This window comes from Salvia splendens, chromosome 12 (genome assembly GCF_004379255.2).
Source record: "Salvia splendens isolate huo1 chromosome 12, SspV2, whole genome shotgun sequence".
Classification (NCBI taxonomy): domain Eukaryota; kingdom Viridiplantae; phylum Streptophyta; class Magnoliopsida; order Lamiales; family Lamiaceae; genus Salvia; species Salvia splendens.
In genome coordinates this window covers 20,913,762-20,985,850 of record NC_056043.1, presented here as the reverse complement: position 1 = coordinate 20,985,850, position 72,089 = coordinate 20,913,762, and the positions used below count along the sequence as shown (strand labels likewise).

Sequence of the window (72,089 nt, the reverse complement as noted above, 5' to 3'; positions counted from 1 at the left end):
GTGAATCTGAGTGTGTGGTCTTTGGGATGTATGTGGGTGTGTTTGGCCAAGAGATGGCTCGGGGAAAACAGCGTTTGGTTCGGGTGGTTTGTGTGTGTTGGCCGAGAGTTTTGGGGTTCGGCCTAGGGCAGTGTTGTGGGGAGTTTTGAAGGTTTGATCTCATGTTTTCGGGTGTGTTTTGGGTTGTGGAATGTGTGTTGTGATTGTCGTATAAGGTTTGAGAATCGTTGGTTGGGGGAAAGTTTGTGTGCACGTGATCGAGCCAGCGGCCGAGGCGCCGAGCCAGATGCCGAGACAGGTGCCGAGCCAATGCCGAGACAGGTGCCGCGCCAGGTGCCGAGCCAGTGCCGAGACAGGTGCCGCGCCAGGTGCCGAGCCAGATGCCGAGACAGGTGCCGAGCCAATGCCGAGACAGGTGCCGAGCCAGATGCCGAGACAGACGCCGAGCCAGTGCCGAGCCAGGCGGCCGAGACGGTCGGCCGAGGTGCCGAGCCAGGCGGCCGAGACGGTCGGCCGAGGTGCCGAGCCAGGCGGCCGAGACAGTCGGCCGAGGTGCCGAGCCAGGCAGCCGAGACGGTCGGCCGAGACACCGAGCCAGGCGGCGAGACAGCCGGCCGAGGTGCCGAGCCAGGCGGCCGAGACACCGAGCCAGGCCGAGACGCCGATCCTTTTTCCGAACCTTTTCCGAGCCAAGTGAGCCGTTTGCACAGTGAGGGTATGCCGGGGGTATGAGTGTTGCGTGTGTGTCGTGTGCGCGTCTTGAGTACGTTGTATGCGTGTCGGGTGCGTGCGTGGTGTGTTTCGGACGTGTGTTTTTGTGTGATTGACTTATAAGATGTTGTTAAGTGTGCGTACGTGTAACGTGCTAGATGTCGAAGTCATCCACGTAGGATTCATGCATTTTCGTTTAAACCCCGTCTTTCCTGATTCTAATTATGATACTTATTTATCTTTCAAAAGGGTGATCTTTTACGAGGAAATTGTGGTTGAAGAAGGAAACTGTTTAAAAGCTAAGCAATCGAGGTGGGCTTTTCTACCCTACTATTTTGTGGGTTATCTTTAATACGGACGCTGTTCCGGAAATGTTTATGGAGATGAACTGTTTGTCTTGCCAACTGTTTTGTTTTGAAACCTATCTGAAGTGGTTTACCACATATGTTTAATCGAATTCGGGTCTGTTGGGCTGCGAACCCTCAGGCTAGTGTACACGAGATCGGGAGCCATCTGAGAGCAAGTTGGCCGGTCTAGTTGACCTGGGGTGTGGCCACGCCCCTTGTCACCCGTTGGATCAGATAGTGTATGATGGTGGGAATAAGGGTGGCAATATCTGAAAATGACTGCGCAGTCGAATTTATGAAATATGTTTTAGTGTACTTGGGTTATTTTCTTTACACTTAAAACCCCAAGGTTACACTGTTATGGCATGACAAACTATGATTTTGGCGTGTGTCCACTGAGTGCAATAAGTACTCAGCCCTGCATGTTGTTTTCTTAATGTGCAGGTTGAGCGACGATGGGGATGACGGATGTTGAGCAATTAAAGTCAAAATTGTGTTTTTACTTTGCCTTTTGGATGGTGTCGTGTCGTCATACCCGGCATTATCTATCTCTTGGTCTTTTCCGCTGCTTTGTAATCTGATACAATGTTTTCATTTAAACTCTGTTTACTTTAACTTTAGAAATGTCGCTACAGTACATTGTTTTGAAGTGAACTTCCTCTAATTAAACGTTTTCGGGTCAAGTATTCTTGTTCTCCCCTTTCTTCTCCGCTTCTTTATTCCTCCCCTAGTCGCGGTCCACCGTACTTCCTATCCTTAGGAAATGCGGGCGTGACATAAAGTGACTTCTTAATGGAGGATTTCTCTAGCATCATCGCCATGGAAGAAGTGACACAGTTCATTCTCTCTAATTTTGTTTTGAAATATTTAGCCAAAATTTAATTATGTTGCTAATTAATGACGGATTAGTAAGTTTTGATGGAGCAGTAAAAAAAGACCTAGACCATTTTCTTTTATTCGATTTTTGAAGATAAAAAAAGTTCTGTTTTAGACCCAAATAGTAACATGGCCATGTTTAACACCAAAAATGGACTTCACTTATTATATAATAAACAAAATATATTTTCCCGTTATTTTGTTTTATATAGATATCAATATTTTTATGTATAATAAATCTACACATAACATAAATAGATGTTTTATATCCAAATCATAAATGCAAAAATATGAATTTCCAAATTATGCATGCAAAAATAAATATGAATAATGTTATAAAAGAGTAACAAAGATATTCACAATTAAATAAAAAAGGTAAATGAATTTGACCATTTGTAGCCTTTTAAAGCTTAAGGGTAAAATACGAAAAAAAATGATATTTTCCATTTTCCAGACGTATAATGATAGTATTATTTTAAGTTTGGAAACATAAAAGGTGCAAAGTGCATTTTCTAGGATCAAATTTGAAATTCACAATTAAATAAAAGCATTTAAAATAAAAAAATATAAAGTAAATAGAGTTTATGGTGCCTCTGACCGTGCGGTCGCTCTTTATACCCTACGATTTGTTGGCAACGACGCACTCCTCAGTCTGCCCTTCGTCCACGGCCCTCAGCGGGCCGCTAGTCTCAGTTGCTTGTGCATGTAGGTCGGGGTTTGTTGTGATCATATTAGGGGTGTGCATTCCGGTTTCGGTTTGATTTTTTGCCAAAACCGAAAAAATGAAAAAAAAACATATAATATTATTATATATATATATATATATATATGTAATATAAAATTAATAATATAATATATTAAATTAATAGAATATATATATAAATTTTGGTTTTTCGGGTTTTCGATTTTTTTCGCCCGAACCGAACCGAAAAATCAAAATTTTTGTTTTTTCAAAACCGAACCCAAAAAACGAAAAACCGAACCGAATTTCAAAATTTCGGTTTGATTCGGTTCGGATATTCGGTTTCCGATTTTTTTACTCACCCCTAATCATATAGTATTGTGTTTTATCCTTTACTAATTAACCACAAAATTCAAATATTGCCTTTTTGCTTACACAAAAAGTAAATGAATCATTTGTTGATTTCCACAAAATTCAAATATTGCCTTTTTGTTTACACAAAAAGTATATGAATCATTTGTTGATTTTTTCGTCGGATTTCTTTGGTCAAGATGTTGTACTTGGAATAGTTTTCCACGTCGAACTTTTAATTAATGACAGAAGTATTGTTCATTTAACAGATCCACATTTTATTTGACACATGTTTCAACTTGTTATACACACGGATTTAGAAAGAGAGCAAATTGATAGTTTCAGCTGACCTTTTTCATTAATAATTAAGTATGTAATTCCAGCAAATAAAACTAGAATTATAGATTCGTTTGCAAGTTTCACTAAGTAGGACCCTTACATATAAATGAATGGACATCATAATTCAATGTTATCGGACTCCATTCACTTTATTTCACATTTAGGATTGGGATCAGAACAAAAATCTTCCAATGATGTAAGAAAGCTACGTTCAATAAATACATTATATTGGTTGGCATCACTACTGACTTTAATGCGGTTTGAACCTCTAGAGACTATTAATTGCTTGCTTTTATTTTCGCTTTTTGTTAATTATTACTCCCTCCATATACAAAATATTGTTTATGTTTGACTCAACATGAGTTTTAAGAAATTTGAAGAAAAATAAGTGTAAAAATTAAGTGAAATATGGGTCACATATTAATATATTAGTTTTATAATAGAATGCTAGTAGATTGAGTTAGTGGAAAGTGAAGCTCATTTATTAAAAATGAAAAAAAACTAAAGAGGACAATATTTTGCGAACGGACCAAAATGACAAAAGTACGACAACATTTCACGAACAGAGGAAGTACTATTAGAATAAGCGAAAATGAGGGATCTTGAAACTCAGCAGTCATTTTTTTTAAATATGTAAATATTTTATTCATTCATCATCAATAATTTTGTTTTTCATTATTGTATCCACTAAAATTAATCATTTTTCATTTTGTAAAGTTTCTCATTCTGATGAGATCATATTCTACGTTCATAGTTTTTCAATCAATTTTCCTCTTTATCTCCTTATCTTCTTCCTTTACCTTATAAATTTTATATTAACCACTATCAATTAAGAGTGCATACTAGTATTTTAATTTCAATTTTTATGCTTTACTTGTATTGTATATTTATTGCAAATAATTTGTTGTGCTTATCATCATAATATGTAATAATTGTTTATAATTTAAAGTTACTTTTATTATTATTTGATGACGAGATTATACAAGAATGAGCTTCAAAATCCGTCAATAAACTTTGACTTTAGATGTGACAGAGAAACATAAATCTCAATTCTAAAGCCATGCAAAAATTAAGACGTGTGGAAAGTTGAAATTTATTCTGTAATTAACCCACTAAACTATCTAATCATTGTTTAAGTATATAATGTGCATCGATTCATAATGATTAAGTGCATCAACTCATCGATATACCAAAGTTTTTGACTTGAAATACTATTCTGAATTCTGACTATATGCAATTAGCAGCTTGGTTCGAATTTAATTTATACACGTTAACTTGACCAAGCAGCCAAAAAAGTCAAAATAAGTTACTTAATTGAAAGAATGAATTCACACGTAGACAGGTAAGGCAACATTTAATTTAGCTACTTCATTATCTACACTTATAAATAACGATCATTGTAAACAACATTTCATATCTAAAAAAAATACCATATATAGTAACTAAGAAAAATGATCATGTTCTACACCCAAATCATAATGATTCTCATTTTCCCTCTCCTCCTCCTATTTGTGCCGTGGAAGTGGCCGCTGATGAGGCTGCTCCCGACGGCGTACCTCAAGAGCCACAGACTCTACGACAAACTAACGCAAGTCTTGGCCGAAAACAAGGGCACCATTCTATGCAAAACCTCGTGGTACACGAACGTCGACACCTTGGTCACTAGCGATCCACGCAACGTGCACCATATTCTCAACTCCAACTTCTCCAATTACCAGAGAGGATCCGAGTTCAGAAAGGCCTTCGACTTCCTTGGGGAGGCCGTCTTCGTCAAGGACATCAAGGAGTGGAAGCTAGACAAGAAACTAACGTATGGATTCTTCAAAGAGTCCCATTTCCAAACCTCCATGCCTAAGATCATCCGCCACACCCTCGAGCAAGGCCTCGTCCCAGTCCTCCGCCATGCATCCGAGCATCACCAGGTATAGATAGAAATCCACAGGTTTCATCCTGAAACCCATTGATGATAAGAGAAATAACATACGCAACTTTTTTATTTTTTCCATGGGATTTAATTATAGAGTGGGTTCAGTAAGTGGCGGACGGAGAAATATTTATCGATAAGAGCTGAGATTTCTAAATTTTGTTTTATAGTAGATCTATGAGTAATTTAGATAATTTGTAGGGACTTTTACATTATAATTTACACTAAATTTAAATAAATATTAAAAATAATTAATAAAAAAGTTAAAAATAAATAAATTATTGAGGGCTTAAGCCCCTCCCCCAATACACTTGGGTCCGCCCATGGGTTCAGTTATTCATTCTTTACACCCACATAATTTTTTTTTTCTATTTTTGTTTTGATTGGGCCGGTACAAAATCATCTTTAGTCCTTACTAAATTGACGTAAATGACAATTAATTTAAAGAAATTAGAAGATTAGTAAGGGCTGACAGGAATGTAAACTAAGAGATTAATTGTCATAAAATATCTTACCTACACCTAGTTTTAATTTAGATTAATTTACTGTACTAAATTTAAAATCTACTAAATACTTCATCCATACATGAAAAATAGTCACATTTTGCCATTTTAGGAAATCCAAAAACAAAGTCTCATTTCTAAAAATGGAGATTTTCTGTCTCATACATTACCTACTTTTCGCCTCATCTATATGATTTTACCTACTTTTCTCATTCTCTTTTACTTTACTGATTTTTCATTAAAACCCTTGCTATCAACATATGGAACTATTTTTTCTGGACGAAGGGAGTACTATTATCAGTATAGTTTTTGTATAATTTATTATTTGTATATGCATATACTTCTCTTCAATTATAAGAAAATATGTTTGATAAAGCCCCCTACCAATATTTTTTCTGCTTCTGCCCCTGTCTACATCGACGTGCGATATTGTTATATTTATTTTCGTTTCATTCGTCAACAGGTCCTTGACCTGCAAGAGGTCTTCACCAGGTACATGATCGACGCGACATGCTTGATGGCCACCGGATTCGACACGGCCTCGCTCAGGGTAGGGTTCCCCCACTGCCCCCTCATGCAGGCCACGGACGACATGGCCGACGCCGTCTTCTGGCGAAACGTCCTCCCCGAGAGGGCATGGAAGCTGCAGAGCTTCCTCAACATCGGGACCGAGAAGGGCATGGCGCGAGCGTGTACCGATATCAACCAAATCGTCGATGATTTCCTCTCCACCGAGCACCGCCAAATCGGAGACGACTATTTCGACGTGCTGAATTTTTACCGAACCGGCGGCGGGGACGAAGAAACCCCCAAAAAGGAGTTCTTAGCTGCCAACATCATGACCCTCTTCTTCGCGGCTCGAGACACCTCCGCCGCGATCCTCACATGGTTCTTCTACTTAATTAATTCTTCAAACCCTAAATCGAAGAAGGCGATTTTGGAGGAAATCGATTGCTTTTTCCCGTCGACTGACATTTTCCCGAAAGCGGAGGATTTGGGGAAAATGGTTTATCTACATTGCGCCCTAAGCGAGAGCTTGAGGCTGTACCCGCCTGCGCCGGTGATTATGAGGGATCCGGCGCGGGATGATGTGCTTCCGAGCGGGCACCGGGTGGGGAGATCGACGAGGATCGTGATCTGCGCGTACGCGATGGGGAGGGAGGCGGGGATATGGGGAGAGGACTGCGCGGAGTTTAGGCCGGAGAGGTGGATGGGAAAGGAGGGAGGGGTGAGGCACGTTGCGTCGCACAACTTTCTTGCGTTCGGGTCAGGCCCGTGGGCTTGTCCTGGCCGGGAGATGGCGTTCAATCGGATGAAAGCGGTTGTGGCCACCGTTTTGCGTAACTTTGAGGTTGAGGTTTTGGAGGGGCAGAGTGTTAGCCCAAGTGTTTCTGCTTTTCTTACGGTTAAAAATGGTTTGAAGGCTTCGGTTTCTCTTAGGAGCATATAGATGGTTTTTTGGCAAAACGACTTTATTAGATTCCTATATTTGTAGTGTTAGTTTTTTTGTTTTAATATATTAGGATGCATCTTAAAAATCGTAACACATTTTAAATTCACAACATCCTAACAAATCTGACCATTAGATTTTGAAGATGCTTGTGCGCGTGATATTATGCCACATATGCAGATTGAACGTAATTTAAAAATCATTTTATAATTCAAAAAGGGTATTAGTGGAAGTCACTTTTGGAAGGGTTATGTTAAATCCCAAAACTGCCGGTCTTGTATGTGTGATAAATGGTAAGTACCTATTTTTATGATTGTATTGCAATGGTTTCATTATTTTTCACTATTGGAGAATATTGATTCAGTCTCCCATTATCGACTTACAGATTTTTCCAATATTTAAGGATCTTCTTAAATGTGTAACTAAAAAAATCAATTTTACATAACGACAACTTATGTTTTTTCTTTTTTAATCAAAAACGCCCTTTATGGGCGGGGGTTTAGGCAGACCCCCAACCCCGTGAATAAGACCATAAATATAATGTTCTAACACATGATCTTAGCCCAAAAGTGAATAAGATCCAAAACAAGATAACGACAACTTATGTTGTGGAGTCGACTATTGCTCTCCGACGAAGGATGTCCGGTGGCAACTCGTTTTGTTCCCATGATGCAAATCTGACTCAACTTTATTTTACCGAATTAATACCCGCAAGTGTACGGGGTTATTGTAGCAAGTAGCAAGCAAGAGTATATTGTATCTCACAGAGACAGTTAAGTGTAAACCTAAGTACCACGAACAAATTTCAACTACTATCCAGACAATCGAGAATTTTTGGATTTTTGAAACTAACAACTATTAAAAGCATGTAAATTCAGATATTAAATTAATGCACTTAAACAAGAAAGAAATTAAGCAAGTTGTGTAAGATGATGGAGAAATATGCAGAATTCAGGGATCCGATGCACAACTCATAGTCTAACCCAATTGAAATAGATTTACCATTTAAAGTCTCCAGAATTGTTGAATCAATAACAATTGTAGATTAAACCCCCTCCTGAGGTGAGAAATCCGTAGATTAGATGTAATAACTAAAGTCCCCTTCTAATTCTTAGATCTAACTCCCAACAGTTTGATTAGATTAACGATCCCACTCAGAATCTCAACTCTCCCGAGTTTTATTGAATTAAGGTGTGAATTATTCCTCTTTCAAGATTAATTATCTCTCGATTACTCTAAGAAACCCTAACACTCCCAATTGGTGATCAAGCAATTGATAGGAAAAATCACAGGAATAATTCAAACAATCACAAGAGCAAGATAAAACGAAGTTCATTGGATCTAAACTATGAATCAATGCATCTTCACCGAGAATTCTACATGAAAAGTTTAGCTACTCATGTTCATGGTAGAAAACAAACCAAAACTAGGAAAAACAATGGAAAACATGATACGAATTATAGTTGGCGGAGGAAATGGAGCTTGAATCTTCAATCTTCTTCCAAGAGTTCTTCAGAGAGAGAGTGTGTGTCTAAGGCGGCTGGTAATTGAATGCCCAGAATTAACCTAAATCTTTCCTCTTATCCCATCTTCATAAAATTGCGTTTTTACTGAAAAGAAACGACAGCGAGACGGACCCGGTCGGATGGAGTAAATCAACTGATAAATCACCCGGTTGGGTGGAATTATTGCACAGGAAATTCACCCGGCCGGGTCTTGCTTTTCCGACGCCTACTGGACTTCTTCACGGCTTGTGTTGACACCCGGCCGGGTATATTTAATCAGAGAATATTCACCCGACCGGGTGGAGCTCTTTTCTACTCCATTTTTTTACCTATTTTGCCTAAAACACTCAACAAACACGTGAATTCCAAGACATATTGTAAATGGCTGGAAATAACTACTTTGAGCACAAAAACTCAACAATTATGCACATCTACGTACCAATCACAACACTACAAATGTGAGTTTGTCAACTTCCCTAAACTTAGACTCTTGTTTGTCCTCAAATAAGAATAAGAAATCATGAAAACAAACTCATGCATAGAGGTGGGATTGATGTATTGTTTCAGAAAAATTTTCTAAACAAGTCCGAATGGAACAAACACACAAAAATCATTCAAACATTAACTGAAGTTATTGTCTCGTATATCACTTGGTGTCAATGCTCTCACAAGGTTTAGGAAGTGTAATTTTCTCCCTTTTTCATCTTCTCTCTCACTTAAGTGTATAAAGAGGTAATATAAGCACTCAAATCAAGTAACATGTAATGTTTACCATAGGCTTTCTCAAAGTCAAACATCTCCTCCACTCGGATCTGAAAGTGAACCTAAGATCAGAAAGGTCTTTATTCAGATTGTAATGTAGGCTCTTTGGACGGTAGGGAAAATTTAGGCTATAGTGACTGAAGAATATAAATGAAGCACACATCTTCAACAATAACCATTCACCAAAACAATTCTCAGATAAACTAGATTTCATCAAGCTTCCTCCTAACTTCAAAGATCCACTTATTCATATTCCCAACATCACACTTTTTTATTTTTATTTTTTTTCTTCTAGACTTCGTCTAGCTTAAACCTCCTTTTTCTTTTCCTTTTTTTTTCTTTTTTTTATATTTTTCTTTTCTTCCCTAATTTTACCCCTTCCTTGAAAACTTATGATAACGTGTTTCCCCCTTTTTTTGTACGCTTTGATCACTTTAAAGTGATTTAAAACATTGCTTTCCAACTATCAAACAAATTTTTAGGCTATGAAGGCTAACTAGGGAATTTACAAGTGAACGAGGATAATCAAAGAATGCCTAACTTCATCCCTTAAGTTCACAACCACTATGTATACTCGATATGACGAGGAGAAGTTCTAGAAACACAAACAAGTACTCAATCAAATCACACATGAAAGGATTATGGCTCAAATCTCACAGGGATTAACATTGACCAAGCAAACAAGCACTTCACTCACAGTTAAATCATGAGTTGATCAAGTAAGTTCCTAACCATTCTAACCAAATTTTCAAGTCAAAACAATTATCATCATAAGCTATCAATCCACTGCTTAGCACGAATTATCTTACATTCATCCATATTCAAATTCAAGTCCCACAGGCGGGACTTACACCAAATGACACAAATAAAAACAAAACAAAGCAAACAGAATAAAAGCAAAAGAGTCTCATGTACATATCCATTAGATCAAGTGGAGAAAGATGCAACCAATCCACGCCAAAACCCTCCCAAACTTATTCAAGACAGAGGATAGTATAAGTTTGAAGAGGAGTGGATGGTTGGGATACCTCTAGTTAGACGGTTGTGGGAACCTCGCATAATAGGCACGGTAGAAGGCCTGATGCTCCACTTCGCTAGCGTCGATCCAAGTTTCCAAGTGTTGGATCCGTTCCCAAATTGGTCTAACCGACAGTCGCACTGGGCCCTCCACACTACAACATCTTCATTCCATTGCCGCACCTGGGTCCAACGGGTCTCCTAGTGTGCTTGGCCTACTTGAAGTGCTCTGACCCCTACAGCTATTTCCGTCAAGTAGCTGTCTCTGGTTGGTCTCCCCCGTGGTTGGCTCCTCTTGGCTCGACTGCCCTGACCTACTTCAAACTCAGAGGCGACTTCATCATCATCTTTATCCATGTCCGCCGGAGCATTTTGGATTTGTAGAGGCTCCTAGGGGATATGGGGTTGTGGGATATAGTCTTGGTCTACATACACCGGCCTAGCATCTGAAGGGCCTTCCCCTTGAGGAGGTCACTCTCGATTTTTTCCTTATGATCTCGGGTGTTCATTTTCTAGTTATCTTGGTAGCCCCATCCTCCAACCGCGAAGAGTTGTGGGTCGGGGAGCCTGATGGATGTCTTTGCATCCAACTTGAAGTATCCCGCACCCCGGCCATCGACCATGATCATGCTTTCCTTCTTGAGTGTTTCCCAGTCTAAAACCATGGATCCATGATCTAGTTCTCGTCCGTCAAAACTAATCCCAAACTTGTAAGCCAACGCAGCCACTACTCGCCCACAACACAGTTTGACAGTCTTTTTCTTTGCCTGCCTCTCCAAGTGTTTTATCATATAATGGCCTGTGTTGACTCTCCTTCCACTTTGCATCCCCCACAAAATGAATAGCATTTCTGTTGAAAAACTTCCTACTTCAGTGTGGCCAAAGGGAAAATACACCAAGGCCTTCATCATGTATCTCAAGACCGTGTTTCTGATAGAGTTGATCTTGGCCCTAGACGGATTGAATGTCTGGCCGGCACTAGAACTCTCCTCATTGCTGCCTTGTAGTGTGATCCTTTTCCAGAAATCGTCTCGATCATAGTCTGCAGGCTCATCAGTATATCCTTCTTCACCTTCTCCCATCAACTTGAAAAGATCATTGAACTCATCTACTGTGAGGGTGTGTTCTTCATTCAAGAGTCGGAAAGAAAGCGACTCTATCTTCTTGCCCGTGGTCTCCACATGGAGGGTGGTGAGGAACTCTACAATGAGGGCCTTGTAGGACCCGAACTTCTGCGTGAAGAGGTATGTGAGGTACCCTGCTTCCGCGGGGAGGTCCCATAAATGTTTGATACAGAGGCCATTGAGCGTGCTCCAGTTGGGATACCGTGAAGGTAAGCTATCTAGTGCGGCTAAGGCATCCCACTTCTTTGCCTCCCCTCTTCGAAGGGTGACACTGACCTTATGAGTCTTGAGAGTGTTTGGGGCCATGTCAATTTGTACCTAGAATGAGGAATATTAGTGCAAGTTCGGTCTTCACAATATATTAATGAATAAAGCTCTCGAACTCCCCCAAACTTTAGCTAACATCGAGTACTTGCACAAGCGAATCACTAACTCAATTGCACTTAGAACTTACAATAGGGATATAGACTCAATCCCTACAAGTTTCAATTCATGCATACCATATAAACAAGCAAGTAAAGCAAAAGCAATTAGGAAGATAGACTAGATTCCTACAATCAACTTCATCACACACAATAGCGAGGAGATAGACTCAAATCCTTACTACGTTCATCACCCCAATCATCAAAACTAGTGTTTACCCCCATTGCACATCACACTCAATACCTTATCCACACAATTCTCCCTAACGAGGGAGATAGACTCCATCCCTACGGCAAATGACACAACGAGGGAGATAGACTCAATCCCTATGGCAAAACAACATAACCATCACTCAAATTCACATAAACCAAGAGCATAATCACACATAGCCCACTCTACTCATGGAAGCCACAACAATTTCATGCATTGGAAACAAAAAATTCCTATCAAATTCGAGCTCCACTATAGCAAACTATGCAAAACTTCCAACCCTCACTTTATAGCATACCACATGATCCTCATACTCAAAATTCGACAAAAGCCCACAAGCATTCAAGAATATAAGGGCGATATCATACCTTTGGTGCTTAGAGTGAAAAAATTTGCTTCAAATAGAAATTATGCAAATAGTTTAGAACGTGCTGAAAAGAAAAAAACAAATAGCATGAGACGAAGAGAGTATAAAACAATGATAAAGTATGTATTTATAAATTATTATAAATATAAACAGTTGGCGTATCTAGGATTTTTGATCTGGAGGTGTAAAAAATAATTGTAGACTTAAAATTTCAAAATTTGACTAATCTTTTTTGTTTTCTTTGTTATGTTTTTTCAATTGTTCTATTTTATAAATAAATATTCTTCTTTATTTTTTTTGTCAAAAAATTTCATTTTAAATAAAAATATCCATATTAGTTAGAAATATATATATATATATATATATATATATATATATATATATATATATATAAGGTTTTGATCCATGCAAAACCATTCTTAATACAAAAATGCAGAACCAAGCATACAAAAGTCATTTTTAGGTCATTGTAAGCTTATAATATGACCTAAAACTGCTTAATTATGACCTTCCGTGTTTTTGGTTAATTATTGACCATTAGATCATCTAATCCTAGGGCCAAGATTTGGGCTGCATTTCTGGATTTAAACACATACTTGTTTTTATCATCTCCCTATATATATATATATATATATATATATGGTTGTGATCAATTGAGATTTTTTAGCCTAATTGAGAATTGAGAAGCATTATCAGTCACTCATTTTTATTAAATGAGTGGTCCAGAATTTGCCACATGGAAAATATTTTAGATTAATTAATTATGAAAAGGCAGAATGGTAATTTCATAGTACATTTTATTCAATAAATATTTATTTTTATTTTTATTTTTTTTTTTAAATCTTTTTTTAGTTTTTTTATTTTTTTTGTCAACTACGTATAGAATTTATGTCAACTACACACAAATAATGTCAAATACATATACAATTCATGTCAACTACACACATATAATGTCAACTACATAAATAATTCATGTCAACTATACACATATAATGTCAATTATAAGTTGTTGACATTTGATGTGCAGGCTATTATAATGACAACTATAAGTTGTTGACATTTGATGTGCAGACTATTGACATTTGACATCACGTATCATTTCTTTAATTATAATTCATATCAACAAATGATAATTCTTTCTTTAATTAAGTTGATTGTTTTATTATGATATACCATATCCATATCACGTATTAATTAAGCTTTTCAGTCCAAGCTTCTTTTTAATCACAGCCCTTGGATGGTTGTGATGATCTGCATTATTACACTATAATGGTGCATTATTAGTCGGTGTGCATTATTCAACTAAAAATCTGCATTATTAAATGACACGTGGCATCAAATCTAACCGTCGGATGACAAAATCGTGGGGCTGAGATTAAAAAGAACATTAGAACAAAAGATACAAAAAGGAAATGAATACATCCCTATATATATATATATATATGAAAATGATCAATACAAAACTTGATCTCAATACAAAATTCAGACCAAATCCTGACCATGAGATTTGACAATCCAATGGTTAATAATTAAACAAAAACACGGAGGGTCATTGTAAAGCAGTTTTAGATCATATTACAAACTTTGGGTTTGAGGTCATCTTAAGATCATTTCATGTCATCCTTACTATAATGACGTAAAAATAAGCTTACAATGACCTAAAAATGACTTTTGTATGCTTGGTTCTGCATTTTTGTATTAAGAATGGTTTTGCATGGATCAAAACCATATATATATATATATATATATATATATATATATATATATATATATATAATGCCATCAAATTAAAGAAACAATAGCTTAAAACAAGATTAATGACCAAGAAGTTTAATCACAAAAATAATAATATATCTCCAAAAATCGAACTATACAATTGAAAAAATGATACTCCGTTAGAATATAAAAGAAAGAAAAAATAATGGTAACATCAATCTAAAAAATAAAAACATAATAATAAATAGAAATGGCTGGAAGAAATGAAAATATAATTAAAAAGAAAAATATCAAAAATGGTATAAGTTGTAAATAACTTGATGTATAGAGGTAATAAATTGAGATAAATTTTCAAAAAGGGAAATGTTTATATTTTTATAGGACGGATGAAAATGGAAAATGCATATAAATGTGACGGAGGAAGAAACTGAAAAGAATAAAATAGCAATAAGGTCATACTACAATATCAAATATATACATAGCAAGATTGATTTCTATTTTTTTTAAATGTTCATACAATATTAAAAAAAAATATTTTGCCTATATCTTGTTATCAAAATTATGCATAGCTAGTTTCATCTAGCAACTTGTATAATTTTTAAGAGCCTTAATAGTTCAGAACTAAATTCCATCATGTTGTTTGTGCCAATACTAAGCATTTCTCCTATAAACCCAGCAACATTGCTGTTGAGTCGGATATATGAAAATATTATAGGCTTTGCCAATGTTTTGCTCTTGATAATATTTTCTTCTTGAACACACCGAGAAAACACAACAGGCAAATTAATCTATAAATATTCGTCTAGTAGTTGAGATTGACATGTGTAGTTTAGAGCCATTTGCAATTACATTTTTTATCTCAAATATAGAATAAATTTACTTTACAATTAAGCAAACTAATACTAATAAATATTGAAAAAGATTAAGATGCTACAGAAAACCACCACATTATTGATCTTCGTCTGCAACCACTCTTACCTCTCTCTAAAAACCCTCTACTTCATTCTTTAAAGAGCATATATTATAGACAAAAAGAGATTTATAGACAAAAGGAAAGACTCTAAGGGACTGACTTGTTAATATGATGGAATGGAATAACGAGGGAATGGAGTGGAGATTGGAATGGAATAACGAGGGAATGGAATGAGAATTCCATTCCTTTCTTGTACTTGGTCAATGTAAGGAATACAAATGGAATTGAATGGAATGGAATTGTATAGTGTGGGTATGTGTAGTGTGTGTGCACATGTAAGGAATACAAATGAAATGGAATGGAATGGAATTGTATAGTGTGGGTATGTGTAGTGTGTGTGCACAGTGCAGTTTTGTGCAATGTGTGTGTTGTGTGGATTTTTTTTAGTAATTAAAAATTTCAAAATTTAAATTTTATTATAAAATTTTAAAAAAAATTATTATAAAATTTTAAAATTATTAAATTTTTTGATATTGAATTTAAATATAATATAATATGTAGTAGTATTGAATTAAGAAAAAGGGAGAATGAGAATAGAATTGCCAATCCTTAGCTAAATTGTTGAAAGTATTCGGTCGGTTCAGTTAACCGAACCGACATGTGGTTAATCAACCAAAAAATTGAACCCAAAAAAGAACCAAAACCAGTACAAAAAAATATTGGGTTAATCGGTTCTTGAAATAAAACAAAAATTAAAATCAAAATAATAAAGTTAAACTAATTGGGATTTTATTTTAATTGTAAAACCAAAATTAAAATTAAAATTAAAATAACAAAATTTAAACTAATTGGGATTTTAATTGGCTGATTATGTAACCCGAATACAGAATTTTGAAGAATAGGTAACCCACATATCATAATTTATAACAATTTCTTCTTCCTTCATTAGTATCACGTCCGATGTGGGACAAATCCATTTCCACTTTTGCTTCTCTTATTCTAACTCTCATCTTAACTAATATGTGGTTGAAATTACACTAAGTTCCTTACCTTTATTTACAGTATAATATAGTTTTCAAATATTCCTATTTTCAGAATATAGTTTAAGAAGTGCTATAAAAATGAAAGTTAATATGTATACAATCACAATAAAATGAAAGTTAAGTAGAGACACAATGGAGATAAATAGGCTAGAGAGAGGTACTTATTATTCCCACATCAGTTTTTAAAGAAACAGAAAAAAGAGACTTCTTCTTATAAATATTGATAGTCTAAATTTAATGGAGAGTAAATTTAATATATAAATTATATATGAGCCATACTTAATAAGGATTTTAGCGTATATCTCCACATATATCTCATATGTGGGATGATTAATTGGCCTGCTTCAATATATTTATGATATTCAAGTATTTTTATAGTATTCAATTATACTATTACTTATATTTTTTTTTTCAGTTATCGGTTATAACTGATAACCGAAATATATTTTAAACTTAAACCAGTACTGAATCGAAATTGATGATTTTCGGTTATCGATTAACCGAAAACCGACTTTATTCGGTTCGGTTCTCTGTTAATAGAATAACTAAAAACCGTTTACCCACCCCTAGATGGAATGGTTATGGAATGGTTATGGTGATTCCTAAACAAAATTTACCAAACAAATAAATGAAAGAGGTAGAAATGCTATTCCATTTCCTCATTCCATTCAACCATTACGAGTAAGGCCTAAACAGTTAACATGATATTTCAGTTGACCAATCATTTTTCGTTATTTAGTGAAAAATTAATTTTGATTCTAAATTAATTCAAATCCGTTACTAAAATATTGCCATGAATTAATGGATTCAAATATTTTGGTCGAGAAGAAAATTAAGAGTCCTCCCTTGAAGATGAATTAAACAAACTTGAAACCGAGGCAAGTAGAAATGAAGGGAAGAGGGAGTCAAAAAGGTGCAGAAACTGTGTCTCTAATATTGTGATGATCCTCCATATTTCCAACACCCACCAATTCGCTGTCGCCTCCATCTTCGCCGGACCTCACTACCGGCTCCAACCCCTACTAGTTCAATTAGTGTCAAATCATTAGTACAACCATATTAGTCTTTCCAGATTTTAATATATATGTAATTGATAAATAAGAGAAAAACAGAATAAAGGAAAAAAAAGATAATAGAAATTGTGATCCATATTATAAAAAAAATAATAGAATGATTGTCGATGGATTGTGCATATTATAAATAAAATGTAGGATTATTATTTATTGAAAACTTTTACTAATATTTAGATTTTGTTTAATGTTGAGGGATGACCCAAAATATTAAAATTAATCTATTTTTGAGGAAAAAACTTTTACTAATATTTAAATTTTGTTTAATTTTGAGGGACGGCCAAAAATATTAAATTAATCTATTTTTTGAGAATGAAGGAGGGTGTACACCATTAGAAATGAACTAGTCACCCGTCTTACTCATCCCATTAATCAAAGAAAGTTATCCAAGAATATATATATATATATCTATATATATATATAGGATTGTGTTCAAATCCTTTTCCCCTTATTAATCCAATCTCCTTCTTAATCTAAGCCATGGATTTATAGTGATCGGATGGCTAAAATAATTGGCTGAAATTAGTTAATTACTTTAATGTTTAACGTGTGTAGGGCTTTATAGACATTTTCACTTGGAGTTAGTTATGGAATCTTCCATAATTTCAGCGGTAGAATTTGTGTGCAGTTTATCAAAATCTTTTATGCATATTTCGTTGAATTGTTACTCCATTCGGCCTGCTTTAATTTTGCTTGAATCACACTGCGAGAAATTGCCTGAAACACAAACCATACAGATTTCGTTTTCGCCCAGAAAGCGATAATCAATGGAAGAAGGTACCCTACCCTATGTTTATTGATTTCGACCATTTTGTTGATGTCCGTGTTTTCAATTTATGTAGGAAAATAAGTAGCATAAAAGGGTCTGTGTTTGTCATGTAATTCGCGTGTCATGTTGTTGTGCCTCTGTACTGTTTTTCCGAAATATGATTGACGTTGTATGGTTATGTGATTGCTACAGTGTGTTCAATTGACATAGGCGTTCGATTTTCCTACTAGTTTTGTTATTTCATGTGACATAGGCGTGCAATCCTTCCCCTAGGGTTCCCGATTTCTAGGCTTAGGAGTGTCGTTTGCTATCCGATTCAAAACATGTTCGTCTGAATACGAATTGGAGCCATTCGTAAAGTGTTTAGTTTAATATTGATTTAGGAATTGGACGAAATTATAAATGTGATGTGTAAGGATGATTTGGTAATGCACTATTTCTGTTCCGTAATGTATAGTATACTGCATATAATGACTCTTCGGCTTAACTTGTTGAAACGCTTGTTTAACATGTACTGTTTTGGTACATCATAGCATATATATGATTTTGAATGCATTATTGTCTACATATTTGCTATTTTTACGTAGTTATGTTTCATTAGTTGGTACCACAGCACATCATAACATATATATGATTTTGGGCATGGTGATGTGTAAGGATTATTTGGTAACGCACTGTTTCTGTTCCGTAATGTATAGTATGCTGCATATAATGACTCTTCAGCTTAACTTGTTGAAACGCTCGTTTAACATGTACTGTTTCGTGTTTATAAACAGTAAGAGTTTATGGGCCATCATGATTCCAGAAATTGTCCAATGCTTAAAGAGTTGGAGATGGAGAAAGAGTTGGGGAAGGGCAAACGTTCGAGTTGATGTATTCTATTTGTCTTTACGTGTCTTTTTTCCGCGTATGGTGGTGTGTTAGCATTTTATTTTTAATCAAACTTAACGATATCAGGAATTAATGGTTTACAGAAAGTCAGTGTTGCACCTTAGACATCTACCTTTCGTAAGTAGCATTTTATTATTATTGCATGGTTGGTCATATTAAGTACTACTAAGTACATTATTTCGTAAGTTTAGTATATTATTTTACACTTATGGTTCATTACAAATAAATACATCATTTAGTAAGTTTAGTACATCATTTAATAAGTTTAGTACAACATTTCGTCAGTTTGTTACATTATAGTGTATATAGTACGGTGAATGCATTATTGCGCTATGGATTGGCTACATATTGCTATTATTACGTAGTTATGCTTAATATAAAAATGCATATAATAAGTAACTTTAAAGTCATTAGTCAGTAAAGGTCACACCCAAATGCAAATTTAAACAATATTGCGCTATGGATGCCACCGTAATGCACATAGCAAACAAGATCATGCACAAAAAATGTATGAAAATTATTTAGTAATGTAAGCATTTAAGCAAATAATGCATACCCGTATAATGCTTGAAAATTGTTAAATATAGCGAATGCGCTTGGTCTGTTTTGAGCTTATTACATAGCGTATGTATGTATATGGTTGGTCATTATTACGTACTATTAAGTCCATTATTTCGTGAGTTTAGTATATTAGTTGACACTTGCGGTTCATTACAACTAAGTACATCATGTATTAAGTTTAGTACATCATTTAGTAAGTGCAGTTCATTAATTCGTAAGTTTGGTACATCATAGCATATATATGATTTTGAATGCATTATTGTCTACATATTTGCTATTATTCCGTAGTTATGTTTCATCAGTTGGTACCACAGGACAAAAATCGGCGTTATGGTAATGTAAACATTCATAAACCTGTCGCAGGCTATTTCTTCCCAAAAACCATACTAGTAGATGTTCTAAAATTGTGATATACCAACAACAGACTTGCATAAACGTAAATAGATTACTTAAATGCTGCCATTAATTGTCCCATCACCAAATCTATAATGCCTAAAATATATCACTCTAGCCCGTACCGTCCGACCCAATCTTGTAGATCATCTACTGCGTTTTCTATGTCGATCCGAAGTAGCTTTGTCCCTGTCCAGCAGCAACAACATGCATCAAGAAACGTGCAATGTAAAGTATACCAAATAGATATATATATTGTATAAATAATTTCACCATATGAACATGAAAATTACAACACAAACTTAGCCAATGTCCAACAACAGATATAATATCTGTATTCATTTAGGTAAATACTGCAGTGACATTTAGTTATAGTATAAAGAATGTAAGAATTACTAACTTTAATCGTGGACTATATAACACAGAAGTACACATAAGTCATGCATATAGGAAAATAATGCATTCAACATAGACATATAATGCACAGCTTATATACGGTAATGAACATACAAATAATGAAGAGATTAAACCAAGTAATGCACATAATGAAAGTGTCTAGGCATATAATGCATATATTTTAACAAGTAGTGAACATCAACATATTGCATGTAGTCTTCAACAATAAAAAACACCATATACATGATGCATAAACCAGGATATGTTGATGCATATAAATATTCATATAATGCGCGGAATCATTACAATAATGAACACACAAATATTGCATTAATGTGTACAATAATGACCACTACTATCCAAAAAATGAATACATAAGCTGAAATAATGCACACGTTTATGAAAATAATGTACTAAAATGCAAATATGTCACTCACAGACAGAGAAGAACAGCCCAACGGAGGACAGTACCAATTACTACCTGTATTCATTGAGTTTATAAAACATAAGTAAGCATAATTCATCCATATAAGGAAATAATGCATCAACAAATGCACATAATGCACTGATTATACAAGGTAATGGACAAAAAAATATTTCAGCTGTGGTTGTCAGTTAGAAACAGGCAACAACTTAATTGATTCAAACGGTCAAACAATGCAGGCACTTCGGCACATATTGAATAAATTGTATCAAATAATGAAACACTAATATATCATCTACTCCTCATCAATATAACACAACATTGACATGATGCAGTATACATGATATATAATGATTACATAATTTAAATTAATGCACACAATTATGTAAACAATTTACAAACTCGACTACAACATGTTTGATTAAAAATCTAATTTGTCGACCGCAGACACAGAGCAACAGCCCAACGGAAACTCACCCTCTTCGTTCGATTGCTGGGAATTAGACTGTCTTCCTCTCTTGCTCATTCTGAAATCTGCGCGGTTCAAGAAACAATGAAAACCATCTAATACTTTTGTCAACCAATGCGAAAGGGTGATGGTAATCGGGTGAATCAAGGTGTCGGTGATGTGTAATGGTCTAAAATTGGGAAAACGTCTGTTGAAACTCGAACAACAATTGATTTTTTTGACAAACCATACCTCCGTTTAAGCCGCAGTTAAATCTTGGTGCAAATCAGGAGGGATATTTGACCTCAAAGCAAACACCGGTTGAATTTCGGAGAAAACGGTGAGTTCTAGACTTGGGGCGGCTAGGGTTTTTGACGGGAATTGGAATTTGGGAAGACGAAACAAGAGAGAGAATTGGGAGAGAGATTGCTACTAATTTCACGTGATGATTCCTGTTGTGTTGAGTAAATGAAAAGTAGTGGGTATATCCCGCTTAATTTTCGGACGATACGTTTTCCTTAATTTTGAGTGCATCAATTTACTAATTCACCCTCATGATGCACGAAATTGATCAAATAATGCACTGCGGGATCCTATCTAAGATTAAAATCAGGACCGTCCATCATCCTAATCCTACGCTCCAGATTTGTATGAAACTTAAATTTAAGAGTGGAAAAGGAGATTAACACAACCCTATATATATATATATATATATATATAGGGATGTATTCATTTCCTTTTCCTATATTTCCTCATTTTTCCTTCTTAATCTTAACCGTTGATTTTCGAAATCTTATGGCCTAAATTTAGCTGTATAAACAATATTTTTAATGATTAAAAACCGTGAAAAGGGCTTAATTGGAACTCAATATGTTGGTTGGTTATGGTAAGTCCTTAATTTAGGCTTAATAAGATCTGCACAGTTATGCTTCCCTGCAATACGCCCAGACGCGAAGTTCTCCACACATCCCTCGCTGCAATTGAATTTGTGCGCTCATCACTGATTTGCAATTCTCGGATATCAATTCACGCTTATGGTTTTATTAAAAAGGTTCTCAATTCATTATTCAATTGTTATTTTTGCAATTGGTAGAATATAACAATATTGAATTATGGATAATAGTGTATGGACTATGGGGAATCCTTCCATTTGATTTTTTATTTGCATACAAAACTCACGAATCACAATTCTAATCCAAATAATTAAATAAGATGCCCATTTAGCCATTACTGTTTCCACACACGTGATTCTTCTCCGTTTCCGAAGACTCATTTTCTCCTCCTCAATTTGAATATAGTGGAGTTGTAGTAAACAACAGATGTTAAAATTTTAAACTGCATATATTGGTGAACATGATCTGAAGTAATAATGTATAGATTATATATATCGATTTGGGATACATTGATGGAATGTTGGTTATGAAAGAGATATATATGCACTATTTCTGAAGGGTAATGTACAACATATGAAAGAGATAATACATGTAATGTATAAATATGAAGATGTAATGCACTATTTCTGAAGGGTAATGTGCACCGTATGTCATATAATGCATATTAAGCTTAACATGTATTGTTTTGTGATTAATAACAATGTTTAAACCGATACGAATAGTGCTCTGAATGTTAACGAATAATGGATATTATTGGCTATAAAATGCACCATATGTGAACTGCAATGTATACGAATAAGATGTGTCGTGTTTCGTTGTTTGGCACACGTTTCTTGTTTCCCCTAAGGGTTTAATAAGTCTAGGGGCTAGGGTATAGTACGTACACATAAATAACAACGTTTAAACTGATACGAATAATGCACCGAATGGTTACTAATAATGGATATTATTGATTATATAATGCACCATATGTGAACTGCAATGTATACGATTAAGATGTGTCGTGTTTCGATGATTGACACACGTTTCTTGTTTCCCCTAAGGGTTTAATAAGCCTAGGGGCTAGGGTATAGTACGTACTCATTAATAACAATGTTTAAACAGATACGAATAATGCACCGAATGGTAACGAATAATGGATATTGTGGACTACATAATGCACCATATGTGACCTGCAATGTATACGAATAAGATGTGTCGTGTTTCGATGTTTGACACACGTTTCTTGTTTCCCCTTAGGGTTTAATAAGCATAGGGGCTAGGGTATAGTACGTACTCATTAATGGTCTTTGTTAACGTTGTTATTAATGTGTACATACTAGACCCTATCCCCTGGGCTTAATATTAATGCGTATATGATGTACATAAAATTTAGGCGTACTATATGTATGGCTTAATATTTTAGGTGTACAATATACATATGCATTATTTGGGTTTGCCATTGCATTACGCCCAAGTATTGGTGCATTATTTGGTTAAAATACACAAACAACGTTCAGTAATGCATAATCTAATACGAATACTTACATTATATGCAGATATGTATGGTTTAAATTATTAGGTGTGCAATATACAAATGCATTATTTGGTGTTGCCATTGCATTGCGCATAACGATTGGTGCATTATTTGGGTTAAATACACAAACAACGTTTTGTAATGCATAATCTAATACGACTACTTACATTATATGCATATATGATGCACATAAAATAGAGGCGTACTACATACAGGGCTTAATGTATTAGGTGTTTAATATACAAATGCATTATTTGGTGTTGCCATTGCATTGCGCACAAGGTTTAGTGCATTATTCGGCATATGTTAAGCATTACGAGAGTTAATCGGCCAACTATACAGACAAAAAACATAATACAAACAAGACAAATAACATAATACACCAATTACACACTAAGTATTCTTAGCCGTCTGAATAATCACGATGAACATACGGTTAGGCTGATTGTTCACAAGATCAAAATCAGAAAGACTAGTCTCAAAAACATTGTTAAGTGTATTCAAGTTTGTAAAAAGATCTAAAGTGCTAAGTCTTCCAACAAATACCAGAAACCATCAAGCACTACAAGCTGTCTTGGATTTAACTGCTTCAAGCAGTTCAGAAACTCCGACGGTGTGCGCCTGCAGAAAAGACGATCAGTCTTTCTTCCCTTAACTTGTGTCTGTTGAACATCACCTGCTGAGCTACTAGGGGCAGCAGCTGCCAACCGATCCCTCAACTTTTGTGCCAACGCTACCGGAATTAAATCATCAACTGCATCGTCGAGTTCAGATCTTACTCGCTTCTCTGAAATTGCACAAACAAAGTAACAAATCACAACATTTTCAAAAAAGTGGACTACGTTCTGTGTAATGATGTGTTCATGTTAATGTTTACATATTAATGCAAACAACGTAATCAATCACATCACATGAATGATTGAGTAAAACATTCGCATAATGCATTAAACATCACTGATAATGCACTAAATATTAATGCTACTGCTTTAGATACTACTGATAATGCACTAAATATTACTGCTACTGCATTAGATAATACTGTTAATGCACTAGATATTACTGATAATGCATTAGATACTACTGATAATGCACTAAATATTACTGATAATGCATTAGATAATATTGATAATGCACTAAATATTACTTATAATGCACTAAATATTACTGATAATGCATTAGATAATACTGATAATGCACTAAATATTACTGCTAATGCACTAATATACCTCATATAATGCACACAGTAACACTAAAAAATACATGCTTATAGTTCCACAATTCATTGAATATATCTGAAATTATGAACCGTGTCATGTTTTTAGTTAGCACACCACGCAACATGTATAATGCGGATTTAACAGAATTGCTAATACCATCACTCACAATCTAAATATTAATGATACTGCATTAGATACTACTGATAATGCACTAGATAATACTGATAATGCACTAAATATTACTGATAATGCATTATATACTACGGATAATGCACTAATATACCTCATATAATGCACACAGTAACACTAAAAAATGCATGCTTATAGTTCCACAATTCATTGAATATATCTGAAAGTATGAACCGTGTCATGATTTTAGTCAGCACACCAGACAACATGTATAATGCGGATTTAACAGAATTGCTAATACCATCACTCACAATCTGAAAAAACAAATATTGATTTGAAGCAACACGATGTAAATTTTACCTGCAGCCTCTGTTACTTGCGATAGCGGACGACCCCTCTTCGGCATTTTCGATCTGGCAAAAACCACAAAAACATATCATGGTACTGGAATTCATCATTATTTAACCGAACCCAAAATGGGTCTGCAAAATCATGAAACCGCCGCCTTGGTCTGCAAAATCACGAAAAAAGGACGCCTAAATCACAGTTGAAACATACCTATTAGAAAGTAGTCGGTGTTTCCGAGTCGATTTCAGCGTTGAAAGCTAATTCCCTCCGAAAATTTGGTCGACAAAATCCAAAATCTCCAAACGCGCCGCTGGGGAGGTAGATTTCTAGGGTTTGGGTAGTGGAGAGAGTGGAACTAGTTGTAAGGGTTGTGGGCGTAATGAATGAGGAAAGAAGGAGAATAGGAGCTTTTGAAATCCCGTGAAATTAGCATATTCCAAGATATGGCGGTTCAGCATCTGTCAAATGGCCAAATTACCCCTGTAATGCATTAAGCCAACGTCTATAATGCAACACGGAGGTAAATTTATTAAAACAATCCGATCCGTCGATTCCCTAGATCTAACGGGTATTATTAAGAAGGAAAAAGGATGTAAGATGGGAAAAGGAGAATAAGGTCCCCCTATATATATATATAGATATATATATACACGATAAGTAAAGATCATTTTCAAGTCGGCGTAAACATGAGTGCAAATTCAACATACACAACATCTTTTTTTCAAGAGGTAGTTAACCATAAAGCTAATATTTGGCAAAAGAACAAATAAAAATAAGAGACGTTTGCATGTAGATTCCTAAATTTAGTCAAATTGTTTTTTCATGGTACTATCTGTGTCTACAAAAAATATAGACTAGTTTTACTTTTTTGAACATCCCATAGAGTTCGACAACTTCTAGTTTTAATATAAATCCCTAAATTAGACAACTTCTGGTTTTAATATAAATCATAATTCAACAGAGGGAATGATTTAATCTGGTATAATACGATATTGTTATTGTCACCTAAATCATAAACGTCGTTTGATTGCCGTCTGATAATTTCACGGAACAACGTCGTCAAAGTATACTAGTACCAAAATCGTGATTTATTATAAAATCATAAATATTCATTAATTTAATTACAAAATCAGAATAAATCAATAATTTAGTCAAATTTTAAAGCTGCAAAAGTTAAATTTAGACACAATAAAAAATAAAAATCACTGTATACAACCTGAGTAAAGATGGTGAGAGCTTCCTGGATGCTGCTGCTTGTATTCACCACATAAAGAGCTGCTTCCTATCAACATAAACTCAATAAATTATATATATGAGGAGATGATCCAACATTTAAATCCAGAGAGAGATTACCCTGGCGAAATCGATCTGATCATTATTGAGCGTACGAGGTTCATTCTCGATTGACGACTGCCTTTCAACTCCAAGCATCTCTCTTTCAACAAATACGCTTTGATTTGATTGTGTTGTTATGTGAAGTATTCAATTTAAATCAGAAAAATATAGATATATGTCACCACATATATATATGCTAATGCAAGGGTAGTACTAGTAGGTGTTGGGAGAAGGCAATCTCTACGTGTCAAAACGGGTGGTTGAATGGCACGTGGCGGGAGTTAAGATTGTTTCACGTTTATAGGTAATTATTTGTCAGGAATGGCGGCTAAATGTTTCCTTAATTAGAAACCTTTTGCGATTTCACGAGACGGGCTACGTGTATCCATTGCCGCCAATCATCGATAGCCATCCCCTTCCTGATTTTGCTAGCGTCATTGCCGGTTAACTGCATTTGTCTCATTTCTGAAGTTTAAGATATTTTCCACCAACAATCTTATTCTATTTCTCAACATAAGTAGTGGGGGCGAACATGCAAACATTATTTCTCAAAATAATTTTCAAAAGTAAAGTTATTTCTCATGCAAACATTTTTCCTCTTCTTTGTTTCAAACTTTGATAGAAATTGCCCCCACAATATTCAAGGAATGTGATCAAATGCAAACACTAAATATCGTGCAAACTCCAAATTATAATTTGGACCGTTAGAAAATGTCAACAGATGACAAAATAACATTAACATAAAATATCAACGCAATGTCAACGGTTGACACCATATTGATATTGCGTTGACATTGTGTTGACATCAAAATCTTGAAATTTTACACTGTGTTGACATTATGTTAACGTCGTGTTGACGTTTGAAAAGGAACAAGAGAGCTCATGAAGAAGAAACCAAAGTTTGAGAATACCATTAATATCGAGCTGAAGATTTTTACTGTTTCATTCCTTGAAATGTAATGTGAATACAAACAGATTATATAGCTAGACTAAGAAGGATCTAGAATCCATTCCTAATCTATTGTACAATCCTATTACAGCTCTTAATCATAACATAATTCATTAATCTTTCTTCCTCATAATTTCTCTCAATGCCACGTCTCTCCATGTGTCCTTGTGGTCCTCAATCTTGTCTAGTGAAAGAGCAGCGGATCCTTCATCGATGCTAGTTGGCATATGTACTGAGCCGACCATCTCTCGTGCTCCAGTTGATCTCACGTGATCACTAGCTGCATCCAATTCATGCATTTGAACGTTGTATGAAACCTTAGCAACATCTTTGGTTTCTTCCTTGCTAGGTCCTCTAACAATGTTATGTTGAAAAGTTTTTAATTTGTACCATATATGAGTTAGCATTTTATCACTACCCAATATTCAAAGTAGGCACTAGAAATAAGCTACAAGAATTGATTAAGAAAAGCTAGAAGAAAGTTATCCGATTTTCGAGAATAGATATTTAAAGGGAGGGTATTGTTAGTATTCTATCGTTGTGATAGTTGATAGCTTCTTGACAATCTTTAGGTAGTTAGTTAGTTACAAGCTTAATTGAATCACATTTAATGTAAGCTAATAGCTCCTCTATCTTGGACTTACTTGATCTAAAATGATTTATAATGTACTCAATTTCTTAACATATTTTATCTTATTATCTTCTCTACTAAGCTGTCCTTTAATGGCAGCAGGAAGTGAAAATTGAAAAGGAAATATACAGAGATTAGCTAGGCATTCTTTGTAGAAAGATTTGATAATTTTGTGACTGGGAGTTCAGGTAATACAATTTAATACTCTTTCTGTCCTATTAAAAATGAAATATTTTCTTTTTTGGATTATCACGTTAAAAAAGAAATGTTTCATAAAATAGAAATAACACAATTTCTACTTTTTCATCTCTCTTATTTTACTTTCTCTTTAACTAACAAAACAACACCACAAAAAATCCCGTGCTAAAATTCAAATGTTTTATATTTATTGGGATGGAGGGAGCACTAACTATTGAATAAGGATATACTCAACGGGGAGCAGTATTGTGCATCCTTAATTAGAGTGCTAACATACATCCAATCACGTGCTGCAATGTGGCACGAAAAATCCAATATTGTAAACAGAAAAATGCAATATACAATTCTGAAGTTGTACATGCGTTTCCGCATATTGCATTTTAGTTATAGGCAAATTGCATTTTATATTGTTAAGTTTTGCATTTTAACATTAATTGTCTGCAATGCAAAATAAGCTATATATAAATGCAATCAGTCTATATATAAATGTAAATTAAACAAATCAATATCTAAAATGCAAAACTTAATAATAAAAAATGCTATCGGCCTATATCTAAAATGCAATCTGCCAAAATTCATCTATCACTTCTACAAATGTATATTGCATTTTTGTGTTTACAATATTGCATTTTTTTGCCACATGACAACATGTGATTGGATGTATGTTAACATTTTAAAATTAGTTAGCATATTAGTACATTACTATACGTAACACACATGCCAAGTTTTGTAAAATATAAAAAACTCGTTTCAGTGCATAGATATAGAGGAGAGGAGAGGAGAGGAGAGGAGAGGAGAGGAGAGGGAGAGAGTAGAGTAAATTCCTCCATTGCTTTTATTCCTTTTTCCCCGGATTTTGGTAATACAAAATGAGTGGAGTATTATTTAATATTTATTGAGATAGAAAGGAATATGCATGCATACATCTTTGTATATCTAACAAGATCCATGCAAGGGTGCACATAGATAAATAGATAGATACATCGATCACTTGTCTTTCTTTCCACCGGCAAACAGCCTCTGGATCTGGAGCCCTCTGCTGAAGGCCTGGTTGAAGAGGAGTCGTGTTTGGAATTCGATGACGAAGGGGAACCACGCCAAGATGGCCACCGGAGCAAAGATCACTAGCGCCATCATGTACTCGTACCCTCTCGCCAGACCCTTCACCGACCCCCACATCTTCAGCTTCTTCACCGTCGGCCTGCACGCTTGCGCAATCTATACACCATTTCAAATATTAATTAGTTATCACATACAAATATCAAATTACAATACTAGTCATAGCAGGGTCATATTAGGTTGCTAACTGCTAACTATGTCAGCAGTATTATAGATGTCAACAAGAAGATATTAGTTGACACACAAATGCCTTCGTGTTGAGATCTATAAGGCTGTTGACATAGTTAGCAGTTAGCAATCAGCAAATAGTTAGCAACTGATCACGTAGTAGTATATATATCATTACCAGCAGAAGCGCCCATCCCGTTGGCAAGAAGGCTAATAAACTGGCAAATATATCTCCCACAGTCAGTTGTAGGAACTTTATGGCAATGATAATTCCCACCACCAAAGCAACAAACACTGCTAGCTTTATCAGCCTGAAAGCCATCTGAAAATCGGCACTCAACCTCATCCTCCCCATTGACAAAACCTTGAAAATTATCATCGCGCCGACAATAAGAATCCAGGAGAAAGCATACACCAAGATACTAGTGTTATGCCGGGCCACGTGCAGGTGATACACAACACCATACTGGTACAACAGGAACCGAAGAGCAAGGAGGATCTCCATCAGCCTCCCGAGAAATCCCGTGTGCTGGAGATGCTCCTGCTCCTCGTCCCACCACGACTCCCAGCTCTTGTTCGCTGGAACACCAATCCCACCACGACTGCTCATCCACTTCGACCAGTCCTCAAAATCCTCCACTATCTTCTGCCATTCCGTTCCGCATGGATTGAACAGAAACGGAGCAAACAGCCAGGATGCCACGAGGAACCACATCGAGATTGTCACTAATAAGTAGGCGGTGGAGTCAGAAGCAGCTGTACTATATGCTTTATAAACAATCAGCAAAATCATGAGTTCTAGAGCTTTTGTGAAGTGGCTTCTTGAGTACATTCTGTAGTTTTCCGCGAATTTTTCATGTCTAACCACAAAACCGCGCCCAGTGGCCCTGTACTTGGCTCCGCCATGTAGGACTGTTCGCCCAAAGTAATGTACCTTTGTACCGAGAGAGAAAGTAAAGAAAACGGACGACTGTTGAAGCTGCATGATTATCATATCACTAGCTGCGGTTCTGAACCCCCTCTCCAGTCCAATTTCCATAATCATCGGCAGTGCCATCAAAATACCTAGTTGAACAATTGATTGCGATGCCATGACTACCTTGAGGCCATCGTTTCCCCTAGTTCTGGCAACCTTCATTATTGTCTGTTCCAATCCACTCAGGGAAAGATATAGCTTACCGTACAAGTAGGCATACACTGTAAGGACCACCAGCTGCAAAACATCGATGAAAAAGGAAATTCAGCTTATTTCTATGGGACAGAGGGAGTATCGTTTCAAATAACATTTTAATTTTCACGTGAGAAAACCAATGAATTTCAAAGTAAAAATGATCATACCATTGAGCTGATGTAGAACCCTATAGTTGTGTAATAAAATGACAGCATGCGGAAGAAATCAAAACGATGCCCCAGTCTGTAGATGTCACGGCTAAGTGTCTGCTCCCCGTTACCACAAGCAACTTTGGCTTCAAAAAGTGAGATCTGGTTGAAACCAACATCTCGTCCCTTCCCAACTTGAATATATTCATGGTGAGTGATATTTCCACGTCGTAGAGTTGAATTGAAACCTACAGAAGGTAATATACAGATCAGGAAATACATATATTGTATGCATATGTTTATATAGGTTAAACTTTTACCAGCAAATATATCTTCACTCAGATTGATTCCCCTTGAAGATTTGCTGATGCCTCCGCGGGTTATGTGAAAAATCCGGTCAAAAACATCCGGATGTCCATAATGGAACCGTACCCTATTTAATAAAACATTAGAGAAAAAGGAATCAAATGAAAGTTCAACAAAAGGAATCAAATGAAAGTTCAACATTGCAGAAAATCAGATGGATTACAATAAGAGTTCAGTACAGTAGTTCATTATCATATGATTATCCATCTAATATGTGACAGTGCGTTAGAGAAAGAAACAACATACTTCAAAGGTCTGGCGAGAACCCTCTGACCAATTGTAACAAAGCTTGTTTCTTGGAGTGACATGAACCAAGCAAGGGACGAAACACTGTGGTTGAACATACGAGAGATCAGAGAGAGAGTCCGGAATTTGTACAAACGGACAGAAAATGAAACTCTACTACCTTCCGGTGAAAATATGTTCACGCACACCCAGGATCGTTGGTGGTCGCACCCCATGATCCCCGTTAAATTCCTCAAGTAGGTTGCGCATTTTAAAAGCTTCTTCTAAGTAGTTATCCTACAAAGGAAGCAAGAAAGAATGTTTTATTTTCAAGACAAACTCTTCATCGATCTAGAGAATATGGGCGCCAGCAACTTTACTTGGTTCATATCGATTGTCTGGAGAGCTTCTCCACGCGTGAAAATGATTGCATGGTTTTGGTTTTCTGGTTTACCTTCACCTATCTTCGCTGGCCCCGGTAGCTTTACACGGTAGATTTCCTTAGGAAGAAACAGACTAAATCAGTCTTGCGGTTGAATATATATTATTTAGAATTTTACGCAGAACTAAGAAAATATTTGCCTGATCAAGGTTATCAACAGCTTTGATTAGAACAGAGTAATAGACTTTCTGGATTTTTCCATCCTCCATTTCCTCAACTTCATCTATATATGCTACACGGAGCGATGGATTACTGCAAAAACATAAGAGCGTAGTTTTGTAATAAAACGAGATTATCATCTAAAAACAAAAATAGTAGTAGTACATAATTATTTAACATTGCCAGTGTTGTTCAACTTACTTGACCATCAGATTTAATATGTCTGTTGCACGACGATCTCCACATCGTTTCTGATTTCCATAATTCTGGCAGGTGGCAACGTAGGTGAATTTCATGTCAGCCACAGCATCTAATTGGTTGTAGAAAGATCTTTGGCTCTTCTTTTCTTCCTCCGATGGATCTATCACTGTTTTATAACCTTCTTGTAATACTGCAAAAATTAGGCAGAATCATCCAATCTTGTTTGTTTTCTTAAGTTTCTCGGCTTGATTATCGTTATGAGTTTTTCTTACCTTCTTCCGAAGCCATGTCGAGAAACGCCTGAAGCCTTAAGGCCCTTCTGTAGTACATCATCCCTCTGACTGCAAGACAAAAAGAAATCACTTTAAACTATGAGGCGAGAACAAGAAGATGGGAATAAAATGTGCAACTCAAATAACCTGTTCTGCTAAGAGTCTGTCCTCTCAGAGAGGCCCAATGGCGTAGTTGCAGTACGTTTTCTTCGTTGTCCCAAATTTCAGAACTTTTGCAATTTAACCGCTCCATGAAGTTATCCCATTCATCTGAATGAAAAATTTGAGTACATTATGATACTGAATACCATTCTTGAAGACTATATGCTTTTCTGAATCGGAATATTAGTTGGACCTGGATATATCCGTTGGAGGTAATAAATGATAGAAACGCCATCTTCGTTTTCCATTTGAAGATCAGTCTTGGAGTAGAGAGTCTCCTCACTGTAGTATGGCGTACACACACTGCATGGCGATAAATACGGTTACTACCTTAAAAACACAGATCATGATAATGCACACAGACATATTATAAAGGTATAAGCTATTCAAAACACCTGAATGACAGCATTTTGCGCACTCGAGGTGCACGTGGCATATTCATGAAAAGTGAATTGGAGAAAAATGTTATCCTCCGGCGTGCTTCAAGATTTGTTGGGACATCAACTGCTGATTCTTTAACGGTTAAGAGAAGGTAGAGGCGCCGTATCTGTGGAAAAGTGTAGATAATAACACTACTGCTATTGCAAGATATTATAAATTCAGATGTGTTCGTAAATCCAGCTTCATTACCTGCTCATCCCATTGTGGTGAACTAGGGGGAGGAAATGCAATACTCGCGAAAAGTTGGTTCCCGAAATCCTTGCTACCATGGCCAACTTCACCAATTTCACTATATCAATGAAGTAAATTATAATTCACAAAATTAGAAGACTACAAGATAGTAAAGATAGTCTGCAGCATCTACAAACCGGATCTCGTTCACCATCATATCACGGGTAACTAATTCTAACATATCTTGCAGCAGTAAAACAACACTGTCTTTCTTGGATGGATCGCTGTCTTTCTGCGCGACAGAAGATTCGCTCAGTTTCCACAGATGCTAAACGTATAGTTGATGATTTCGATAAGAGGAAGAGCTGGCTTACCAATATCTCCACAAGTTGTATAAATTTCTTGCAAAGATCTGGCAAAGCCTTCATCCTGAAATTCTGAACGAATGTATATTCTGATATGCTAGTTTCAATTTCTTTTATGATTCTTCCAGTTATCCTGTCCATGGAAAGCATATATGAGAGTTTCAAATATTCAGTGAACGCGATAAAAACGACTGGGAATAACAACCTTTTCTCAGTGTCGCCAGTGATCAAGGTGTTGAGGATGAGTTTAAACGACTCGTAGCATTCAATCACGGCACATTTCATGTACTCGTCAGCACATATCCGCCTCCAGAGGTCAGCATCCTTGTACCGAAAGTGAGTAGCCATATCCAGTGCAATTGGAATCTGCAAAGTAGAAAAGTGAAAAAATAATATAGACATGATAAAACTCAAAATGCACAACTTTCACCTTGCTAGCAAGCAAGAAGGGCGGCCACTGAATTGTTTTCAGGTTGGGATCAGATGAATAAGGAACAAGAAGCAGGTCCATCTCGCTGAGGTAAGTTATATAACCAAAATTTCATCAAATTGTTACAGAAAAAGATGATACTATATAAGAAAAAAAGTCGAATGAGTGAGCTTTCCTGTCACTTATCAGATCTTCTTCTCTGAAGCTACCAATAACATCATTCCACAGCTGTGCAAATTTTGTGGCTTCGCTTCTTTTACCCGTAGTTACCTAAAGAATGAAAAAACACAGATATTCTGAAAACTACACTAGCCATCGAAGTGAAGTGATATCGATATAGGGAGAAAGCAACCTGATCAACGCTCTTGGAAAGTGAAAATCCTTTTTTCTTAGCTTTATCAGATGGTACTAACTGAGTGTTGAATGCGCCAGGAAAAGACGTAAAACGAGACCGCATCATTCCAAGAGTTCGAATCTGAGGAGGGACAGATTGAACTTGAAGTGAATAGAGTGTGTAATTACTTTGAATGATTGGCAGCATAATAACAATGAATGATTCCACAATTAATCATGCGCGAGATATACCTCTCCAAGACGATCATAGGCTCCAATAAAACCCCCATACATGGTGGAGAATATGGCATACCAAATCTGGAGGTCCATGAAGTAAACCTGCACACAAAGTCACAACTATGAAAGAATGGATAGTACACAAAATGAGCAGAATGAAATGGAAAAATAAATTCTAGTGTGAAGCTATAAGATTCTAATGATAAGAAAGCACACCAAGATAACTGGTGCCCATAATGCAGCAACAGCTCCATAGTTGTGCTTAGCTGCATTGGTATGATATATACAATACATTAAAATCGATAGGATTATTCTCGAGAAGACTTTATATCCCACTAGAATGAAAACATACCATGCGGAAAGAACTCATGCCAAGTATACGTAACACGTTGAATGCTCATTATGTCTTTAGTGGGCTTCTCCATAGGCTTTATCTGAATTAAATGAGACATAATAATAAGGACAGAGCAGTTGGCAGTATATGCATTCTATTCATTAACAAAAGGATGAGAAACTACCATCATAAAATAGCTGAATGAAAATTTGGAAGCCAGAAGTAGCACCCAAAATATAGTATATCTGTTTTAGTTGCGACCAAAAAAAACCAAAACAAAAAATAACATCAGTCTCAGATGTAGAAGAATAAATCCAGAGATTAGAGAACTTGGGTAACATACTTGATAAGTGCAAATTGGCTTTCATGCATTCCTCTTCCCACATAGATTCTTGGCTGAAAATGATAAGAAACTTTCACATGTATGCTTATTCTCAAGAAACAGATCAATGCAGATAATAATGATGAGAAGAAATATACCTGTGACCACCATAGGAACATCCTAATGATATGCCAATCAGAGCTCTCAATGAAACGTCGCAGCATGGGGAAAACAAATAAGGCTACGTTTAATAAGTTCGGTGCCAGGTATACAGCAACAGCTGCAATGTAGAGAGGAGGTACACCCTTGACATCATCAAGGAATGAAAAGCCTTCTTTGATTTTGGTGAATGAAAATGAATTGGATCGGAGCAAATAGCATGAAGGAAGGATGACAGCCCAGGCTAAGCTGACAATTAATTTCAGGACGGTCCTCAAAACTCCAGTGAACTTCCATCTAATATAGCCTGGGAAGTTCAGAATGATGTCCAGTATACCTATAGGAATTTCAAATAAATCGCAACACAAAGACCTTAAGTCAAGTTGAAATGTGATTGATCAAGTAAAAATTGCAGCCAATATTTTTAAGTTGTTTGGATATATGGATAGAAGAAGAAGAAGAAGAAGAAGAAGAAGAAGAAGCATACTCTGAATAACACGAAGAAAGGCTGCTGTGATGAAAATGCTAGACATACGATACACATTAGTCGGCTGGAAGATGTCGGTTACAAAAACATCACTCCAGGCTATGACAATCATAATCTGCAGGGCAACCCTCCCATTCAGTACAATCACCTAATAATCTCAATTATGTCTCTTTCATCTTATGTACCTGTAGAGCCAGAATAAGAAACGTCCACAGGCGATCAAAACTTCGGAATATGTGCCAAAATGATCGTGTCTCTGCAAAGAATGATTTCCCCAGACTTTTGGGACTTTTCGGAGCACTTTTCCCCTGAAACACCTTTGATACTCAGCAGACAAACAACATTTTGAAGCTGGCTAAATAAGTTCACAACTTTGGCCACAATTACCGGTTTAGGTTCTTGTACAGATTTGAAAAATTCACCATCATCACGCATTGGCCATCCCAATTGGAAGCATTCCGGTGCCCTATAGTAGTTTGACATATCCTAATTAAGAGCATGGATTATGAAGCATAGCAAAACAATTAATCCAATTTATCTCCTTACCAAAAATACTCATTCAGGTCATCATAGTTGCACCAGGAAGTGTGGGGGGCTGTACCGTTTTTACCTTTCTTAGCTTCCTGCAACGGTATAAGTAGCATTCGGTTATCTTTGGACAGACATTAGTTTACAGATAATTTATCAAGAATTACCTTATCAATCACTCGATAAATGGGCATTATAACTTTCCTCAAGAAAGACTCATCATCCCCACCATACGAAGGCTTGATGTTTTCTCCTGTTACTATGCTTACATTTCCAGCCAACAGTCCATGAAGTTCATACGCCATCTGAACATAATCATTCATCCAATTAAATATATATGTATGTCACTTTAATCATGCATGTCAAAGAAATCACTCACATTGTGAAAAATGTAGCATAGGCACTCGGGAATAAAGCGCAAATTGGCTGCTTCGCCCCAGATAAGAAGATAAAGCCCCATGTAAAGAATCTTTCTCTGTTGCACTTCCAGCTGACCTTGTTGGGGGAGTCTGTGGGCAGTAAATAGTGAAATATTAATCTAATCCAACAGGAGTTAAAAATTTTGAAATGTACTGATGAAAATATGAAATTGTGGTTAGTTAGTTATCTAGTACTATTCACATAGCTTATTTTCAGTGCATTGCAATTCCTTTTCACCTTAAGCTGTGTTTTCTACCGAGATATTTGCACCATGTCTTGTAGTTCTTGAAGAGTTTAACCAGCAGTGCATCAACAGCTCGATCGTCAAGCTGAGGAAAAGCAATAGAATTTAAAAGTTAACTTCTCTGACACTAAAAATCTTGTACAGAATAGTTATATATTCAGACGAGAAACAACTAGAGGCATACGGTGGCTTGTTGGTCAGGCTTGGGATGTAGTCTTATATGAATATTTGCAAGGAGCAAAATCAAATGCTCCCTTTGATTCCTGACGCTGTCCTTCTGTAGATTGCAAAAGCATTTAATTATCCCCGTCTTAAAGCACAAAAGAGTTATCCGGTCCAACAATTCACAAGACATGCCTGAAAGCCGAACATCGCCCTGAGCCAATCAAGAAGGTCCAAATCCCCAGTCCTCTGCCGTTGTGGCTCAAATGATGATGGCCATGTTAAGCCACGAGTATTACGCAAAGAACCTACAGCGGCCTTCACCTGAACTTCGGAAAAAAAGAGGAATGTATGACATGATATTTCAAACACACACAAGAGTGGTTAGTTTAAAAGGTGCAAATCCCACCTCTTCAAGCTGCATGATGGACTGTGACGCCCCAGCTGCATCCAAGGGAAGAATGTTAAACGGGACACAAAGCTCCGCATTCGCTTGGACATCATTTGCTGCAGCCATGATCTGTAAAAACACCAAAGCTCTGTCATGTGCAAAATTGAACTAAACCGTAGGACTGACGATTTTTGGCATGATACGATAATCTGACACGAATCCGCACGAAATTAATGGGTTTGGTGTTAAAGCTTAATGGGTTTGGTGTTAAAGCTTAATGGGTCGACCCGTTAAGAACACGAAAATTTCGTGTCGTGCATGTGTACGTGTTCGTGTCGGGTTTGGATTACCCGTTAAGAAATAATATTATAATATTATTAATATTTATTATGTTAAAATTTGAGTTAGGGTATGCAGCATGAGTGAAATGTGAAATTTGATTTCTGAAGTCTAAATTTGTTAGTACTTAAATTACTTATCGTGTCGTGTCGACCCAAGGTGTTTGGTGTCGGGTTTGAGGGTAGCAAGTGACCCTATAACGACCCAACATGCACGATGTGCAACCCAACAAAACCTTCTTGATTTAGGTAGGTAAAAACTGACCTCGGGTGCAACCTCCTCGACCTTTTCGGTCTTGTTGACAGCGCAAAGCACTTCAAACATCACCCCGGCTGTCTGGTAAGCTTTTCCAAGCTGAGCTCTGCCGAAGAACTATTGTTAACAATGAAGAAAACATACATTACGAATTTGTGCTACAAAAGTGGGCACCTATCAGCTTGGTTGCCCTTGTTGAGTGCCAAAACATAGTTCTCATAGTATTGCTTGTAGTAGCTCTCGATTTCCCGTGCATCGGTCTTCTTGACCCGACGAGCCATGGATGGTCCATCCTCCTGAATACATGATTGGAAATCTATTCAACAAATCATCTCTAGCAATAAATTATACAAATTATACAATCTTTTTAGCTTCTTGTCAATAACCAACAAGGGATGGTATGAAATGAATGAAGAACAAATTCTATATATAAAATTCGCATTTGTATCAAATTGGAACAGAACACTAGAGCGAGTATCAATTAGAATGAAATAAAAAATAAAAAAAACAAATTGCATTTGAATTCACGTCACTCAACATAAGATTAAGAAAAGCAGCTCCCTTTAGATTACCCGAAACTAAGAACTTACTTTCAAAACAAGGTGAAAGAAACAAGGGTTGTTTGGAGCTCTGATGCCCGGCAATTTTCGAAAATTTTAGGGTGGTAGTTTTTTATATGCAATTAGAATTAAACATTTTTCTTTTTAGATTGTCCCGATAAAAATAAAACGTTTCCTAAAATGGAAATAATATTATCTCTATTTTTTCTTCTTTCTTACTTTACTCTATCTTCATTAACTCACAAAACAACATTGCATAAAATCTCGGATTAAATGACTCGGAGCGGGTATTAAGAAATTGTTTGACTTCGTATTAAATGAAGGTGTGTAGTGGAATAATGGTCCAACATTGAGAAGATTGAGGTGTATTTAATGTCTATTATTGGTAAGATTCCAAGTGGGACAAGCTTTGTGGGACGGATGAAAATAGTAAAATGGAATAAAATTCGGGGGACGGAGGGAGTAGTATATTTCAATTTTGGCCATTGAAATGATAGTAAGGATGTCTATGTAGTATTCCCTCCGTTCCTATATGGCAGAGGCATTTTTATTTTTGGCGAGAGATTTAAGAAATTGTGTTCGAAGTGAGTTAATTGAAGATAGAATAAAGTAGGGAAAAAAAGATAGACCGATGAATGGAGAATAAAATAAGAAATAGTAAAGTATAAGAGAATAAATATGTTGTTTTTTTGCAAAAAATAAAATAAAAGAAATGACTCAGCTATAATGGGACAACATCAAAAGGAAAACGAACAGTTAAAAGGATGGAGGAAGTATTTTGTTTTATCTAACAACTAATTCGACACTTTAATAATTATTTTTATTAAATAAGGTTTTTAACATTGAAATCCATCATAACTTTTTTTTTATGTATCATTCAACAACAAATGACTGATTAAATATCATACTTCATCCGTCTCATAATATATAGTATCACACTTTCTTTTATAGTTTATCCCTCAAAAGATATCACATTTCCTTACTTTTAACCAATTCCATATCCGAATAACTTAGAATTGGTTAAAAATAAAAAGTAAAATTTGTTAGCGACGAGTGAGTCATATTTTTTAATCAAAATAAGTGAGTCATTTTCTTTTTTAACATTCTCTCTTATTTTTTCCTCTTCACTTTATCCCTTCTGTTACTTTATTCACTCTACACTTTATTAACAAAACCTAATTTTCTTCAATCCTATGCTGAAAAAAATTATCTCTCTTAGCAAGGGACGGAGTTATAAGTAAACACGGCCATGGAAGAATGGCCACAAATGTATACAGTATTATCCTAAAGATGGACATGAAAGAATGTCAGCAAATATATTATTATTCGAATAGTACATGTTTTAGGGACTAGGAATGCATGTTTAAACACTACCGCTAGCTAAATGAACATCAAGATGTTAGAATATAGTGTGCCAAATGTTTTTGATAAATCATCAACTTACCCTTTGTAACCTTTGATGTAGACTAGTCTTGAACTGTCGCACACCACGTCCACTTGAACTCGGATCTAATCTGTGTGCCTTCTCAAATGCGTAAACACGGCCTACAATAATAATAAAAAAAATATTATTGAACTTGTAGCAAAAGAAAAACCTTTGTATTGTCTTGTTTTGTATCAAATTGAATGTTTACATGAACTTGAAACCAAAAAACATAGACATATTTACGTAAAAAAGTCCTAATAAAAGAGATCTTATTTGACCTTACATATCAACAACACACAATCATGCATATAAATTTCCAATTCTTGGCAAATGCTGTTTTTTTACAAAACGAAAGAAATCATAAAAAGGAATACGTTGAGATCTCTAAAATTTGTCACGCATCAATTTGATGATAATTATGTCTCATCTATATAAGAGTGGATAACCTTCCCTTATGAGACCTTTTAACGCAATGCATGGAAGGAAAAGGAAAAGGAAAAGGAAAATGAAAATGAGATGATACATAGGTAAGCAACGCGGGGGCGCTCTTGCTGGATCTCGGAGGCGACGCGGAGAATGGGTGCGATGTCGTACTGCAGCGAGGAAGGCACGACCTCGTTGTCGAACACCTCCATGGAGAAGGTGGTGGTGGTGCCGCGAGACGTCCGGCGCGAGAGAGACGGCTGCCGCCGGTAGTTTCCGGAGGATGACATGGTGTCTGAGGAGCCGCTCGCATCAATTCCTCCGTTGGTGTCTGTCTCTACCACAATTCACCGCAATGAGATAGCAAAAAGGAGAGAGGGATGAGATATCTCTTATAAGTTTTATTTCATTGAATTCAGATGATGGAATTTTCAACGGGAAAGATCACCCATATATGGGATCATACGTGGCATTTTATGAGTCTCTTGTGGACCCCTCTTTTCTCATTTTATGTGGACCCCGTAATACCCTACATTTTATACATCTTAATTCATTTACTAACTCCAAATTATTTTTATTTAAGATTCTCATCATTTACAAATAAAATTGATGCGAACCATCATGTCGTGCAAGACCTACACCGGCCCATGACGAGAGCCATGACCTGAAAGCGGCAAGAGGCGGTAAGCACACTCATACGAAGGAAGCTTGGGATCTATGTGGAAGGAAGCTGAAGATCGCGCTCGAGATCGCTAAGGAGTCGGACTGCTGCAACGAAGGAAGGGTCGAACAAAGCCGGCGCCTCACCGAGTTCGCGTCCTGATATAGTTCACGTGTATTTATGTAGAAACACTTTGACTCGGCATGAATTTTAAGATAAATTGGCTGGTACTACTGTGCTCCTTAGATAATGTTTATAAGCCCTAATCGCATTTGTTTTACTCATAAAATGCTATATAGTGCATCCTCTTGCATTGTCACAACTACGTGAACACGTCAATTAAAATATCCACCTAAAACAAAAATAAAAAAGAAATTGGTCAAAACACTTCGTCATGATAAAATTAAAACAAATTAAGTTGTATTATCATACTACTAAATTTAAATTCATATCTAGTTCTTGAACTGATTAAAAGTAAGAATAAGGTATTTACTACCTCCGTCCCAATAAATACAAATCCAGCATCAGATTTTATGTAGTGTTGTTTTGTGAGTTAATGAAGAGAGGATAAAGTAAGAGGAAAAAATAGAGATGGTATTTGATAGGACTTGATCCCTACCAGTGGTTAGAGCACAAATAATCAAGAAGCACGAAGATAACAAATCCCTAGTTCCTAAGGTTTTGAAGCTTGCGTTTCAAGAAAGAGAATTTTATTTCTTTGATCTTGAATGAATTTTTGACTCTCTATTGGATTCTTTATATAGAATCCGGACCCTGCTTGATTCGACTCTACGATTCGGGAAAGAATCAAGAAGAAAATCCGAAAAGATTTAATAATAATGTCTTAACAAAAATATAAATAAAACATATGGAAACAAAAATAATTAACGTAGAAAATCAGTATGACTAGTGCGACGTATAATCGCGATACTTCACGGGCCTTGAAACCTTTCTTCTCGGCCTATCCATCCTCATGCCAACCTCACGTGTCTTCTTCATTCCTCTCTCGATCATGCTTCTATCTTCCTGAACTGACGCCTAGTCGTCGGGCTGCTTCTCCTTGGCTGGTTCAGTCGATATTGCTGGGAGGTCCCTATCAACTCCCCCCACATAGGCAAAGCCTTGTCCACGATGCTGAGATTCGGAAAGTGCTGTAGTAACTCGAGTTTCGGCTCCCATGTTGGATTAGCCAAGTCCTCAGACCAGTGCACAAACCACTGTGATTGTGGCAACCCATCAACCAGCACCACACGTTCCTCCGAAGCATGAATAGGTGTGTCAAACGGCCTACCATGCTTAAATGATGCAGGCAAGTGTGGCAAATGTGTAGAATCTGTAATTGGCTCGACAAATGGTTTCAGTAACGATACATGAAACAAATCGTGAATACGACTCTCGAGTGGTAATTGAAGCCTGTACGCGACCTTGCCAACGCGCTCCACGACCGAAAAAGGTCCATAAAACCACCTACTCAGCTTTGCCGAAAGAGGTTTCCCCACAGATACTTGTCTGTACGGTTGCAAACGCAGCCAAACATTGTCCCCCACCTGAAATTCAACGTCCCGCCGATGTTTATTCGCTGAAATTATCATTCGACGTTGGGCCTCAGCCAAATTACTCCTTAGCTTCCCCAATAACGCAGTCATTTCTCCCAAATTTTCCGAGACGGCTGCGTTCCGCGAAGGCATAGCTGGCGTTGCAAATATATTAGGCGGATCCCTGCCATAAAGCGCCTTAAACGGAGACATCCCAATACTCACATTCTCACTACAGTTCATGGCTAACTCCGCCCACGGCAGAAATTCAAACCACTTTTTTGGTTGCTCGAAAGTGAATGCCCTTAGATACTGCTCCAAACTCCGATTAGTCACCTCAGATTGTCCATCAGTTTGGGGATGATATGCGGTAGTGAACTGAAGTTTCGATCCGCTCATAGTCAACAATTGTATCCAGAAATCACTCATAAAAATAGCATCCCTGTCAGAAAGTAATTTGTCAGGAAACCCATGTAACTTTACCACTGTATTGACAAACAATCGCGCCACCGTAGGGGCATCAAATCCTGACTTTAAAGCGCCAAAATGAGCATATTTGGATAATCGATCAACTACCACCATAATTGTTGTAAACCCATGTGAATTCGGAAGACCGACTATGAAATCCATGGATGTTGCTGCCCAAACCATATCCGGAACCGGGAGCGGCTGAATGAGGCCCGAAGGCTTATCCGTAACATATTTTGTGGCTTGACAAATCTGACAAGCAGCGACGAATTTGCACACGTCTTCGCGCATTCCCGGCCAGAAAAATACAGCCGTGACACGAGCAAGGGTCCGTTTCTTCCCAGGGTGTCCTGTTGTCTTCGCTCCATGCGACTCCTCCAAAATGGCCCCACGCACAGTCGAATCCCGACTCAAATATATTTTAGTTTTGAAAAACAACAACCCATCGGCGACATGCACATGTATTGGTCCTGCCTTATCCGCGACTGCTTTGTGTAACTTGATTAAATCTGGTAAAACAGAATTTTCCCGACGAATTGTATCCATAATAGTCGGCGTGGGCCTCATAAACATCGCCATGATTGCTGAATCCTCTGCCTCCAGATCTGGGTTTCTACGCGACAAGGCATCCGCCACTTTATTGGAAGCCCCAGACTTGTATTTGATGGAAAACTTAAATCCCATCAATTTCCGCAGATAAAATTGCTGATCGGGTGTCTGCACGACTTGTGATAACAAATCCTTCAAACTACGCTGATCGCTACGAATCACAAACTCCATCCCAAGTAAGTACTGGCGCCACTTCTGGACCGCCTCAACAATCGCATAAAGTTCCTTGTGGTAAGTAGAAGACAAACGACGACGTGGACCTAATTTCTTGCTGAAATAAGCGAGTGGATGTCCATTTTGAATTAGAACTGCTCCAATCCCAAAATTCGACGCATCAGTCTCGATCACAAAAGGGAGATCAAAATCTGGGAGGTGTAGCACCGGTGCATCAACCATGGCCGATTTTAAGGCGACAAAACTGTCCTCCGCCGCTTCAGACCACACAAAAGCATCTTTCTTGAGAAAATCTGCAAGAGGGCCAGCTATAATAGAATAATTCTGTACAAAACGCCGATAATAACCTATACGCCCTAAAAATCCCCTCAACTGCTTGACCGTCGTCGGAGTAGGCCAAGCCGTCATGGCGCTTATCTTAGCCGGATCGGCCCTGAGCTCGCCCGCCGAGATTATGTGGCCCAAATAGTCGATAGTGTCGACGCCGAATGCACACTTCGATAGTTTCACATAAAAGCAACAATCAGATAATGTTTGTAGAACCTTCGCAAGATGTCCTGCATGCTCTGAGACTGAACTGCTATAAACCAAAATATCATAAAAAAACACAATCACAAAATGGCGCAGGTATGGCTGAAAAATAGAGTTCATTGCTGCTTGGAAAGTAGATGGTGCGTTGGTCAGCCCGAAAGGCATCACCAAGAACTCAAAATGCCCATCATGTGTCCGAAAAGCTGTCTTGTGGACATCATCAGTATGCATACGGATTTGATGATAGCCCGATCGCAAGTCCAATTTAGAAAAAACTCTAGCTTTGTTCAATTCATCAAAAAGCTCATCTGCAGTGGGTATAGGGAAGTGATCCGGTGTAGTGGCTGCGTTTAATGCTCTATAATCGACACAAAAACGGAAGGAACAGTCTTTCTTACGGACTAGCAACACCGGAGAAGAAAATGGACTCGTACTATGCTGAATTACACCTTGTGACAACATCTCCCTGACTTGGCGCTCTATTTCTGTCTTCTGAAAGTACGGATAACGATAGGGACGAACGTTGATCGGTTTGGAGTTAGGTGCCAAGTGAATCCGGTGGTCCCAACGACGGGATGGAGGCAGCCCTGAGGGCACGGAAAACACCATGTTAAAGGACTTGAGGACTTCGGCCAGTGCAGGATCAATTGCTGGCTGCTGACTCTCAGTTGGCGGCACATCGGCGTCGGTTTCCGGGGGCACCGAGACTAATTCGAACATGTCACATTCCGGTTCCTGACCTATCAAGGAGAACAAATTATTATATGATATTTGCCTTGGGGAAGCACCCTCACCCTGTAGGAATATCGGTCTATCGCCTAGATCAAACTTCATAGTCAGATGTTGGTAGTTTTTGGTGACGTCCCCCAACTCTTGTAACCATTGCACTCCCAATATCACATCTGGTCCCTTCACTTGCAGTATAAATAGGTCAATTTCAAATGAATAGCCTTGCATAGTAATAGGTGTTCTCAGGCATGCATGAGAGCAGCGGAGAGACTCGCAGTTGCCAACAAAAACACGGAACGGAATAATAGGGTGGACACATAGACTTAGCCTTTCTGCAACTGCAGGCTGAATAAAGTTATGCGTGCTCCCACCATCAATCAAAACGGAGACCTCGTTGTCGTTGATACGACCTTTCAAGCGGATCGCTCTCGGCTTAATTTTTGGGCTGATCACGTGGATACTCGAAACGTCGCCAGTGATCACCATATTCTCCCCGTCATCATCTAGCTGCTCAGATTCGACGTGTTGGTGGGCTAATTCATCGGTTAGGATGTCATCCTCATCCTTTGCCCCCATCAAGGCATAAAAAACTTCACTGCACATATGCTCCCTGGTGTACTTCTCAGGACAATACCAACAAAGGCCCAGCCGAGTGCGTTCCCGACGTTCTGCTACAGAAATCCGCTTGACCGGGATACCATTTCGCCGCTGCTGGTTGGGTTGGCCTTCGGTTACACGTGGGTGTGGGTTGCACGGAGGCGCTGTAGTGAGGGCTGGGATCTGTCGGGCAGGCCGGTTATCACGAGTCTCCCAATAGATTTTCGGTGTTGCTGTAGTTGTCGTGGAGAGATTGCGGCTCACAGCCAATTGCTGGGCTAAAGCGAACGCCTCATTCAACGAGACTGGTCGTCTAGTCAACAATTCCTGCTTAAAGGGGTCCTGGAGACCTGCAATAAATAAAGACGTCAAAGTTTCATCCCCAACCTGAGGCGCCTTCTGCATGATTTCCTCAAATTCAGATTGATAGGCCACGAGGGTAGAAGTCTGACGAAGTGTAGCCAGTAGTCCGACATAATCAACATAAAGATCTGGGTCAAATCGATACTTTACAGCCAACAAGAATTCATCCCATGATTTATCTGTGCAATTGTCTTCCCAATAGGCCAGCCACTTGGATGCCGGGTAGTCAAAGAGATACGATGCCAGGTAAAGGCGATCCTCGAGTGGAGTATAATGGTGGTTGTAATACTTCTGGATATTCCGAATCCAATCGGTAACATGCTCGCCATTGAAACGAGGCGGCTCTGGACGAACCCGCGGCAGAGGTTCCGGGACGACGCCCGTCGGTGCTTGAACGTGGGACGGAGGCAATTTCTAGCCGCGTGAAGCTGTCGTAGTTCGACGGCGATCAGGCGGATCATTCTCGTTGGCACGACTAGCGGCGACCAACAAGGATAAACTCTCCTTGATGTCGTTGGTCGTGGCGTCCTGACGCCTCATAAACGATTCCAATTCGAATTTCTAGGCGAGAATTTTCTGATCGTGTGCCAGTACCATTCGCGCGAGTTCATCTGCGGACGGAGGGGGCGGTGGTGGTGGCATCCCGTTGTTGTTTCCATCGGAGGCCATTCAAGAGTAGTCACGGGGGAAGAGTAATCAATGATAAGCACCAATTGATAGGACTTGATCCCTACCAGTGGTTAGAGCACAAATAATCAAGAAGCACGAAGATAACAAATCCCTAGTTCCTAAGGTTTTGAAGCTTGCGTTTCAAGAAAGAGAATTTTATTTCTTTGATCTTGAATGAATTTTTGACTCTCTATTGGATTCTTTATATAGAATTCGGACCCTGCTTGATTCGACTCTACGATTCGGGAAAGAATCAAGAAGAAAACCCGAAAAGATTTAATAATAATGTCTTAACAAAAATATAAATAAAACATATGGAAACAAAAATAATTAACGTAGAAAATCAGTATGACTAGTGCGACGTATAATCGCGATACTTCACGGGCCTTGAAACCTTTCTTCTCGGCCTATCCATCCTCGTGCCAACCTCACGTGTCTTCTTCCTTCCTCTCTCGATCACGCTTCTATCTTCCTGAACTGACTCCTGGTCGTCGGGCTGCTTCTCCTTGGCTGGTTCAGTCGATATTGCTGGGAGGTCCCTATCAGTATTGCTTTCATTTTAGAAAACATTTTATTTTTTAATGGGACAACTCAAAAAGAAAACACTTCATTTTTAATGAGACAGGAGAGTTCAAGCCGATAACCATAATACTATATATTACTACAACGTTTTTAATATATACCACCTAATGGGCCCGCGGGGTACAGCCTCATAGTCTCTTTGATTATGGCTGCAAGATACGGCAAATTCTTTATGTCTGATTCTTCCACACGTCTTTCTTTGCCAACATGTTTGTCTAGTTCCTCTTGAGGCTTCTTCAAGATGGGACGATTGTTCAAGAGAAGGGAGAGTGCCCATTCTAGTACAACCGTAGTTGTGTCAGTCCCACCAGCAATTAAAACCTGCACCAATTGTAACAAATCATGTATTCGTCGAAATTATGCAATAATATTGCATCCGTTGATTAAACAACTACTAAAATAAAAGGATTAATATTGTAAAGAAAAATAATACTAAAAAACAACACTTTTATTATAATTAACCAAGCTTATTGAGGGCGAGTTGATCATAATCATAAGCTTCTTAGTCTTGAATTAACCCCTTTTTGTACACCTTCTATTTTATTTTTAGGAAATTGGGGCTAAGATTATTTTGTGTATATTTCAAAATCATGAAGCTTTTTTGGTTGTGAATTAAGACTATTTCGTGTAAACTAAATAAAAATATTTCTTTCATTTAATATTTACAGTCTTACTTTTACTTGGGGCGGATTTTTAAAAAACTGTAAATGAAAGTTAGTGCGATAGTTATTGAACTTTGAGTCATATTTTAATAAATTAGTTTTACATTAAAAAATAAATATTTAGAATAAAATAAATAATTAATAAGAGAATGAAGTATGCCAGAATAAAATAAGATAGATCAAAGATGTTGGATTTACCAAAAAAACAATGACCGTGTTTTAGTGGATTGATTGAAAAAGATATAGACGTACTACAATTCAACACTAATTAGACAGAAGGAGAAAATAAAATGTGACATGGTCTATTATTCTTTAGTAGAGTAGTACTTTACGCTAAAAATTGTTATTTTTAGAATACTTCCATCTTTTTGAATACTTTGTGATTACTAGTATTATCTATCTTCATGATAGCTAATTACTATATTTGTACACATTAATAACAACATATTTATATGTGGCATCATACCAGGCACGTAGATTTGATGACCGTAAGCACATCATGTTGAAGATTTGCACCCTTCAAAACAGAGAGCATCACATCTATGAAATCCTGCGGCTTACTTTCGCCGGAATAGTCCTTATCGCGACGGTCCGCCACCCAGTCTCCGACGACCCTATCGAAATCCTTAGCCGTCTGCTTCATTTTCTTCTCATATCCACCTATATCCAGCCACTTTAGCCATGGCAGCGCATCCGCCAGCACAAACACCTCCGACAAGTAAAAAAACTCCCTCATCACCTCCCGACACCGCATCGCCTCCTCCGTGTCATCACCGAGCCTCCTTCCCGCCATCACCCTCGTTGCCACGTTCAAGCTCAGCTCCCTAAACCACCGCTTCATGTCCACCAGCACGCGACTCGACCCGCCCTCGCTCCTCCTCTCCTCTTGTTGGCAAATGAAAGAAAAATAAATAGGTCATCAAGACACGAGTTTTACTGCATAATAATTGGTAAAAGAAAAAATAAATATAATGAAAAAATTATTAGATTATGTTTGTTGAGAATGAAGCTCACTTTATTAAAGAGAAAGTACTCTATTTGTCCATTAAAAATAAAAAAAAATTCTTTTTGGATTGTCTCGTTAAAATAAATGTTACCAAAAATAGAAACAACATAATCTCTACTTTTTCATCTCTCTTACGTTATTCTTTCCTCATTAGCTCACAAAATAATACTAAATAAAATTCTATACTGAAAAACAAATATTTCATTTATAATAGGCAGAAAAGTAGTTATTAAAAATAAATGTGTGCTTTTTTTATAAAACAGACTAAAATGGAAAATTTCCTATATTTATAGGATGGAAAGAGGATAATATTTTTAAAGAGAACTTAAACCACTATATAAAAAAAGCAAAGCTGAGTCACCTCCCAGGTCTCATAAAGCTTCTTCACGAAGTGCGCGGTCTCCGAGACTCGCACACTCTGCTGCAGCTCGAGACAGGCGCACTGACAGAAGCTCCGCCGCCATGAGCTTGCGCATCTCGCGCCAGTAGGGGCCGTACGGGGCGAACGCAAACATGGCGAGGTCGTAGCTGAGGTGCTTGGTGGACCGCAGAAGTGTGCGCGACGACACGGCGGCGTCGCAGGCGGTGAAGAGCTCCCTCACGAGGTCCGGGCTGCTGACGACGACAGCGCCAAGGCGGATCGTGAAGATAGGGCCGTGGCGGTCGGCGAGGTCGCCTAGGTTGAAGTGGGGGAGATTGGTGGGGGAGATTGGTGGAGGAGGACATGAGGTGGAGGTGGCCTGTGAGGAGGCGGGCGCCGCCGGCTTCGGGCGGAGCTCCGAGTGCAGCATGCTTTAGGTTATAGGCCGATTTGCGGCGGAGTTTGGAGTAGCAAATAAAGGAGAGAGAGGGCAAAGTTAACGGCGGCGTAGAAGGTGGATAAGAAATCCATGGTTTATAGTTATTCTTTTTAAGGAGTCTCCTGGTATGCTATCAAAGTGAGCTTAAGTCGATAATGAATTATACTCTCTCCGTCCCATAATAGGAGTCATTCTTATTGTGGGCACGAATTTTAAGAAATATAAAGAATAATGGGGTGAAAAAAATTAATAGAATATGAGACCTACTTTTTTATGATTATTTTATAATAAAATGTGGGTGAAGTGAGTTAGTGGAATGTGGTGCCTATTTACCATTTATGATAAAAATGAAGTGTGACTCTTATTATAGAATGGAGAGAGTATTGGGGTTGTCTCTTGTGTTAACATTTTCTAAAATGAATTGAGACTTCTTTTGTGATACATATGAATTGTACGTTCTCCATTATATGATAGTGGAGACATTTCTTTCTGACACGGAGATTAAGAAAAAAAATATGTAGTTTAGTACTCCCTCCGTCTCATAATAGATGACATATTTTCCTTTTAAATTTATCCTATAAAAAATATCACATTTCTTTTTTCAGAAAAAGTTCTCTCATATTAATATAAATATACTTTTTTTCTCTCCACTCAACACACAAAACAACATCTTCTAAAATCTCGTGTCATTGTCCAAGTGTGTCATTTACTATGGGACAGATGAAGTATTAAATAAGAAGATAATAAGTAGGAGATGAGAGATTAAAAAATATAGTGTATAATAAAGTAATAGAAAGGGAAAAACAAGCGTTGAAAAATAAAATAATTTTTATTAAAAAGAAAAATGACTCTACTATTATAAAACGCCAAAAATAGAAAAATAACCCTGCTACTATAAAACGGAGGCGGTATCTAACAAGAATGTATGTGTGCATACATTTAGTTATTTAAGTAGCGACCCGTAATTTTGTGTTACTATAAATCCTTTTTATCAGTAATCCCAAGTTATCTTAATTATTTAAAGAGTAAAGGCCAAAACTGGTCCTGAATATATGATTTTACAATTTTGGTACTAAACTCTATCTCTTGAATTTTTTCATCCCGAACATTTCAACTCGGATCACAATTGGTCCTCCGTTTACAATTCCGTTAATTTTATAGCGGTCAACAGGTTTAACCCAATTTTGACCGATTAAAGCTCTTAATTATGATTTTTAACTCACTAATTATATCATTAATTATTATTCTAATTTATTACTCCTAATAAAACAAAACAAATATATTAACAATAAATATACTAAAAACAAATGAAATTAAAATAACAAAATAAAATTAAAACAAATTCCCTAACACTTAGACAACAACGAATCGTCTTCTCCCTCTCCCCTCTCCCTCCCGCGATGAATCACCCTCCATCCCCCCTCTCCCCTCTCCCTCCCGCGACGAATCACCCTCCATCCCCCTCACTTCGTTCACCGGCGAATCCCATCTACCATCTAGTCAACACACGCAAACTCAATTTAATCAATTTGTATAACAATCAAATTTAATCTATCAATCTCAATTTGCAAAGCCACCGCCAACACACCAAAACCCAATTTATTAACAACAAACTCCAAATTTTGAGAGCCAACAACCCAAATACCTGACAATTTAGGCCGACGGAACCCAATTATTGATAAGGGCACCGACCCTAGTTTTCGTAGTCGGAGGTTTGTAGGACGACAACTTCAGAGTTTTCCTCTTCGGCGATGGCAGCTGTGCTGTTTGGGGGAGGTGGGATTCGTTTCACGAAGGAGATGGACGATCGAAGTGAGGGGGAGGGAGATGGAGGGTGATTCGTCGGGGAGAGAGATGGAAGAGAGAGAATACAATTCGTTTTTAGCTAAGTGTTAGGGAATTTGTTTTAATTTCATTTCATTATTTTAATTTCATTTGTTTTTAGTGTATTTATTGTTAATATATTTGTTTTGTTTTATTAGGAGTAATAAATTAGAATAATAATTAATGATATAATTATTGAGTTAAAAATTATAATTAAGAGCTTTAATTGGTCAAAATTGGGTTAAACCCGTTGACCGTTATAAAATTAAAGGAATTGTAAATGGAGGACCAATTGTGATCCAAGTTGAAATGTTCGGGATGCAAAAATTCGAAAGATAAAGTCTAGGACCAAAATCGTAAAATTGCCATATGTTCGGGACTACTTTTGGCCATTACTTTTATTTAAAATTATTTAGTATTTTCGAGTTGAACCTTATTATTTGAATTTTGATCCATTGTTGTAAAGTCGCTATGTATTTGTGAGTGCTCGACATTTTGAATAGCCAAAGAAGAAGCTGCTCCCTCCCCGTAATTGACTCGCTTTTATTTTATTATAAAAACTACCGACAAGTGCGTGGGATAATTGCAGGAATGGCAAATAAGAGTATCGTATCCCACAGAAACTAAACATATCAAGTTAACTACCACGAACCAATTTTAACTACTATCTAGATAATCAAAGCAGATTTTTGCTCTAACAACTACTTCAACACAAATGAAATCAAATTAAAGAAAACAAGAACAAATAAACAATGATAAGATGTGATAATATGGTGAAATGTAGAACTCGAGAATACGATGCACAATCACAAGCTCTTTTCCAATTAATTCTTATTACCTTTAGATGTCTCTAGGACTATTAAGTCAATCGCTTAGCTAGATTAAACCCCATCCCGAAGTGAAAATCTGTAGATTAATTAAGTGTTATGGTGAAGTCCTCTTCTAAACACTAACACAACTCCCAAAATATTAGTAAGATTAAAGACCTCACACAAAACCTCAACTCTTATGAGTTTTATTGAACTAAGGTGTGCATTATTCTTATTTATAGGTTTGTTATTTCACCTCCTGGTTAATTTAATTCACCCTAGCACATTGAATAGTTAGCTACTCAATTGAATGAAAAAGACACAAGTAATAATCAAACAACCACAAAAGCAAAGTGAATAAGAAGTCAATCGGATAAAGACTATGAAATTAGTGCATATTCCTATAATTAAAGTTTAGTTCCTCATGTTCATGGCTAATTCAAAAGCTATCACAATTAAACCATGTATAAACACATAAAAGCTAATAAAATACTCCCAAAGAATGAACAATCGGAATAGAAGCTTCAATCTTCAAGTCTTCACCAAGGCAAGATTTAGAAATAAACGACAGCAGCGACTTGGTCAAGTGGCATTTGATCCCACAGCGACTCGACTCGAGTCAGAGTCTCCTGGGCGGAATAATGCGACTCCACTCGGAGCGAGTGGAGTATAAGAGGAGAGCCACTCGGTCGAGTTTCACTCTGTCGAGTTTCACTCTGTCTTTGACAAACTCGATTCCTCTCGAATCAAGTTGATTTTGGAGTGCATCCAATCGTCGAGTGAAACACCTTAGAATCAATACTTGGTTGAACATTCGAACCGAGTGGATTTTGAGTGGATTTTTGGGTAGAACTCCACTCGGTCGAGTGGGACTCTCTAGATTGGAACCATCTTCGTGCAGTGTCACTCGAACTGAGTGGATACCAAACCCACACTCACTTGATTCGAGTGAGATTCCCTTAATCTCATTCAATGTCCATTTTGATCTCTTTTTTTGCCCATTTTACCTGTATTCCTAGCACATTTTAACAAACTCATTAAACTCCCAAAAGTCATATAATTGATCCAAAACTATAGAATTAAATGACTAATGTCCATATTACACACACTTAGTGACCAATTGAAAATACCAAAATATGTGTTTATCAATAATTAAACTACTTGTATTGCTTCAATTTGAGTTTTTGAACAGGGAATTATAAAATGATGAGGCGAGTTCTCTTTTGCTACATTCTGCTCATCTCCGCCTTGAGGATAATGTGGTTCAATGGGAGTGGGAATTGATACGGACTAGGTCTGCACCAGCAATGGCTCGAGCCCATCCAATCGAAGCCCGCCCTATCAGCCTGTCGATGCTTACCAAGTACCAATATTTCACCTAGTGATAAAGGATTACCCTAGATAAAATTGTGTCTTTAAGTATTTGAAATTTTTTGTAAAATATCAAGTCATAAATTAGATGCGATATTCCCATGTTTTCTTTGCCGATTCATTCCCTAGTCATATTAAGAGAGTCGAATCACATAGTATTTTATAACTCCTATATATTGGAATTTGGCATGGTCTTTTAAACATCAAATAAACACAAGTATTTTCTCATTTATATCTATTCTTTATGTGAAAAACATACCCATAGCACTTTAAGTCTTTAACCAGGGTTAGTGTTACAGACGTACTCCGTAACGGTTTCGGCAGATCGGAAAAGGACCAAATAAGACAAAACCGGTGCCCAGAGAGGGTCGACAGTGGACGAACTCCGAGCGGCTGTGTGCGGGATCACCCGTCGGGCATCGGCGACAGAGATAGAGACTCCCAAAATTGGGGTTGTTAAACATACGTTGTTTGTAGGGAAAATATTTTATTAATTGATTGAATGAATAAAAAGATAACAATCTATCCTATTTATAATACTAGAACTACTACCCTAACTTATCGAACAAGATAACAATATATGGAAAGATACGGTGAATCAAAATATAACTAAATAATTGGGGAAACCTATGATATGGGGATCGTAACAACTCCCCCACGGTTAGAATCCACCTTGTCCTCAAGGTGGAAACCATGAAGCAACGAAGAGAGTTGAAAGAAGATGCTTTGGTGATTTATCTTCTCCCGGATCAAATGTGCCTAGTCGCTGTAGTCGAGCAAATGCGGATCCATTTCCTACCTCATCCTTTTTCTCCAACTGCCATTGTGTTGGATCAAGAAGACCACCACACTTGTCATCAAACACCGAATCACATGTAAAATTCCTTTTATCAACACAAAGTGAATCCTTGGAAAATTTTCTCAACAATACACTTCCCACGACAAACCCAATTTTCACCACAATCCTTGTCATTGAGCATGAGATAGCAGCAGGCAACGAAGGTTGCTGCGGGACAGCAGGATGGTCATAATTTTCCTCCTCATTGAAAGGCTCGTCCTCTATCTTGAGTCTCGCACGTGGTATCCCTGGCGACTCGTTTAATTGGTCCTCGGGTGAAAGATTTAAATCCAACGACCCGATTGCTTTGGGCTCAGCTCCAAGAGTCTTCCCAAAGAAGAGAGTTATACCCACCTCATCTACTTACTCCTTTGTCGTTGCTTTAATGTCATTGTCATCTGCGTGATCAATCTTCGAATATGTAATGGGCAGTCTTTTGTGATCCACTTCCTTATTAAAACCCGTCTCCCCATACGACGTCAAATATGGCCTAATACCAGGCCAAGTGGTTCGTTTTCCTCCAAAAACAGCTGCCTCAACAAAATATAAGAGGTGTCGGGAATCAGCGGCTCCCGTTGCGTGCTGTCCTGATGGGTCCCAACAAGAATATTGTCGCGGTGTTGGCGACGGCTGTTCATAAGGGGGCACACCATAGGGCTGATCATGGGTCGCACTTCCCCGTGATTGGCGCTGGTCGGGAGTGTCCCAGCAAGTAGGCGTGCGGGTATGCACAAGCGACGGTTGTTGAAACGGTAAAGGCGTGTACTGTGGCTGTGGCTCCGGCAGCGGAGGAGCGCGAATCTCTTCAACACGATGACCTTGCGTTCAGAATGGTGGATCCCAACAGGTTGGACGACGACTGGGCGGTGGTCTATACAATGCTTTTGACGCCTGCAATTTTGTCAAACGTCGATTGATTTCTTCAAAACATGATTCCAACGTGGAGGTAGCGGCATCCAATAGGTCGATTAATTGTTAATAACGCTCCATTTTGGTGTTGTGTGGTGGCTGCCTGTAGGTGTGCTAATGTGTCATCTCGAGTCGAGAAGGAGGTTCTCGGAGATGTGGTGGCTATGGTGGATCATAGGGTTGGAAATCTAGGAGTCTTCGGTTACTGGGAGGATCCCATTAGGTGGGGCGACAGGTCTGGACCGACTCCATTTGGTGAGGTGGTCGGGATAGCTGCTGCCGATCCAGGATATATTGTGCACTACGCCCAACTCCGGCGTAGCTGCGTGACACATGGTTGTGGTCGAATTGGCGATGATAGTCGTAGGACATGATAATAGAACTCGGAGGATGAGATCACTTCGACGCGGCACGCGGGAATCCTTCCCGTCAGACGTTGGAGAAGTAAGGTTTTCCGACGGCTATAGCTTGGCAGATAGGCAGGGCTCGACAACCAAAGCAGTTGCTGTGGGCGGAATGTTTTCCGTCGGGCAGCGGTGTAGCTTTGATTCGAGATGGTGGGAGGGTGAGAGCTAGATGAAATCACCCGTTGTTAAGAGGGGTTTTACTCTTAAACGTTGGATTCTCCGGGTAGAGGTCAAAAAAATAAATCTGGCGCCCTAAAGCTAATGTTGGCGGCAGAATGGGGCTGAGCGCGGGAGTATTCCCTTCGGCAGTAATTGATTTAGGATTTTTGTGATTAAAGCCAAGTTGGGCGAAATAGTGATTTCATTAATTGGTTGAATGAATAAAATGATAACAATCTATCTTATTTATAATACTAGAACTACTACCCTAACTTATCGAACAAGATAACAATATATGAAAAGATACGGTGAATCAAAAGATAACTAAATAATTGGGAAACCTAAGATATGAGGATCGTAACAGTTAGCTTCTTCTTTTCTTTTCGGTTCTCGATTCCCTTCTCAATCTCTCTCAAATCCAATGCTCACAAGAGTTAACAACTATTTGATCCCTAACTTGAAAGCATCAAGTATTAAATTTTTGTTCGTGTATTTAGATCTGGAAAAAAAATGGATAAAATTCTATATATATTGGAAATTCGTGTATCTACCCACTTGTATCAATTTTATCAATTGATTTTAGATAATTATTAGTATAAAAAATATATTAAGTGAAATATTAGTATAGTATCTAGGACAGGAGCCAGAAATATAAATCAGAGCCACAAAAATATACATGGAAAAAATTTGAAACTTTTAAAAGAGGCAATTAGTCAAAATTAAAACAAATAAATTTTATGATTAATAATTTTTATATATAACATCATACCATCATTTCTAGCCAATCATTTGTACACGTGGACGAATAATCAACTGCCATGTGACAATCATAAAAAATGCTCAAGGGTAAATTTTCTCAGCCAGCAATATCTAATACGCTAGACAGCAATCTAGCGTTTATACTATTGTTATGTAGCGTTTATAATATTGCTTGATACGTGGAGTAACAGTACACTTTAAAAGGTGTTATCATTTTAACACAAACCTCTCTCTATATATATAGAGTAGTGATATAGAGCAAGTACTCCTTAAGTATATAACTAGTGAATAAATTTCAACCACAAGATTAAGAAATCAAGGGTTGAAAAATCAGCTTAGGATTTCAAAACTATCCAGAAAATTACTTTACAATATAAGTAGGCGGGGTAAAATAGTCATTTAACAAACAAAGATGAATATTGTGTATTAGAAGCTAGTTTTAATTCACGACTCCCTGGGGTGGTGGCCGACGGAGGAGTGCTATCGCGACGGAGACCCCATGGGGCTCCCCAGCACCGGCGTCGAGTGGAACGTCGTCGTCGTCTTCTCCCCGTCGTGCGAGTCGCGCGAGTCGCGCGACGGACTCTGCACGTAGGACACCAGCGGACGGTTGTCCGGCAACGACGGCGCCAGACTCGTCTTGTTTGGAAATTTGCAGATAATTTTCTTGACTTTGTTGTAGGACATTGAAGATCAACCTTGAGCACCATGATCGTCACCTATTTCATTTCATTTCATCCACAACTCAATTAATCAAAGGCCCATTTCCTAAATTGCAATTCAATATGATTATTCATCAAGAAAAATTGGATTACCTTCTCACCCATGGCTAGCTATGAATGTCTTGATACAATTATTGGGAGCAAAATTGATAAGTTAGAGAGAGAGAAAGAGACTTCTGGTGAGGGAAGTAATTATAGGAAGAAGAAGAAAGTTGAATGACTTGAAAAAAAGAATAACATAATGACACGTCTATTATTCGGAAGGTGTTGAAATTAATGAAATCATCTAATTCTTTTATCAAAAAAATTCAAGTAAAAAAGGAAGTATATTGAGCAATTAGTGAACTATAAGTATGATTTTACTTCACTGTTGTTAATAAAATACATCACTATTAACATGATTTTACTTCACTGTTGTTAACAAAACACATCACTATTAGCATGATTTTACTTCACTATTATTAACAAAACCATCACTATTAGAATGATTTTACCTCACTGTTATTGAAAGAGCCAAGGTGTTGTAGGTGTCGCGTCAAGCAAAGGAAGTATCCTACTGATCAGGATAGAAAATCCCAGCTAATCCTGAACCTGGTTATCAATAATTCATCAACCCACTTCTACTGACTAGTATAGTGGATGTAAGGGTCGAATCCCACAGAGATGAATGCGCTTTGATAATTGTGGTGATATTATGGAAAGGTTGGTTAGCTACCACGCTTTGGGTTGAGATTCTAACTAGGCAAGAATTTAAGATGGTACTCTACTGACTAGGAGGGGTGAATGATGATTGATAAGCGGCTGTGTACGTGAGAGTGGGGGAACATTATGTCTCTGAAAATATGTGGAAGGTACGAGATTACTATAAAAGGCGAAACGGCATATCAGAGAATAAGTGGTAGTTAGGTGACTAGGCTGACAGATCTGAAAAGTACTAGCTGAAAAGTAAAGGACAAAGCAGAAAGTAGTTAAAAAGCAAAAGTGGACCCAAACTTGGATGAAGATGTTATTTTCTTCGACATGAATTGGATCAGATCAACAAACCCAGATTAATGGACAAGAACTGCAGATTAACAACATCGGAAACACAGATCTAACAATTTAAACTTCAAATCGAAAGATTAAATTAACGAAACTGACACTACGCTTCCTGGGTGACATGCAAGGTGGCAGAAATCACGTAAGCTAGGCTTCCACACTTAACCATTTCAGATCTAGAATCTAACAGCTATCTAAACTCATGAATTCAGATCTATCAATTCGGAAATGAAAACATGCTTGCAAAACTTGGAAATTACCGAAACAGTCAGATCTAAGCTATCTAGGCAGAGGTCAATCGGCTCAAGGGGTAGACGCCTTGAGCGCGTGAGCATACACACCTACACAACACAAGAGAAGAACAAAGGGAAGTTAGAACTAAACAAGAAAATTAAACTAAATAGAGCAAGTAAGATGTCTAAACAAGTATTCTCAATCTTGTCACAATATTAAACACAAAAGCAAATTTAGTCCCCGGCAACGGTGCCAAAAACTTGACTCGTGCTAATTTTGCATTAAAAAGCATCACCCACAAGTGTACAGGCTAAGTAGCATATGGCAAGATAAAATTATCGATCCTCAAAGACTAAAAGCTAGTTTGAGTATTACGATGCAACTTTGAACACTATTTAGACTACTAAAAGGGGTTTTTGGTTTTCTATAACTAAGATCAAAGAACAATTAATCAAGTAAAGACAAATAACTAATCAAGACAAACAAAGGATGATTTTTCACACAAATTTGGAAAGGTAGGGATATGGATCCTTTAGTATGGATCACGGGTTTCACCTAGGGATCATGCTCATCTATTAGTTCTCATGTGCTAGGAAGGTCGGGTTAATTGGTTAGACCCCCTCTCGGGTGCATCTAACTCGTGGATTAATCCCTAGTGTACGAGTCTCCTCCATACAATTCAAGATTAACTCCCAAGAACAACAGACCCAAGTTGTCACGGACACCCTTACTAAGGATAGTAAAGACGGGGAAATCGCGACTAGGGGAGGGACTAAGAAGCGGAGAAGAAAAGGAAGAATAATAAAAGACGGCATTTAACACAAAGCTCGACTAAGCTTCTAGAGAAAATATTTTAATGTATTGCATGGTTAAACAGCGAATTAATGTCTCAAGGTAATTAATGTCATAACATAGTATGGAAAAAAAATGGAAGACTTTTAGAAAGAAAGCAATTTCAAACAAGGCAGCGGAAATCAAGTATCTAGAGAGAGTCATAGGATGACGCCCATGTATGAAGACACGACGCATCCGGGAAATCTTATGGCTCGAATCAACATCCGCCGCAACATCATTGCTCAACCTGCACATAGGGAAAACATATGCATGGCTGAGTACTTAATATAATCAATGGGCTCATGCCGAAAATATTTGATAAAAGTTATGTCATCCATACCATAGTGAACTCGAGTTTTACATTTAGAAGAGAAATATCATCGAGTATCACAAAAACAGTTTCATAGTCTGGCCAGACAAAACAATCTCCCCACTTTCTCAACAATCAATCATTCACATCCTCATACCATAGTGCGACGAAAGTGTGGCCACACTATTCGCCCACGAGACCGGCTGACTAGTAAGGACGGCTCACGATCCCACCAGTGTACACAGCCTAGATAGGGTTTGCGGCCCTACTCAGACCCGAATTCGTTTAACACAACCCTATAGCCTAACGGAGCAAGCTCAAACGAACTAGGCATCAGACAACAATCTCAACATCAAAACAATCATGGCATGACATAACACTTTAAACCACCCTTATAACACCGTATCATACTTTTGAAAGCGTAAAAGAGTTTAGTAAAAAAAAGCCCACCTCGCTTGCTTATACAACACAGTTCACAACTTTAATGCAACCCTTGCTCTTTGTACCCACGTACGCACAACATCCCTTGTCAACACCATAACACAATCAGTTTTTCCCTCAACACATTTATCATGCATGCCCTATCGTTCCTTTCAACGTTTTCTTATATTTCTCATCCCAAACATTCACCAACATAAACGAAACGAACACTCTAGCATACATCAACGTGTAACACATAACCACATCACAGGATACGTTCCTTATTCACACATGTATCATGTAATGCATTCAAAGCTTGTCAACAAAGCTTATTTCAACAAAATAGAATCTGACAGAACAACGCAGTCTTTTTGTAAAAGTCATTAAAATTCCATCCGATAATATTTGAAGCTAAAATTTGGTCACCACTTAGTAGACACATAAAGGTTCACCCAGTTAAAATTTCACACCAAAATCGTGTCATTTGTTCAGTCAAAATGAAAACGAAATTCACTGGACGGAACACAAATTCTGGCAGGACTGCGCAATTCAAATGAAAAATTCGTTAAATATTCGTCCATCATCAATTGAAGCTGAAATTTTGACAAAACACAGAAGACACCTAAAGCTTCATCCGGTTAAAAATTTGCGTCAAAAAGAGACCGTTTGATTGGTTAAAAACTCGTCGGAACCTACTGTCCGTACACAACAGTTTTTATGTTCAACCTTCACAAACCCTCGTTTGTATATCATACATTCACACATACATATTCATGCGTCAAAAACGAAATTACAACCATGCTTTCCTAATCACACATAACTTTCACAAAGATTCATCCACGTACTTACACACACACGTACATACACGCACACACACGCACACACACACACACATTCTTGTGCAACCATCCTTCCCAACCAATTAATTCTTAGGTTTACGATTCTCCACTCAACTATGTGCGTGAGGGGTTCAAGAATCATGGATTCAATGATAATAAGGGGAAAGGTGGATAAAAAATTATACCTTTCTCTTGAAAACAATCGGTAGAAAAGACAATTGGTGCGATTCCTCAACGGTTCTTGAGTTTCCAACTCCAAATCGAAGCAACAAGGAAGGATTGATTTGGAGCACTTGAGAGAGAGGGTATGGGAGGAGAAAAACGTGTGGAGTGAGGCGTGTGGAGCACAAGAGAGGGAGGCGTGTGGAGTGAAGATTAGGGTTAGGGTTTTCTTAATTTATTCAATAATTATTCCCACACTTAATTAAACAATTAAAATTGTGGAAGAATAAAATAGGGGTTAATGAATAAGCTCCACAATTAAAAGAAATAGGCATGTAGTGTGGGGGGAATTTTTTGAAAATTATGGTTTTACTTGCAGAGAAATATACTCACAAAAATGGGTAAAAAGATATAGGGCATCCCATAAATAAGGTAACAAAAGAATTCAAGAATTCTCCAAGTAGGGGGGGGGGCGTGTAAAATAGGGAGTAATCAAAGTAAATATTTAAATCCCCAAATTAAATAGGAATAGGATTTAAATTTGGTGGTAATTTCTTGTGGAAAAGGCTCCCATAAAATAGGTAACAATTATATTAATCCCACAAGGTAATTGAAAGGCATAAGGGGCGAAAATTTATGAGGTCTTAAAGAAGGAAAGAGTTAAATCCTAATTAAAATAGGATATGAAGAGATTTAATTAGATTTTTAATTCAAGGAAGGAAATAAGTAAGATACCAATTAAATCTACAAAATAATTTATCCTCCTAATTAATAGGAGATTTCGTAAAAAAACCAAGAAATGGGCAAGGGGTCGGAAATTATGTAGAATAACATAGGGATAATTTGGTTAGGATTTAATTTGGATAATTATCCCAAAATAATTAATTAAATCCAAGAAAGAAAATACTATTTCAAATAATTAGGAGGGCCGAAAAATATCAAATAAAATGGCTAGAAAAATATGCATGATCCCATTTAATTTAATTCACACGTTGGAACATAATTCGTATTATTCCACATAACTCACAACAACTAATTCCACATAATTAACTCAATCACATAGAAAATCAATTTCCATAAAAGACATTACCATTCAACATCCACATTAATAAAAACAAAGGTCGCAAATTTTTCGAGGTGCTACACAAGTCCTCTCTCTAGCTCATGCATCTCTCGATTACATGTAACGCATGTAGTTGTTGATTACCTTACCATTCTAATCATGCATCTCTCAATGTCATTAATTAGAACATGATATATCAAATTGATAGCTAGGCAATTGAATAATAAGAGCTCAATAATCAACAAAAACCAACACAAGAGATAGATAGCATAAATCAAGGATCAACCCATGGATTCCAAACAAACATCACCACATCCCTAAGGAAAATCTAGCTACTCATGTTCAAAGATGAAACAAAAGGAAAAACACAGCAAACGAAAGAAAACATGGAAAGAAATTGAAAACTAGCACTCCCTATGGGAGAAATGATGGTGGAGAGTCTTCTCATTCAATCTCTTGAGAGGGGAAGCTCCTAAGCCTTCAAATCCTCTTCAAAATCGTGCTCTCTTACTCAGAATCGTTGTGTGTGTGTTTTGGGTTCAAATGTGTGAAGTCCCCTCCTATACTCGGAGCGAAAATCAGGATTAAATGGGTACTTATTCAAAACACCCAGCCGAGTGATCTGTAAGTGGCGAAACACCCGGCCTGGTCTTCTCTCTGGAACCCAATTTTTGCTACAAAACACCCGACCGGGTTTTCCGTGAAATGGAAAACACCCGGCCGGGTCTTCTTTCTGGAGTCGGCCTCGTTCGCTCACCTGTTTTCACTTCAAAACTCCAACAAACTCATTACTTCATCTAATTGATGACTAAATGGGTGAAAACCTATAATAAACACCTTAATTCACCAAAAATATGGGTTAATCATTACTAAAACCATCCTAAACTATGAGTTTGTCACCACAGAGACTAGGGACCTACTCCAGATCGATTCTATTGTTAGGGTTTTGTATACTAGAAATCACCTTTCGAGTGATTGGATGCTGTAAAACTCTAATGGTTATTTTCCAATAAGTGCAACAGATTATTTTTGTCATAATGTTGTTATGTTTTACATTTAATGGTTGTTTATTGCATATTTAAATATATGAGCAAACGTAACAAAGTCTAAGTCTTTGTTTTAGTAGACCGGTTGTGGGCGTCGTCCAATTTAAGGTAACACGGTCAGTCTAAACAAAGAAAAATAAGAATTTCACAACCTAGATAGGCCTAGACTACCTATCGCGAAAGGTTGCAATGTCAGTCTGATTATTTCTAAACCTTATTGAAATAAGATGACGTTGGTGTGGTATAGCACTGAATGGATCTAACATCAAGACGAGTCTTTATGCTATCTACTGAAAGACGAGGTCTTGATAATTAATTTCTTAATCAATGTACGCTAGCATTGAGCATACGATATTGAGTATCCACTACTTTGACTTACCAAAGGTGCGGGTTTTTCGTAACCCAACGATCCAGGTATATTGGGTAGTGGTGATCATTATCTAGAGGTGCTAGGATTGCTATTATGTTGAAACGTGCGCGAGGAGAGTCTCGTTTGATAACATCCACAAGAGGAGCTCGAAACGAGGTTTTATTATTCGGAACCTAGCTAGTTGGAGTTTGATTACTCTTTGAATAATAAATAAGAGTTTCTTTCTAAGTCCACTCTTGGAATTCGAAATATGTTAATTAATTAAGTCTATAGCAGACATTAATTAATTAATGGATGTTTCCATCTTAAGCGCGGGAAATAAATCAAATACAATTAAAGGAAACCCGGAATACTTGTAATTTCGGATTTGGAAGGCAGTGCAATATTACTTCTGTAGTGGTTGCTCGTAATATTCCAATATAAGCTTATATTAAATTGTGGGTTCAATTTACTTAGTAAAAAGCTAATTGGGTGATTCTTCCTTAGATCCCTGACTGGGCCCAATATGTGACTTATATAAATAGGAGAATAAAGGAGACAAAAAACACAACAATTTATTCATAAAATTTTCGTCCCCCTCCTTTAAGAGAATTTTCAAAAATTGTGCTCTCCTCCGTGAGCTGAGTTCTGTCTTCCATTATTCGAGTCCTAGTACGTTGGTGAGATTTTCCCACACAAATATCAGCTTATAGTCCGGGACACCAGTCAGAAGATCCGAGGTCTTGTATTGAAGATCTTCACGTGGAGACGGAGCAAGCCATCATCGATTCTTGATTGAATCAACGAGGTAAATTGGCTAATTCCGTAGTAAGCATGTTTTAGGAATTTAATGTGCTAAAGCATGTTTTAATTCAAGTTATGAGCATGATACATGTGATAATTACGCGAATAGATTTTGTCTAAATAATCTGCTAAATAGATCAAATTCATGTGATCCGTTTTGTTACGCACGCTTCCGCTGCCAGCCCCTTCAGTTGGTATCAGAGCCAGTCTTTAGCTCTGATTATTTGGATTTAAATTTCGCGAAATTCGTGTATGCATGTATTATTTGATTGCGAAGCATGTTCTTGGTGTTTTGTTTAATTTATTATGCTTGGTGAACTCAAGAACTATCGAATCAAGAACTTGAATTACTCGATTGTACGAGACGTGCGATCGAGATAGGGATGTCGAGACAGTGGGAGCCGGGGAGCCGGGATCACGGGGCGACGCGCAGGCGAGCAAGGGCTCGCGCGCGCCGCCGGCCGAGACCGCTGGCCCCAGACGCACCTGCGTCGAGAGCGACATGGTGGCTGGTGTGGTGTGGTGGCTCGTAACTGAACCACCGAGACACTGGGCGCCGGGAGCCGCAACCCTAGGCGGAAGGCCGAGAGCGGGCGCACCTCCGTGTGCGCCGCTGGCCGAGAAGCTGGCGCGCCACCGTGCGCGACGCTGGCCGAGAGATGTCGGCACCCGACGAGCCGAGAAGCCGCGACGGATGTGTGCCGCTGGCCGAGAGGAGCTGCGCCTCCGCGCACGTCCTGGCCGAGACGCTGGCGAACCGCGACGACCCGCTGGCCGAGACGATGGCGCGCCACCTGCGCGCCTGTGGCCGAGATGCCATGTGCGTCGTGATCCAACGACGAACTCGTCGGATTTTCGTCATTCATCGTTCGTGCGAACCTCGTACGGATGAGATAACGATGAAGAATTATTTTAATGATTATTTAATTATTTTATTAAAAGATATCATTAAAATATTATTATTTAATGGAAATAAAATCTTTTTGGAAGATTTATCTATATTTTAGGAATATTTTGATTATTATCTATATCTATGGAATTAAATAATATTATTTTATTCCTAGAAGATATGGATGAGAATAATTTAATAGTTTCCTAATATTTTATCTAGATTTAAGGAATATCTTATTATTTTCTATATCTATGGAAATAAATAATATTATTTTGATTCCTAGATGATATAGATAAGAATAATATATTAGTTTCCTAATGTTTATATATCTAAGATCCTAATAAGGATAGATATGTATCAATACGTTAAATAATATAATATCTCTTCCTAATCTTGAACATGGAAATAATTTGAATTTAATTTTTCATGTCTTATTAAGAATTAAGTAATTTAATTATTTTAGATATATCTTATAGTAGACATGAATAAGAATTAAATTCTAGAACAATAATTCCTAATGGAAGATACCAATTAATAAAAGATTTAATTATCCGGTAGATTAAATACCAACAGAATTTAATTAAGCCTTCAACTGCCTCAAGGCTAAGGATAATTAAAGAAAAACCATAACCCAAATATCTAAGCTATAATTATGAACTCAACGTTTGTATATGGTCTCCATCAATTGGTCTGCAATTCATGAAGCCTTTTTCTAATATTTTCGCCACCTGCTCTGTGGGGACAATAATCCTAAGAAAATAGCAAGTTCATGAGGGCACCTGCTCTGTGGGGACAATAATCTTAAGAAACTGCGAGATTCAGAAGTTCACACAGAATTTATGAGATAGCTTGATCTTGTTAGCAGCACATAAGCATTGTTATGGGAGTGTGTTGTAGAAATGAGACTCTGTAATGCTAAAGAGATGGTCTTGCTTAGGCAACATTAGGCGGCCATGCCACTCTGTGGTCTCTGGACTATTCATCGGTGTTGTGACCAGTAAAATTGTAAGATTTTAATGCATATTGACTTCCTCTGGAGGGTACAAAATTTTAATTTTACAGTTGTAAGATTTTGAAAAGTTTTATGGTTAATCTAATCAAACTTCTTACATAAGTTTATGACAATAGTAAAATACTCTATTTTGCAGTGCAAATCAAATCGTCAATATGTCATTCAATCCTCTTTCCGCAATTCTTAAAGAAAATAAACTCGAGGGCCAAAATTACATAGAATGGAAACAAAATTTGGACATCGTTCTCACAGCAGATGAATACATCTTTGTGCTCACCACCCCGCGACCTCCAGTGCCGGCGGCTACCGCTGCGACAGGAGTCAGAGTGCACACAGACAGTGGCATAAGGTGAATGAGATGGCTAAGTGCTACATGTTGGCTTCTATGTCTTCAGTACTCAAGCATCAGCATTCAGCCATGGAAACAGCCGCCGAGATTATGCAGAATCTCAAAAATCTTTTTGGTACTCAGAATCGAACGGCGAAGTCTCAAGCCTTTTGGAGTATCATGTCGAAGACAATGAAGGAAGGCTCGTCTGTGAGGGACCACGTCCTCGAGATGATGGGCCACCTCAACCAAATTGAGGTCTTGGGAGGGACGATCGATCCCGAGTCCCAGGTGACTATCATCCTTCAAAGTCTTCCCCCTAGCTTCCAACAGTTCAAGCTCAACTTCGAGATGAACAAAAGGAATTATACCTTGGCAGAGCTGTTGACTGAACTCCAGTCGGCAGAGGACCTTATGGTCCAGGCTAAGGCGGCCATGATGATTTTGGCACCTCGTTCCTCTGGCTTAAAGCCTAGCAAAGGAAAAAGGCAGGCACCGAACTCAGGACCGGCCAAGATAGCTAAGGGAAAGAAGAAAAAGAGGGCTAACAAGAAGCCCACGGGGAAGTGTTTCAAGTGTGGAGAAAAGGGGCATTGGAAGCCAGACTGTCCTAAACGGGGCAAGGCTACAGGTATGCACCAGGCTCTAGTTGTCGAGTCTTGTTTGACTTCGACATCAATTTGCACTTGGGTATTGACACAGGAGCCACTGATCATATTTGTTTTGATCCTGACTTATTGCAGGTGACAAGACGGCTACATGATCGTGATATCAAAGTCCAGCTGGGCGACGCTCCCAAAGTGGCGGCCGTTGCAGTGAGAGACATTTATTTGCGTTTTAGTAGTGATAGATTTTTGATTTTGAAGAATGTTTTGTTGATACCTTCTTTTAGAAGAAATTTAATTTCGGTTTCTAAATTGGTTTATGATGGATATTCGATTTCTTTTAATGACAACTGCGTTATTAAGAAAGATGGTTCTTATATCTGTCGTGGTATCATGGAAAACAATCTGTACACAATCACTTCTACACAGTTTAATAATCGCAAATCAGAACTCAATACAACATCGAAAATTTCAAAGAAACGAAAAGAACCTTCAAGTTCAATGAACGAAACGTACTTGTGGCACCTTAGACTTGGTCATGCCAATGAAAGGATGATCCATTCTCTTGTTCAACAAGATCTTATCAAAGGTCTAGAGGAGGAACCTTTTCATAAGTGTGAGTCATGCTTAGAAGGCAAGATGACCAAGAGGCCTTTTAAGGCTAAGGGCAATAGGTCCAAGGAAGTACTTGAGCTCGTTCATTCCGATGTATGTGGACCAATGTCAACTGAGGCAAGAGGTGGTTTTCGATACTTCATCACATTTATTGATGACTTCTCGAAAATTGGATATGTACACTTGATGCGTCACAAGTCAGAGTCTTTTGACAAGTTTAAAGACTTTAAGACTCTTGTGGAGAAGTATCATGGGAAGAATATCAAATGCCTACGATCTGATCGTGGAGGCGAATACCTCAGTGCCGAATTCTTGGACTACTTATCGGAAGTGGGAATTCAATCCCAACTGACTGCGCCGGGCACGCCCCAGCAGAACGGCGTGGCTGAAAGAAGGAACAGGACCTTATTAAACATGGTTCGATCGATGATGAGTTATGCACGTCTGCCTATTTCATTTTGGGGACATGCCTTGCTTTCCGCAAGTCACATTTTAGACAATTTACCATCAAAATCCGTACCTAAAACTCCATATGAGTTGTGGACTGGGTGTAAGCCCAATCTAGCACATCTCAAGGTTTGGGGTTGCCCGGCTCATGTATTGGAAAAGGATCCAACTAAGCTAGGATCTAGGACGGAGGTATGTTTGTTTATAGGATACCCCAAAGGAATGAAAGGTTATGAATTCTTTAGTCTCCGAGATAAGAAAGTCATTGTGAGCACTCACGCGACATTCTTAGAGGAAGACTATGTAATGAATCATAAACCCAGCAGTGAAGTGGCTCTTGATGAGCTAACTTCAGTCACAAGTTCCATTAACCAAGAACAAGTACCAAGTGTACAAACAATTCTCGAAACTTCAACTTCTACTCAAAATATTGTAGTGCCGCGCCGCAGTGGGAGGGTCTCACATGAGCCCGACAGATACATTGGTTTGGGAGAATCTATGGATCACTCATCGGACAACAATGTATTAGATCCCTGGAACTTCGCGGAGGCGCAGGCAGATATCGATCATTGCGAATGGGTAAAAGCAATGGATTCGGAACTACAATCTATGATAGACAAAGATGTCTACGATTTGTCCGTCCTACCCGAAGGTTGTACTGCCATTGGGAGCAAGTGGGTATATAAACGTAAACGTGGACCCGATGGACGAGTTAAAGTCTTCAAAGCAAGACTAGTGGCCAAGGGGTATACCCAAAAGGAAGGCATCGATTATGATGAGACCTTCTCCCCAGTGGCCATGCTCAAATCGATCCGGATACTGTTGTCTATTGCAGCTTATATGGATTGGGATGTATGGCAGATGGACGTTAAGACTGCATTTCTAAACGGCAGTCTTGAGGAGACCATCTACATGGAACAACCCGAAGGATATGCCATAAAGGGCAAAGAACACATGGTTTGGAAGCTTAAGAAGGCCATTTATGGCCTCAAGCAAGCATCTAGATCGTGGAACCAATGTTTCGATCAAACTGTTTGCAAGTTTGGATTCAAAAAGTGCCCAAGTGAAAGCTGCGTGTATAAGAAAGTTGATAAGGGGAATGTGGTGTTCTTAGTTTTATATGTAGATGACATTCTTCTAATTGGAAACAATAAAAAGATGTTGTCTTCAGTTCGAACATGGTTGTCAAACCAGTTCGAGATGAAGGATATGGGAGACGCGGGACACATCCTCAGGATCAAGGTTCTTCGGAATTGAGATAAGAAGATGTTGTGCTTATCTCAAGAATCTTACATCGAAACAGTACTTAGTTGTTTTAGCATGCAGGACGCCAAGAAAGGTTTCTTACCTTTTAGACATGGCATCCATTTATCTCAAGAGATGTGCCCTAAAACGCCGTCTGAGATACAAGCAATGAGAAGGATTCCATATGCTTCGGCAGTTGGAAGTTTCATGTATGCTATGCTTTGTACTAGACCAGATATTTGCTTTGCTGTTGGCATGGTGGCAAGATATCAGTCGAATCCGGGCCAAGGACATTGGACTGCCGTAAAGAACATACTCAAGTACCTTAAACGGACTAAGGACTATGCTCTAGTTTACAATGCAGCCGAGCTCTGTCCTTTGGGATATACTGACTCAGACTTTCAAGCTGATCAGGACTCGAGAAAATCTACTTCAGGATATGTGTTCACCTTAGGAGGTGGAGCCGTAATTTGGAAGAGTGTGAAGCAGAAATGCATCGCGGACTCGACCATGGAAGCCGAGTATGTGGCCGCTTCAGAGGCTGCAAAAGAGGCTGTATGGTTCAAGAACTTCCTTATGGATTTAGGTGTGGTTTCGAATCTGCCCAAGAGCATCACCATTTATTGTGACAATTCTGGTGCTGTGGCAAACTCGAAAGAACCAAGAGCTCACAAAGCGAGCAAACACATAGAGCGGAAGTATCATATCATTAGAGATATAGTGCAGAGAGGAGACATAAAAGTGGTCAAGATTGCGTCAGAGAACAACCTGGCAGATCCTTTTACAAAGGCTTTGGCGGTAAAACCGTTCGAGTGCCACGTAGAAGGGATGGGAGTTCGACTCATTCAAGACCTCAACTCGCTTTCAGTATAAGTGGGAGATATTTAAGACGTGTGCACTACCATTTTGTATACTCGAAAGCTGTTTTGAGTATAAGTGGGAGATTGTTAGGGTTTTGTATACTAGAAATCACCTTTCGAGTGATTGGATACTGTAAAACTCTAATGGTTATTTTCCAATAAATGCAACAGATTATTTTTGTCATAATGTTGTTATGTTTTACATTTAATGGTTGTTTATTGCATATTTAAATGTATGAGCAAACGTAACAAAGTCTAAGTCTTTGTTTTAGTAGACCGGTTGTGGGTGTCGTCCAATTTAAGGTAACACGGTCAGTTCTAAACAAAGAAAAATAAGAATTTCACAACCTAGATAGGCCTAGATTACCTATCGCGAAAGGTTGCAATGTTAGTCCGATTATTTCTAAACCTTATTGAAATAAGATGACGTTGGTGTGGTATAGCACTGTATGGATCTAACAGCAAGACGAGTCTTTATGCTATCTATTGAAAGACGAGGTCTTGATAATTAATTTCTTAATCAATGTACGTTAGCATTGAGCATACGATATTGAGTATCCACTACTTTGACTTACCAAAGGTGCGGGTTTTTCGTAACCCAACGATCCAGGTATATTGGGTAGTGGTGATCATTATCTACAGGTGCTAGGATTGCTATTATGTTGAAACGTGCGCGAGGAGAGTCTCGTTTGATAACATCCACAAGAGGAGCTCGAAACGAGGTTTTATTATTCGGAACCTAGCTAGTTGGAGTTTGATTACTCAATGAATAATAAATAAGAGTTTCTTGCTAAGTCCACTCTTGGAATTCGAAATATGTTAATTAATTAAGTCTATAGCAGACATTAATTAATTAATGGATGTTTCCATCTTAGGCGCGGGAAATAAATCAAATACAATTAAAGGAAAC

The 72,089-nt window shown here is 37.8% G+C and overlaps 2 protein-coding genes, 1 long non-coding RNA gene and 1 pseudogene across 4 annotated transcripts; 1 reads left to right on the top strand and 3 right to left on the bottom strand.

Moving 5' to 3' along the window:
- The first annotated feature begins 4,757 nt into the window (after positions 1 to 4,757).
- LOC121758168 (alkane hydroxylase MAH1-like) lies at positions 4,758 to 7,450 on the top strand. Its single transcript, XM_042153602.1, has 2 exons — positions 4,758 to 5,228; positions 6,197 to 7,450. The coding sequence occupies exons 1-2, from the start codon at positions 4,758 to 4,760 to the stop codon at positions 7,181 to 7,183; spliced, it is 1,458 nt and encodes a 485-aa protein (XP_042009536.1). The 3' UTR covers positions 7,184 to 7,450.
- Positions 7,451 to 23,916: 16,466 nt separating this feature from the next.
- On the bottom strand, positions 23,917 to 26,797 carry LOC121758014. Of its 2 annotated transcripts, XR_006041305.1 has the most exons (5): positions 26,672 to 26,797; positions 26,535 to 26,600; positions 25,529 to 25,798; positions 25,331 to 25,383; positions 23,917 to 24,411 (listed from the first exon to the last, which is right to left on the bottom strand). It is a non-coding gene; the product is annotated as an uncharacterized LOC121758014 (long non-coding RNA). The 2 variants fall into 2 exon arrangements; XR_006041304.1 differs by having other exon boundaries at positions 25,529 to 26,600.
- Positions 26,798 to 29,243: 2,446 nt separating this feature from the next.
- On the bottom strand, positions 29,244 to 41,220 carry LOC121758560 (callose synthase 5-like). The gene is made up of 40 exons (XM_042153950.1): positions 40,993 to 41,220; positions 40,488 to 40,588; positions 38,658 to 38,779; positions 38,493 to 38,589; positions 37,908 to 38,018; positions 37,694 to 37,822; positions 37,521 to 37,613; positions 37,330 to 37,421; positions 37,052 to 37,181; positions 36,840 to 36,977; positions 36,691 to 36,767; positions 36,532 to 36,610; positions 36,330 to 36,452; positions 36,145 to 36,259; positions 35,657 to 35,994; positions 35,520 to 35,572; positions 35,361 to 35,421; positions 35,195 to 35,276; positions 35,059 to 35,108; positions 34,858 to 34,944; positions 34,625 to 34,747; positions 34,448 to 34,542; positions 34,273 to 34,357; positions 34,048 to 34,208; positions 33,852 to 33,975; positions 33,675 to 33,769; positions 33,496 to 33,595; positions 33,261 to 33,412; positions 33,059 to 33,168; positions 32,851 to 32,973; positions 32,704 to 32,772; positions 32,432 to 32,621; positions 32,212 to 32,323; positions 32,010 to 32,129; positions 31,811 to 31,926; positions 31,651 to 31,734; positions 31,359 to 31,471; positions 31,057 to 31,286; positions 29,897 to 30,931; positions 29,244 to 29,649 (listed from the first exon to the last, which is right to left on the bottom strand). Exons 1-40 carry the CDS (start codon positions 41,180 to 41,182, stop codon positions 29,419 to 29,421), a joined length of 5,736 nt encoding a protein of 1,911 aa, XP_042009884.1. The 5' UTR covers positions 41,183 to 41,220; the 3' UTR covers positions 29,244 to 29,418.
- Positions 41,221 to 47,454: 6,234 nt separating this feature from the next.
- On the bottom strand, positions 47,455 to 50,370 carry LOC121757336 (annotated as a pseudogene).
- Positions 50,371 to 72,089: the final 21,719 nt, after the last annotated feature.

Bases quoted from the DNA above. Each gene is read 5' to 3' on its own strand.
- LOC121758168 (XM_042153602.1), top strand. From the start codon at position 4,758: ATGATCATGTTCTACACCCAAATCATAATGATTCTCATTTTCCCTCTC. The intron at 5,229-6,196 runs GTATAGATAGAA...ATTCGTCAACAG, and splicing joins ATGCATCCGAGCATCACCAG to GTCCTTGACCTGCAAGAGGT.
- LOC121758560 (XM_042153950.1), bottom strand. From the start codon at position 41,182: ATGTCATCCTCCGGAAACTACCGGCGGCAGCCGTCTCTCTCGCGCCGG. The intron at 38,019-38,492 runs GTCAGTTTTTAC...GTGTTTTTACAG, and splicing joins TCGAGGAGGTTGCACCCGAG to ATCATGGCTGCAGCAAATGA. The intron at 31,735-31,810 runs GTAGTAGAGTTT...GTTCAACCACAG, and splicing joins GAACATATTTTCACCGGAAG to TGTTTCGTCCCTTGCTTGGT.